Below are 72,089 nucleotides of genomic sequence, written 5' to 3'. Positions count from 1 at the left end.
TGAACATTCTCAGCCCCCACCAAGGAACAGCAAACAGAAATAGACAACCAACAACTAGAAATGTGCAGATTTCACTGAGGAATAAGAGCATTATCTGGCATTTCGTAAACTCTATGTGCTAAACCAATATGCATTTTTAAATGATCACTCAGATACAAAGGTGTAATACAGTTTGTATAATCAACTCCCGTTAGAAAAATACATATTTTACATAAAATTTATTTGACAATAGTTCTGATGGAATTAGATGCTCTGAGCAATATGAAGGAGAAAAAGGAAAAGAAAATTTCATCTGAAAAACCAGTATGGTACTCAACTTCAATTTTTTAAAGAAATGTGCCTCCTTTGCTCTAATTGCTTTAATTTAAATCTTTTTAAGGTAGCTTTTCAGGAAAATATGATATAGAATAAATCTGTTTCCCAATCTGTTTTCTTCCATACAATCAGTATTTTGTGTCATATAAACTGAGGCCAGACAATGAGATTTTACATTTTTATATATATGCTTAAAATTATGTAATTAGGGGCACACACATATATATCTCAATTGATGTTCATATAGATATACAGATATTCAAGGGCAAGGGAGATGTGCTTGGAATCCTTTGGGGAAATACTTTACTCCACCTTCAGCACACTGTAGATTTTAGCAATTAACCAGAAACAGGAAAAAAATCCAACTGTCCCTGAAACAAAATGAAAAAGATCTTTGTTAGCCAGACGTCATAGCAAAGGAAAGTAGCTTTCTCAAAAACACAAAGCATGTCAGTTTTGAGGTGGGCTACTGATTCTCCCAACTCTCAAGATTTGTACATTTATCAAATAAAAACCAACAGGTTCTCTTGCTGAGCAAACAGGATGAGCAACAGGGCCAGAGGCAGTCATCTGCAAACGGGTGTGAGAATCCATCTGATTGAATTCTGCAGGTCTCTAACCAAAGCAAGAAAACAAAATTAGTAGCTTAACTTCTCCATTTCAAAAAGAATAAAAGAGGTCCAAGCCTAGTTTCTGATACAAAAAAACTTCTTATAACTTGCTTCAATTTAGAAAATGTAAATAACCCTTATCACTACCCATAGCCAAAGGGGGTAATAATCTTGTTTATTTGCATATCCAGAGCATATATGAGTTTTATAAATCAAAGTTTTGTATCATTAAACTTTAAAAATTTTATTAAACTTTTTTTTTTGAGACAGTCTTACTCTGTCGCCCAGGCTGGAGTCCAGTGGCGTAATCTCAACTCACTGAAACCTCCACCTCCAGGGTTCAAGCGATTCTCCTGCCTCAGCCTCCCGAGTAGCTGAGATTACAGGAGCCTGCCACCATGCCCGGCTAGTTTTTGTATTTTTTGTAGGGTTTCATCATGTTGGTCAGGCTGGTCTCAAACTCCTGACCTCAAGTGATCTGCCCGCCTCAGCCTCCCCAAGTGCTGGGAATACAGGCATAAGCCACTGTGCCTGGCCTTAAGCTTTATTTAAACTCTAAAACCATCTTGGAGTCAGGTGCACTGGCACGTGCCTGTGGTCCCAGCTGAGGAGGCTGCGACGGGAGATCGCTTGAGCCCACGAATTCAAATGCAGCCTGGGCAACATAGCGAGCCCCATCTCAATAAATAAGTGAATAAAGAAATAAATGAGAAAAACATCTCATTTGGAAGGATTTATCCTAAAGAAATGGCCCCATATTCAAAAAATTACATGCAAAATGGTGATAATACTATGATTTATAAAAATTATATATATATAAAGAAAATTAAAAACAAACCAAATGCCGCCAAAATAGGCAATTAGCTAAATTATGTCCCAAGTGCTCAATGAAATAATACAAAAATGACCAATGTAAAGACTATGTAGCAGCATAAGGCAATCTTTATAATATGGTATCAGGTGATAAAAGGCCTTAAATGATTCCCAGGTATCATACCAGTGTGAACATAATATAAGCATAAATATGTGGACCAGATAGAGCAGAGCATAGATAAAAGAAGGCACCTTTATATTTCAGGATGATATAATTATGAGCAAATTTTTCTTTAATACATGATTTCATTGATGTTCATATTATTAAAAACTTTTCAGATGATATTATGGTTCAATGACTTAATCAAAGAAAATTCCAGATTCTATAGTCTAATGGTGCACCCCAGGACAATTCATCTAGGAAAACATCTTACTCAATAAGGAGATGGCAGAAAGTTTTAGGCAGCAATTGGTACCTTTTTCCTTGCCAGACTCCAAACTTAGGATAACTTTCCATCCAATATATCATACCACTTCCTTCTACTCTTCAGTGCTCATCAGGAATCAGTATGGTATATTGATTAAGACCATGGGCATAGAGTAACACAGATCTACACTATTGGTTTACTAGATGTCTGATCTTGGGCAAGTAACAATCTTGCCAAGCCTCTGTTTTCTCAGCTGGAAAATGGGGATGATAATACCTATTCTTACTCTAAGCTTCCTTCTCTGAATCCAACTTCAAAGGTTCAGGAGATGGCAGGTGTATAGCTAACACATGTCTCAGAATCAAAAACATCTTTGATTTTGATTTGCTGCCTATTTTCCCCATAAACCATTGAAATGTTTATGAATTCTCAACTTTTTGATGCTTTACCTAAAATACACAATTGTCTCCTACCTAAAACACAAAAATCCATCAACCCTCACACTATTTTGGTAGTCAGCTGAGCTAAACAATCTGGACTTTGGAGTCAAGCAGACACTTAGCTATATGATGTAGAACAAGCTACCTACCTCCTCTGTTTCTCAAATGTGAAAAGGAATTACACTTACGCAACTAAGGCTTTTCCTGAGAGAAAAAGGACAAGATATATTAGAGTGCCTGTCAGAGTAGGCACTCAAGAAATGATAGCTATTATTGATGTTCTGATGTGGGGCTTGAAATTTATGATCACATGGGGTTTATCTGATTAGTGTGATAATTCTCAACATTGGCCACACATTGAAATCACCTGGGGAGATTTAAATACTACCACCTGGGTGACACCCCCAGAGATTCTGATTTAATTGATCTGGGATGCAGCCTGAGAGTCAAGATTTCAAAAAGCTCCCCTCTCAGCTAGTCTGCCCCTCCCTCCCTTCCTTCCTTCCTTCCTTCCGTCTTCCACTGAACCAAAGGGCCACTGAACCAAACAAGTTAAAAGCAACTTAAAGGATCTGGAGAGATTAATTTTTTTTCTACAGCTGAATTGCTTGCATCACAATTTAAGAGTAGAAAACAGCAGATATAAAACAAAAACGGGGAGAATTATCACCCTGATATCTTTGCTTACTTTTGCTTCAGGTCAGAGAAAGCACTAAACCAATATTAAAAATGCCCTAGCTTCTTTCTTTCTTTAAGATGGAGTCTCCCTCTTTCGCCAGGCTGGAGTGCAGTGACATGATCTCAGCTCACTGCAACCTCCGCCTCCCGGGTTCAAGTGATTCTCCTACCTCAGCCTCCTGAGTAGCTGGGACTACAGGCACGTGCCACCACACCCGGCTAATTTTTGTATTTTTAGTAGAGACGGGGTTTCACCCTGTTGGCCAGGATGGTCTCGATCCCCTGACCTCGTGATCCACCCGCCTCGACCTCCCAAAGTGCTGGGATTACAGGCATGAGCCACTGCACCCAGCCGCCCTAGCTTCTTTCTAAGCTTCAGAACCTTTCATAATGATACAGAACCAAAAGACAATCCAACCACAGGATCCTGAATGAGGCAGTCCAAGAAAAGCAGAGAAACCCATTTTTCCCCTTTCCCTTCCCTAATTGCAATTCTACAATGAAAATAATTCAGTCTGATCCTGGGATAGGTATCCAATGTACATTTCTTCTAAGGGTTTCCCAATGTGGTCATATAACTACACTAAAAAAAAAAAAAACTAGTTAAATAAAACATTTTGAAAGTCTACTACTTTCTATTCAACATAAACAAATCTTTTGGTGGGGGTGTGGTGGTGCACACCCGTAGTGCTAGCTACTAGGGAGGCTGGGGCCAGCCTGGGCAACATAGTGAGATCTCATCTCAAAAAAAATTTCTAGAGTCTTTCCACAGCCACCATGGAGACTAAATTCCAAGAACTTGCAGCAGTGAATAAGACATGCAGGAAAAAGATTGTCCATAAAGCTGGAATTTCAGCCACTGTGCAAAATAATAAAGGGAAAGCTTATTTGGGGATAAGGGTCTTGGGGGCCTTGACTCCCTTTAGCCACATTTCATTTTGCATTCACTAAGCACTTTCTCTGGGCCTGGCACTTGCCAGGTAGTGTGAGGGATAGAAAAGGGGTTCTTGTAGAAAATAATCTCAGTTGGTGGCTGTGCTACACATCACTATTGATGTAGAGGTCAAAGTCGGAGACCTGGAAATCACCCTTAACTCCTCCCTCTTTTGCACCCACATCTTGTCAGTTACCAAGTCCTGCAAATTGCAACTCCTTAATAGCTTTTGAATCCCTCTCCTCCATATCCGTCTATCTCCACAGCCATGGGATATTAAGCCACTCCCTCTTCATCTCTCACTTAACCGTTTGTTGACTTCTCTCCCTACCTCCAGTCTTCCTCTCAAATCCATTCTCTACTCTGTCAATGTGATTGTGGTATTTCCAAGCCACAAAATTTGATTGTCATGCCCTTAAAAACCTGGCCGGGCATGGTGGCGCAATCCTGTAATCCTAGCACTTGGGGAGGCCAAGGCGGGCGAATCACCTGAGGTCGGGAGTTCGAGACCAGTCTGGCCAATATGGTGAAACCTTGTCTCTACTAAAAATACAAAAAAATTAGCTGGGCATGGTGGCAAGCGCCTATAGTCCCAGCTACTTGGGAGGCTGAGGTAGGAGAATCGCTTGAGCCCGGGAGGTGGAGGTTGCACTGAGCCGAGATCATGCCACTGCACTCCAGCCTGGGTGACAGAGCCAGACTCTGTCTCAAAAAAAAAAAAAAAAAAACACTTCCCCATAGCAAAAGTACTCAAGCCCTGGAGTGTATTAGGAACTGGTTAAGCCATTAGAAATACAGATCAACAGGGATTCTGACCCATAGGCTCTTGGATAGTCCCTGGACATCAGATTTATTGGTTTTAGTTGATGTTAAATAATTGCCGCAAGCGAATCTGATGCACGTCCAAGCTTTATCTGGCAAAAATTCCAACTCCTGGCCAGGTGTGGTGACTCCTGCCTATAATCCCAGTGCTTTGTGAAGCTGAGGTGGGAGGATTACTTGAGGCCAGAAGTTTGAGACCAGCCTGAGCAACATAGTAAGACCCTGTCTCTACAAAAAAAAAAAAAAATTAATTAATTAGCTGGGCATGGTGGTACATGCCTGTAGTCTTAGCTACTCTGGAGGCGGAGGTGGGAGGATCGCTTGAGCCCAGGAGTTCAAGGGTACAGTGAGCTATGATGGCACCCCTGCACTCGAGCCTGGGTGACAGAGTGAGACCCTGTCTCTAAAAAATAAAATAAATAATTACAACTCCTTAGTGTTGACACACAAGGCCCCCCAGGGTCAGGTCATGACCTACTCCTTCAGGCCTTGTTCCTGCCAGTTTACACCTTAAAATTTTAAACTCCAGCAACCCCAAGTTATCTAGAGATATTTATATGCCATGCCTTGCTCAGTTGTCAACTTTACCTTCTACTTTTAAGATTCAGTCTTCCCTCAAAACATAAGACACATCTCTATCACTTTCTAGAGAAAAGTCTTTCCTTCCCTCTTTCACTCTCCCCAAGTGAGCTAAGTGCCCTCCTCTGTGCTTTCACAAAACCCTGGGCTTCAATGTATCAGGTTCTGCACTGCCATGCATGGAGATGACCCATTTAAGGGTCTTCTCTCTTAAGACTATAGCCTTCAGGCTAGGAATTAAGTCTTTAATCTTATGCCCCCAGTGCTTAGCATAGTGTTGGGCACATTGTAGGTGGACAATGCATATTTGTTAAACTGAAGTATTTAAATTAACTGCTTAGCAATGTAAGCTCCATGAGGATCAGGATTTTTATCCCTTTATAGTTTTGCTCACCACTAAAACCCCAGCCCCTACAGCAGAGCCTGGCACACAGTTGACGTTCAATATGTACTTACTGAATGAATGAATGGTGGGACTTTGGAGAAGGCATCATAGAGTAAAGTTCTATAAAGCTGGGCTCAGACACATTTGAGGATTGGAGACTACTATTCCAGAGAGAGGAATAAAGTTCCCATAAAGGCCTAAAAAAACACTCAAAGCCCTGGCAGTTTTAAGGAACAGTAAGAACCATGACAGAGGGATTGCAGCATTAAAAGTGTAAGATAGACAATTAAGGGAGCACTAAAGAGGGCATATATGCCTCTACTCCTAGGCACTTGGGAGGCTGCAGTGGGAGGATTATCTGAGCCCAGGAGCTCGAGGCTGCAGTGAGCTATGATAGCACCACTGCATTCCAGCATGGGTGACAGAGTGAGATCCTTTTTTTTTTTTTTTTTTTTTTTTTTGAGAGAAGTCTCGCTCTTGTCCCCCAGGTTCGAGTGCAATGGCTTGATCTCAGCTCACTGCAACCTCTGCCTCCCAGGTTCAAACAATTCTCCTGCCTCTGCCTCCCATGTAGCTGGGATTAAGGCGCCTGCCACCACACCTGGCTAATTTTTGTATTTTTTAGTAGAGACAGGGTTTCACCATGTTGGCCAGGCTGGTCTCGAACTCCTGACCTCAGGCGATCCGCCTCGGCCTCCCAAAGTGCTGGGATTACAGGCGTGAGTCGCCGTGCCCGGCCTAATTTTTTTTTTTTTTTATAGGAGAAAAGACTGCAAGAGTAGATAAGTGGGCCAGATATTGCATGCCAAGTTAAGAAGTTTGGATTTGACCATGTGGGCAACTGGGAGCCAGTGAAGATACATAAGCCAGAGAATAAGACAATCAAATTTGTATTTCAAGAAGATGATGATAATAATTGGCTTTTACTAAATTATATGCCTGTCTCTGAGTTACAGGCTTCACATGTGTGATGACATTCAGTTGTGCTTTTCTGAGGCAGGTACTATTATTTTCCCCATTCCACAAGGAAATGGAGGCTCAAAGAGGTGAAGTGACTTGCCTTATAATACATACCCAATAAATAGCAGATAGGAGTCAAAGCCGATTCTGCCCTTGATTGTTCTAGGAAAGATATCAATATGGGCTGACGTGACCAGAAACCACTTTGTGCAGAAAGACCTCAAAAAACAAGCAGCAGTTAGACAGGAAAAGGTAGAGAGACCAACCCACGCATGAGATGCCAGAGGACGTGAAATGCACAACACAAGAATGCCAGAGAATGCAGCTTCTGATTACCTCTGGGGGAATAGAACACCTCTTTAAGAGGAGACTTTCTGTTGAAACTTTTTAGTGTGATACTCAAAACTCGAAGAATACTGAACACCACAAGGCCCATAGTTAGTCTATAACTACTTGCACTGAGTAAAAGAACAGGACCCAGAAGTTTTCTGTATCCTTGAGAATAGGGATGACTGTGTCCTGTTCTCCTACAGAACCTACCACTTTCTTCGGTCCATAAATGTAAACTGAGATCAAAATAAACTGGAATTAAGAACGTAATGGAATTATTCCAGAGGTTACACTAGCCTTGACTCCCTGTATCCCAGAATCATGTAGTAAAACAGAAAGGATGTTTTTTTTAAAGAAGGGTTGAAGGGGTATGGGAAAGACCAGAGATATTCTATTGTCATCCTTTATTCCTGAGGGTGATATTGTATTGCTTTACATGCACCAGTCTTAGTTCCCCCAGTTAAGAGCAGTCCACTTGGTCAAATAGAGGACTACAGAGCAGATTTTGGAGGCACCCTTTAGTTGTTGGTTTGGCTCTAGCTCGAGAAAGTGCCTCTTGAGGAGGACATAGAGAGTTGTACTTTGAAAGAATGAGCTTTGAGGTCAGACAAACCTAGGTTTGAATGAATCATGGCTCTACCACTTACTGGCTGAGTGACTGTGAACAAGTCAATCTCTCTGGGCTTCAGTTGGCAATTGTAAAAATTAAGTGAGATAAATGTGTGCAAATAGCTGGCACATAATCAACTCAATAAAAATAGTATTATATCTTAATGTTTCCTTATTCTCAATTAATATCTTACCAAGCCCATAGAAGATGCTTAATAAATACTTACTGGTTGGTTAACAATCAGCATTAATATATTTTTATCTCTTTTTGATCTTTCAGCCTTTAAAACTGAAGATTTTAATAAGGTAGAGCTAGCAACAACTTGGTATAATAAAACACAAAAGGCCCCTTATAGCTAACATTTGTGTGTTAAGATAATTGGACATTTCCTTCAGTATACTATATTTCATCTTGTTCTGTGTGAAAACATGAAATCTTCTTTAATTTAGTGATAAAATATTACACAGTAGACTGTCCCAAAATATACTGAACTTCATTAGCTTCTTTTAATGAATAAAAATATATTCAAAGCACAGACAATGAGAAAGCCAACAGAAAAGCACTCTTCATTTGGCTAATACTTCTTCTGGGTCTTAAAATCTCTTTGTAACACACTGGCTTCAGTCACTGCCCAGTGATTGGTGGTACAGGGTCTCAGACTCTCGACATAATCTCTCAAAATGATCAAAAATGTATTCTGAAAATAGCATTAACTCCCAAGTAAATGTAAGGTTCAAAAATAGTTCACTCTAGACCAGGATTTCTTGACAGCAGCACTATTGACGTTTTAGGCCAGATAATTCTTTGTTGTGGAAGCTGTCCGGCACACTGTGGGATATTTGGTGGTGTCCCTGATGTCTATTCACTACATGTCATTAGTATCCTCCCAGTCATGACAATCAAAAATGTCTCTATACAGTGCTAAATGTTCCCTGGGGTAGTGGGCAAATTGCCGCGGTTGAGAACCACTGCTCTAGAATAAGAGACTGCAGCTAAATGCAAACATTTTTAACTCCTTCCCTAAAATACAGATCATTGTATAAAATATTTAATTTACTACCCAATGGCAATGGCAGCCAATTTTTTTTTTTTTTGAGACAGAGTCTCGCTCTGTCACCCAGGCTGCAGTGCAGTGGCACAATCTCAGCTCACTGCAACCTCCGTCTCCCAGGTTCAAGCGATTCTGTCTCAGCCTCCCAAGTAGCTGGGACTACAGGCGTGTACCACCACACCCAGCTAATTTTTGTATTTTTAGTAGAGACAGGGTTTTGCCATGCTGGCCAGGCTAGTCTTGAACTCCTGGCCTCAAGTCTTGAACACCTTGGCTTCTCAAAGTGCTGGGATTACAGGTGTGAGCCACCACACCCAGCCCAAAGTTTGTAATTAACTACAAATTCCATTATTATAGTACTAGACAGCTTTTAGGCTTTAAGACAAGGAAACCCAAGTGTTAGATCTTAATTGATTATTTTGATCTTAAGTCCATTATATCAAAATAGAAATATATTATTTTAATTCACTTTCTTAAGATTTTAACTCATTTGTTGATATCTAAAACAAAATCCTGAATCAAATAAAAAATCACTATCCTCCAATCCAAGCACTTTGGGAGGCGGAGGAGGGCAGATCACCTGAGGTCAGGAGTTCAAGACCAGCCTAGCCAACATGGTTGAAACCCCGTCTCTACTAAAAATACAAGAAATAGCCAGGCATGGTGGTGGGCGCCTGCAATCCCAGCTACTCTGGAGGCTGAGCCAGGAGAATCACTTGAACCTGGGAGGCAGAGGTTGCAGTGAGCCAAGATCGTGCCACTGCACTCCAGCCTGGGCGATAAAGAAAGAAAGAAAACTAATTAGGATTTGGGGCAAGTCATCCAACCTTAATTGAAATTCATTTGCATTTATCTATAAAAATATAAAATTTCACTCCTGGTACCCTTTCTTGGTATGCTGTGGTTTATCCTCCCTATTCCTGTCCCTTGAGTCATATTTCGACTTTTCATTACACATCTGTAAGTGTGCTACCAAATAAAAATTGGGTAGAGGAACACCAGCCAGAATATGTATCACTTCCTTTTGCTCCAAAACCAAGAGGAAGAAAACAATGGGGTGCCATTTTAGACATGCTGCATGAACAAAAAAGAAAACTGCTTTTTCTTTCTTTTTAAAAATAATACCCAATGCCAGGCAAGGTCACAGCAGAAAGGCATTAAAAAAAAATTCGTGTTTTTTTGACCCTGTCATCCCACTTCACAGACTATCTTAAGGAAATAATCCAAAATGGGGGAAAAAAACAAGTTCAATAGTGAAGAAATGGTTCAGCAAAGTAATCTGCCCAATATGCAGCCATAAACATGATAAATATGAAGGGTATATTGCAACATGGAAAAGTACTTACTATATAAACAAAGTGTCTTCCTACAGTCACAATACTCAATATTGAAAGGTGACAGATATCAATAGCACAGTGCAGTGGCTCACGCCTGTAATCCCAGCACTTTGGGAGGCCGAGATGGGCAGATGACCTGATGTCAGGAGTTCAAGACCAGCCTGGCCAAAATGGTGAAACCCTGTCTCTACTAAACATAGGAAAATTAGCTGAGGCATGTTGGCGGGCGCCTGTAATCCTGGCTACTCGGGAGGCTGAGGCAGGAGACTCACTGGAACCCAGGAGGCAGAGGCTGCAGTGAGCCAAGATCATGCCACTGCACTCCAACCTGGGCGACAGAGCAAGATTCTGTCTCAAAAAAAAAGAAAGAAAAGTGACAGCTATTAAGTCCTGTACTTCTGCTGTGATGCTATGGATGAATTCAAGCACCAAAGGGGAATGTGGTGACCACAAGGAAGAGCTTCAAATGAATGCATAATTATTCTAAATAAGTTTGAATCAATAAGCATGAATAAGTGTGAAGTTCCTCAGCATGTTTTAAATGAGTAAGTATTGCTAATTTTAAAAATGTCCACAGGAAGAAAGGGTAATCACAAATTAATAATTGTACTTTTATGTACATCTATATTCTCAAGCCTATTTAATTAAGGACTTCTTCCTCACAAGTGAAACATGAAAATAGGTAATAAGCCTTGCTTCCTGCTACGAACCTCAACATATAATGATAAAATATAAAGAAATGCCATTTAAGAGTCTATAAGAAGACAGCTTCTTAAAGGACAGTTCTAGAAAACAGATGTCAAAATCACAGTTCTTTATTTTGTGTGTGTGATATGAACAGTACCCAGAATTTACTTTGGAGGTTTCTCATACCCATGATTTAATTTTAAAACTGATAGGCAAAAATGATCCCATGATGTTATCTCCTCTCTTCCATACTCTATGAAGTCAAGAAGAATATGGGCTTAGCACTCTGAAGGACACAAAATAGGCATACAGTGTAGTCCCTGCTCTCAAGGAGATGCCGATCTAGTTGGGGAAACATGCTAAAAAAGTCAGGAGATGCCGGGCGCTGTGGCTCACGCCTGTAATGCCAGCACTTTGGGAGGCCGAGGCGGGTGGATCACGAGGTCAGTAGATTGAGCCTATCCTGGCTAACACAGTGAAACCCCGTCTCTACTAAATTTGCAAAAAATTAGCCAGGCGTAGTGGTGGGCGCCTGTATTCCCAGCTACACAGGAGGCTGAAGCAGGAGAATGGCGTGAACCAGGGAGTCGCAGCTTGCAGTGAGCCGAGATCGTGCCACTGCACTCCAGCCCGGGTGACAGAGCGAGACTCCATCTCCAAAAAAAAAAAAAAAAAAGGGCAGGAGACAAGCTTGAACTTAGTGAGTAGTTCATCTTTCAGAGGCTTAGAAAACACACTGAATAACAAGCAAGACCACATTATGGAAGCTCCCAACACCAAGGTGAGCTTAGACCTTGACGGAGGAAGAAATATGATGCTATTACAATTTTTGAATAGGGAAAATGGCATTATCGCCCTGTTTTATTTTCATTTTATTTTTGAGGCAGGGTCTTGCTCTGTCACCCAGGCTGGAGTGCAGTGGCACCATCTTGGCTCACTACAGCCTTGATCTCCTGGGCTCAAGTGATCCAACCACTTCCTGAGTAGCTGAGAACACAGGCACACACCACCATTCCTGGTTATGTTTTTTAATATATTTTTTGTAGAGACAAGGTTTCATCATGTTGCCCAAGCTGGTTTCAAACCCCTAGGCTTAAGTGATCTGCCTGCCTTGGCCTCCCAAAGTGCCGGGGCTATAGAAATGAGCCACTGTGCCCGGCCTATTACACTGTTTAAACCCTTCAACTTCCCATCACTCCCACAATAAAACAAATTCCTTAATATCATTTACAAGATCCTCATAAGATCTCTTTCTTTCCTTTCCTTCCTGCCTGCTTCCCTCCCACCCTTTCTCTTCTCTTCTTTGAGACAGGGTCTCACTCTGTCATCCAGGCTGGAGTGCAGCGGTTCAATGATCATGGCTCACTGCAGCCTCAACCTCCTCGGCCTCAGGTGATCCTCCAAACTCAGCCTCCCAAGCAGCTGGACTACAAGCATGTGCCACCACACCCAGCTAATTTTTTGTAGAGACAGGGTCTCACCATGTTGCCCAGACTGGTCTCAAACTCCGGGGTGCAAGGGATCCTCTCACCTTGGCCTCCCAAAGTGCTGGGATTATAGGCATAAGCCACTGCACCCGTCCTATTCCATACCTTTCTAACTTCACTATTGCCACCTCCCTCCCTTGCCATGCTGGACTTTTCTGTGTTCTTTGAAGATGTCAAACTACTTCCCACTAAGGACTTCCAAACATGCTGCCACCTCTGCTTGGAACACTTGACCATCCACCTCTTCTTCAACATCACTTATTTCACAAAGCTCACCAAACCCACAATTTTTCTTTAATATGTCTCCCTTCCACTAGAATAGAAGGGTCCATAAAAACAGGGAACCTTATCCGTCTTCTTCACCACTGTGTTCCCAACACCTACACAGTGTCCAGCACAGTGTAAGCACTCTGTAAATATGAGTTGACCTGTTAAAAGTAATCTTGGAGCCAGGCGCAGTGGCTCACACCTGTAATCCCAGCACTTTGGGAGGCTGAGGCGGGTGGATCACGAGGTCAGGAGATCGAGACCATCCTGGCCAACATGGTGAAACCCCGTCTCTACTAAAAATACAAAAATTAGCTGGGTGTGGGGCTGTGCGCCTGTAGTCCCAGCTACTCAGGAAGCTGACGCAGGAGAGTCGCTTGAACCCGGGAGGTGGAGGTTGCAGTGAGCCGAGATCATGCCACTGCATTCCAGCCTGGGTGACAGAGCAAGATTCCGTCTCTCAAAAAAAAAAAAAAAGTAATCTTGGACTGAATTGCACTATTTTTTTTAAATTATACTTTAAGTTCTGGGATACATGTGCAGAACGTGCAGGTTTATTACATAGGTATACATGTGCCATGGTGGTTTGCTGCACCCATCAACCTGTCATCTACATTAGGTATTTCTCCTAATGCTATCCCGCCCCTTTGCCCTTCGCCCCACAACAGGCCCCAGTGTGTGATGTTCCCCTCCTTGTGCCCATATGTTCTCATTGTTCAACTCCCACTTATGAATGAGAACATGCGGTGTTTGGTTTTCTGTTCCTGTGTTAGTTTGCTGAGAATGATGATTTCCAGCTTCATCCATGTCCCTGCAAAGAACATTAATTCATCCTTTTTATGGTTGCATAGTATTCCATGGTATGTATGTGCCACATCTTCTTTATCCAGTCTAACACTGATTGGCATTTGGATTGGTTCCAAGTCTTTGCTATTGTGAATAGTGCTGAAATTAACATACGTGTGCATGTGTCTTTATAGTAGAATGATTTATAATCCTTTGGGTATATACCCAGTAATGGGATTGCTGAGTCAAATGGTATTTCTGGTTCTAGATCCTTGAGGAATTGCCACATTGTCTTCCACAATGGTTGAAATAATTTACACTCCACCAATGGTGTAAAAGCATTCCTATTTCTCCACATCCTCTCCAGCATCTGTTGTTTCCTGACTTTTTAATGATCACCATTCTAACTGGTGTGAGATGGTACCTCATTGTGGTTTTGATTTGCATTTCTCCAATAACTAGTGATGATGAGCTCTTCTTCATAGTTTGTTGGCCGCATGTCTTCTTTTGAAGTGTCTGTTCATATACTTCGCCCACTTTTTGATGGAGTTGTTTGTTTTCTTCTTGTAAATTTAAGTTCCTTGTAGACTCTGGATATTAGACCTTTGTCAGATGGATTGATTGCAAAAAATTTTCTCCCATTCTGTAGGTTGCCTGTTCACTGTGATGATAGTTTCTTTTGCTGTGCAGAAGCTCTTTAGCTTAATTAGATCCCATTTGTCAATTTTGGCTTTTGTTGCAATTGCGTTTGGTGTTTTAGTCATGAAGTCTTTGCCCATGCCTATGTCCTGAATGGTATTGCCTAAGTTTTCTTCTAAGGTTTTTATGGTTTTAGGTCTTACGTTTAAATCTTATACCATTTTGAGTTAATTTTTGTATAAGGTGTAAAGAGGAGTCCAGTTTCAGTTTTCTACATACGGCTAGCCAGTTTTCCCAACACCATTCATTAAATAGGGAATCCTTTCCCCATTGCTTTTGTCAGGTTTGTCAAAGATCAGATGGTTGTAGATGTGTGGTGTTATTTCTGAGGCCTCTGTTCTGTTCTGTTGGTCTATATGTCTAGTTTGGTACCAGTACCATGCTGTTTTGGTTACTGCAGCCTTGTAATATAGTTTGAAGTCAGGCAGTGTGATGCCTCCAGCTTAGTTATTTTTGCTTAGAATTGCCTTGGTTATACGGGCTCATTTTTGGTTCCATATGAAATTTAAAGTAGTTTTTTCTAATTCTGTGAAGAAAATGAATGGTAGCTCTTCATGATAGGAATAGCATTGAATCTATAAATTACTTTGGGCAGTATGGCCATTTTCACGATATTGATCCTTCCTATCTATGAGCATGGAATGTTTTTCTATTTGTGTCTTCTCTTATTTCCTTGAGCAGTGGTTTGTAGTTCTCCTTGAAGAGGTCCTTCACATCCCTTGTAAGTTGGATTCCTAGGTATTCTATTCTCTTTGTGGCAGTTGTGAATGGGAGTTCACTTGTGATTTGGCTGTTTTTGCTGTATAGGAATGCTTGTGATTTTTGCACATTGATTTTGTATCCCGAGACTTTGCTGAAGTTGCTTAACAGCTTAAGGAGTTTTTGGGCTGAGACGATGGGGTTTTCTAAATATACAATCATGTCATCTGCAAAGAGAGACAATTTGACTTCCTCTCTTCCTATTTAAATACGCTTTCTTTCTCTTGCTTGATGGCCCTGGCCAAAACTTCCAATACTATGTTGAATAGGAGAGGTGAGACAGGGCATCCTTGCCTTGTCTCAGTTTTCAAATGGAATGTTTCCAGCATTGGCTGTGGGTTTGTCATAAATAGCTCTTAATATTTTGAGATACATCCCATCAATACCTAGTTTATTGAATGTTTTTAGCATGAAGGGGTGCTGAATTTTGTCGAAGGCCTTTTCTGCATCTATTGAGATAATCATGTGGTTTTTGTCATTGGTTCTGTTTATGTGATGGATTGCGTTTATTGATTTGCCTATGTTGAACCAGCCTTGCATCCCTGGGATGAGGCCAACTTGATCGTGGTGGATAAGCTTTTTAATGTGCTGCTGGATTCGGTTTGCCAGTATTTTACTGAGGATTTTTGCATCGATGTTCATCAGGAATATTGGCCTGAAATTCTTTTTGTTGTGTCTCTGCCAGGTTATGGTATCAGGATGATGCTGGCCTCATAAAATGAGTTAGGGAGGAGTGCCTCTTTCTCTATTGTTTGGAATAGTTTCAGGAGGAATGGTACCAGTTCCTCTTTGTACCTCTGGTAGAATTTGGCTGTGAATCTGTCTGGTCCTGGGCTTTTTTTGGTTGGTAGGCTATTAATTACTGCCTCAATTTCAGAACTTGTTACTGGTTTATTCAGGGATTTGACTTCTCCCTGGTTTAGTCTTGGGAGGGTGTGTGTGTCCAGGAATGTATCCATTTCTTCTAGATTTTCTAGTTTATTTTAGTAGAGGTGTTTATAGTATTCTCTGATGGTAGTTTTTATTTCTGTGGGATCAGTGGTGATCTCCCATTTAACATTTTTTATTGTGTCTATTTCATTCTTCTCCCTTTTATTATTATTCTGGCTAGTGGTCTGTCTATTCTGTTAATCTTTTCAAAAAACCAGATCCTGGATTCATTGACTTTTTTGGAAGGGTTTTTCGTGTCTCTCTCCTTCAGTTCTGCTCTGATCTTAGTTATTTCTTGCCTTCTGCTAGCTTTTGAATTTGTTGCTCTTGCTTCTCTAGTTCTTTTAATTGTGATGTTAGGGTGTCATTGATCTTTCCTGCTTTCTCTTGTGGGCATTTAGTGCTATAAATTTCCCTCTAAACACTGCTTTAGCTGTGTCCCAGAGATTCTGGTACATTGTGTCTTTGTTCTTACTGGTTTCAAATAACTTAAAGAACTCCAGAGACTAGAGTTCAGCAAACCAAGTAAGAGGCTATTGCAATGATCCAAGGACAAAGAAATAAAGGCCTGGATAAAGACTGTAGGAGTATGAAAAAAAGGAATACATGGCAACAAGAGGTTTCTAAGAAGAATAAATAGGGAAGTTATGATTGATTACTATCAATCATGGAAGGTGATATGGTTTGGTTGTGTCCTACCCAAATCTCACCTTGAATTGTAGTTCCCATAATTCCCATGTGTCATGGGAGGGACTCAGTGGGAGGTAACTGAATCATGGTGGTGGTTACCTCCATGCTGTTCTCCTGATAGTGAGTTCTCACGAGATCTGATGGTTTTATAAGGGGCTTTTCTCCCACTTCACTCTGCACTTCTCCTTGCTGCTGCCATGTGAAGAACGTGTTTGCTTCCCTTTCCACCATGATTGTACATTTCATGAGTCCTCCCCAGCCATGCAGAGCTGAGTCAATTAAACCTCTTTCCTTTATAAATTACCCAGTCTCGTGTATGTCTTTATCAGCAGCGTGAGAATGGGCTAATACAGAAGGGCTATGTTAAGAATTTATTCAAAATAGGTCAAGGAGATCAGAGATTAGTGATGATAGTCAAAGAGAGAAAGAAATTAAGTCAGTTTGTAGAGAAGGAAGTGCTAACTTCATTTTGGGAGCATGGTGAGTTTGCAGTACCAGTGGGACATGGAAATGTTCAGAATTCAGCCAGATAGAGACTATGGTTAGAAATACAGGTTGGGGAGCAGTCAGCATTGAGGAGATAAGTGAAGCCATGGGACTGAATGAACTCTAAAAGGGAGAGTATAGAAAGGAAGTAATGAAATACTGATAAAAGCTAGAGTTAAGTGACAGAAAGAGGAGGGAAAACAAGAAAAGACACAGAGTGGTACAAGAATCATCCAAACGATGTTAAAATGACTTCACAAAATAGATGTTGAGTGGTATTAAATAAAGAAATCAAAGAAGGCAAAGACTAGGAAAAGTCATTTAATTTGGTAAGAGATCACCCTTTGAGAGGCAGTGTTCAATGTGGTGTGGTGACAGAATCTAGAATGCAGATGCTGGAGCCAAGGAACAGAAAAAGATTTTTGTAGACAATGTGACCATTCAAGAGTACATCTGTTTTAAAAGAAGCTGTTGTAATATAAGACTCCCAGAAAAAGGCAACCTGAGTCAAAGTGTTAGATAATGAGGAAAACATAAGTCTGAAATTATTGTGCTGCATACATCCAACCTGCATACTACACAAATATAAAAGCTAGTTACTCACTGGGCAAGGTAGGAGGAGGATCCAAAACAAAAGACACTACACATCTACACACGGTGATGTGGAGGACTCTCCCAAGCAATATAAAGGGCAAGAAACCAGCCACGAAAGAAATCAGACAGAAAAGAGTATTATTATGTGGTGTTCGTAAATCTAGTTACATACAACTCAAAGATGGGCCAAATTAATCTATTCTGTTACGGGCTGAGGTGACCAGGAATCACTTTGTGCAGAAAGACCTCAAAAAACAGGCAGCAGCAGTTCACGCCACATTGAACACTGCCTCTCAAAGGGTGATTCTTGCAAAATTGAATGGCCTTTCCCTGGTCTTCACCCTCTTTTGCATCTTTAACACCACTCCATACCTATTCTGTGAAATCATTTCAACATCATTTGGATGATTCCCCTTGTACCACTCTGTGCTTTTTCTTGCTTTCCCTCCTCTTCCTGTCAGTTAACTCTAGTTTTTATCAGCGTATCAATCTTTCCTTCCTACACTCTCCCTTTTAGAGCCAAGTCAAGATAGTGGGTGCCCTGTGGAAAGCAAGTGGAAGTAAGTCCAACAGTGGCTTCAGGGCTGATAATCATGTACTGGTTATTGGTGGGGGTGCTAGTTACAAAGGTGTGTTCACTTTGTGATAACTCATCAAGCTGTACACTTATGATACATGCGCTTTTCCGTCCACATGCTTCAATTAGAAGTTTTTTTTTTGTTTTTTTTATTTTAAGCATAAGGAGCCTACTCCTTGGACTAGAATGGTGAGAAGCTCTTAGGCCTTCAGTTTTAAATAGAACTGCTGGTGGCTGAGAGATTAGAGTGGGACTACATGGTCTCTTCTTTACTGAGCAGTTGAGACCAGTAGTACATAAGAGGTCATATATATTTTAGATATTACATAGAAAAAGGAACCACCACCAAGATGCCGGGTTTCTCAGATAATGTTTACATTTGTCTGAATGTCTTGATTTTTAACAAATGTCCATTGTTTATTTTTATATATTTGTTGAACCTGAGAGTTAAAATCAGAGAAAATCCTTGAACTTTCCAATCTGACCTATGCAAGTGATATGACTTGAGTTAAAGCCAGAACTTGACATGACACAGGCAGAAATGCTACTTTGCTTGAGTTCAGAAGGTCCCAGAGCTCTCCAACTTCATTATTTCTCCAAGTGGAGCATTTTATAAAACATTCCATTTTTTCCCACCTGCTTCAAGCATCAATCTAGACAAAAGTTCCCATCACATATGAATCCAAGTAACAACCCCAAACGAATAATCCTGAGAAGTATACATCTTGTCCTTCATATATAATTGCTTATATGATGACATATTTAATTAATCTAATTTACTAATTTGAAAGTTATTCAAGTAGGTTATTTTTTATGCTTGGAGGCTGTTCAAAGGTGATTACACATAACCCTTTCTGTGCTTTGGAACATATCCCTGTTTTAAAACATTCACAAGGGACAGTCTTGTAGCTAAGTACATAAGGTCCCTCCAGGTCCCTCAGCTTTGCAATCTTTTATCTGCAATGCATAAAAATAAACATGATGACTTTGTTCCCTTTTCCTTCCACTAATTGTTAATTGATGTTTATTACATTATGGCTATCTCCAAGACTCTTAAGAGAGTCTGAAATATACTGAGTAATTCTGTAGTTACCTATGAAAAGGAAGAAAATCAACACAATGATCATCGTGTACCCAAAGTACAAAATAGAGCTCACAATTTCTGTGATTTGAAGTTTGGCAGAGAAGTAATGAACTGCATACGTAAAAAGATAAACAGCTATAAAGCTTCTGGTTAAAAATCGCCACCACCAATGATAATCCTGTAAAAAGAAGTAGAAAAAAAATGACTTTTCAGATGAAATTTTAACCATAAATGGGTTAGCAGTTATAACAAGAACACAAGATAAGCTCCATAAAATAATGGATTAAAAGGAATAAAAGAGAACCTTTTATAAGAAATTTAATAAAATATGTAATGTATGTCCTGCTTGGGGTATCCTAACAATTGTCAACTCTTTGTTTCCAGGTATACCACATGTGCCCTCTGGGATTGGGACTTTTAATGTGTGCAGGCTATCATAACATTGCCTCAGCCCTGGAAGGCATTCAGTTCAGCTTCTACATACTGGCCAGAGTTGTGCTATGCCTATTGATGCCTCAGGCTAGCCATTTTTTTTAAAGGGGGATAATATAGAAATTTAGGCTAGACCTTGTGGTTAATAAGATTTGCTTTAACTGGCTCAATTCAGGACCCATGGATGGCATGACTAAGGTCAATACTGCAGGTTGGTCTCACCCTGTTCCATGGACTCCTACTGATGATAATATTATTGCAAAGACACTGTGGCCAAGGACCATGGGGAAAGACAGTGCAGAAAAGAATTAACATAGCAGATCTGAGGCTACTATCTTTAGAAAGCCTGCTTGCAAGGTTGGCCCTTGGTTTGCATCTGGGAATTTGGCATTTAGTCATTTCCTGACTGATGTAGACTGGTTTGCTATGCCTAGACTGTACAGACAATGTGATTTATGGTCGATACTTGCTTTCCTTTGGGGAGTCTGGAATTTTGTAGTTGCTAGGCAGAGGGTGCCTATGTGACTACTCCCCATAAAAACCTTGGATGCTGAAATCTCTAACGGGCTTCCCTGGGCAGAACATTGCATATTTATTACTGCATTTCTCACTGCTGGAGAAAGAAGCATACTCAGTGTGCTCTCTAATGGGAGGGAACAACATAGGAAGGCCGTGCCTGGATCTCTCCAGGCTCCACCTGTCTTTTTCCCTCACTGATCCTGTGGGCATCCTTTCTGTAGCCTACCCATGTATGCATCTGTATGCCCAGTCCCACGAGTCCTTCTAGTGAGTCACCAAACATGTGGGTAGTCTTCAGGACCCCCTAAAACATTTTCTTAGGAATAAAAACATATCCATTATATGCTTATTGTTGTATGCCTCATTAATGATTGCTGCAGATTCTCTAAGGCAAAATGTACCATACAAATAATGACCAGCTGATATGATTTGGCTGTGTCCCCACTGAAATCTCAACTTGAATTGTATCTCCCAGTTGTGGGAGGGACCCAGGGGGAGGTAATTGAATCATGGCAGCCTGTTTTTCCCATGCTATTCTCGTGATAGTGAATAAGTCTCATGAGATCTGATGGGTTTATCAGGGCATGCTTTTGCTTCCTCCTCATTCTTCTTTTGCTGCTATGTAAGAAGTGCCTTTCGCCTCCCGCCGTGATTCTGAGGCCTCCCCAGCCATGCGGAACTGTAAGTCCACTTAAACCTCTTTTTGTTCCCAGTTTCGGGTATGTCTTTATCAGCAGTGTGAAAATGAACTAATACACCAGCTAAGTATAAATATACTACATAAGTATATTTAAGTATATATATAGTTATATTTTGTGCCTCTATACCAATAGCACAAGAAGAAAATGTCTAAGAAAACATGTATACAAGAATCATTCCCTGAACCCTCTATTGTCTGTTATCTTTGAAGAGTCATATTTAACTACCAAAATAAAATGGATTTAGGGGATTTAAGAGAACAATGTACACTACCAGCTCAGTTATCCAGAATGATATCGGGGGAAAATGGGACTGGGGTAAAAAGAACTATTGTGTCTGTGGTAACCAAAAGGCAATAAAATGAAAGAAGAGAAAGGACCTTTAGCCACTATCTCAAACCAACAAACCAGAATGCTGGCTTAAGCTGCAAAGAAAAAATTTAATTGTTAAAAAGAAAACATCAGCCGGGCGTGGTGGCTCATGCCCGTAATCTCAGCTCTTTGGGAAGCCAAGGAGAGTGGATCACTTGAGCCCAGGAGTTCGAGACCAGGCTGGGCAACATGGCAAAACCTCGTCTCTACTAAAAACACAAAAATTAGCTCTGTGTGGTGGTGGTCACCTGTAATCCCAGCTACTACAGCTACTAGAGAGGCTGAGGCAGGAGAATCGCTTGAACCCAGGAGGCAGAGGTTGCAATAAGCCGAGATTGCACCACTGCACTCCAGCCTGGGCGACAGAGTGAAACCCTGTCTCAAAAAAAGAAAAGGAAATATCATTGAACTTGATAAATATTAAATCAGTCCCTTATATTTTTCTGTTAACTGAATATCATGCAGCAATTACAATAACCAGCCAAAGAGAAATAACTTTCTATTTAAATTTTCCATCAAAGCAGCCTTAACTTGACAGCCACATCAAAGTCAAAATGTGTTAATAGGAAAACACAATATAAAACTGATCCCAAGTTGTAGAAACATGCAGTTATCATTTATTTCAATTCTTTTCTAAACACAGACTTCCAATTCCAATAATGCAAGTATAGCAAATGCATTAGTTTCTTATGGCTTTACCTCAGCACATAAATGAAAATAATACAGCAAAACTGTAACTTCTGAGCAAGTAATCACAAGAATTATAAAGACTAAGAAAAGGAAGCCAAACATGTAGTACAGCTAATGAGACCTGAAAATAAAAATAAGAGGTTTAAATAAACTTTAACTTAACAGTACACACAGAAAGATCAATCCAAATCTATACAATAGACAGTCATACACTTCTCTAAACTTTTTTTTTCTTTTTTTCCCCTAAACATTCAACTCTGTATTCCAAATCTCCACTTATCCTTTAAGTACCAAAAAATAGTCCCTTACCTATGCAGTTTCAGAGTTTGGCCATATCTTCTCTAGTCAGAACCAGTGCTGCTACTTACCCATGTTTCTCTGGTCATATAAGTTAGTTCTCACTTGAGACTCATCAATATCACCATAATTTTCTCCATACATATTTAAAAACATTCTCTTTAGAAATTGAAGGCTGCAAATGCCATAAATACCAACAACGACATCATAAAACAGAAAACCAGATTCAAATACCACTTTTGCCTTAGAAAGCCTGTTGACATTCACCTTTTCCAAATATGTCTTTATAGCACAGCACACATAATTCTATTAAATATACTTTCAAATGTGCCTTTTAAAAAAATCTGTGTGTGGATTACATCTAGGTGAAACTTTGAAAGAATGCAGTTAACTCTCTTGGTTATTATAGACCTGAGCTAAGTTGGGATGATCAATGCCCATTCCAATTAATTAACTAATACTTTAGAGACAGGGTCTCACTCCACCACCCAGGCTAGAGTGCGGTGGTGCAATCACAGCTCATTGCAGTCTCAACCTCCTGAGTTCAAGTGATCCTCCTGCCTCAGCCTCTCAAGTAGCTGGAACTTACAGGCTACCATGCTTGGCTAATTTTTTAGCCAAGCACATGCCACCATGCTTGGCTAATTTTTTTTTTATTTTATTTCATTTGTAGAGACAGGATCTTGCTATGTTGCCCAAGGCTGGCCTTGAACTCCTGGCCTCAAGTGATTCCCCCTGCCTCAGACTCCCAAAATGCTGGGATTAAAGGCATGAGCCACCACACCCAGCCACAACATCCATCTTAAAAAGCCTTTTGGAAATAAAAAGAAATTGATGAACCGATCAATACCCCACCTAAAAATCTCATGTAAAATACATACCTGAGTATGAGAGTGAGGGATGAGTATTGAGAAGCATCTCCCTAGATAATAAATTTATACAAAGTTGTATGCAACAAATACATTGCTTCAAGACCAGCCTGGCCAACATGTTGAAACCCTGTCTCTACCGAAAATACAAAAATTAGCTGGGCATAGTGGTGCACGCCTGTAGTCCCAGCTACTCAAGAGGCTGAGACACGAGAATTGCTTGAACCTGGGAGGCAGGTGGAGGTTGCAGTGAACCGACATCGCACCACTGCACTCCAGCCTGGGTGACAGAGTGAGACCCTGTCTCAAAAAAATAAAAAACAAAAATAAAATAAAAAACAAGCATATTGCTTTTCACTGAAATGAAAATTAATTGTCTGACAAACCTTTCAGTTTTCATTTTAAAACTACTTTCCCATCAAGAACATCTGGAAAATATGGTTACTATCATCTACTTTGCAGCTTGTTTTTTTGTTTTGTTTTGTTTTGTTTTGTTTGTTTTGTTTTTTTTGTTAGTTTGTTTGTTTTTTGAGATGGAGTCTCACTCTGTCGCCCAAGCTGGAGTGCAGTGGCACGATCTCAGCTCACTGCAACCTCCACCTCCCGGGTTCAAGTGATTCTCATGCCTCAGCCTCTCTAGTAGCTGGGATTACAGACAGTCACCACCACGTCTGGCTAATTTTTGTATTTTTAGTAGAGATGGGGTTTCACCATGTTGGCCAGGCTGGTCTCAAACGCCCCACCTCAAGTGATCCACCTGCTTCAGCCTCCCAAAGTGCTGGAATTATAGGTGTGAACCACTGCGCCCAGCCAAAAAAGTAAATCTTTATAAATATTTCCATCAAAACGTGCCTTTTAAAAATTGTGAATTCAACAGGGTGACTACAGTCAATAATAATTTAATTGTACATTTAAAAATAACTAAAAGAGTATAATTGTATTGTTTGAAACACAAAGGATAAATGCTTGAGGGGATGGATACCTCGTTCTCCATAGATGTGATTATTATGCACTGCATGCCTGTATCAAAACATCTCATGTACCCCGTAAATATATACACCTACTGTGTACCCACAAAAATTAAAAATAAATATTTTTAAAGTCATGAATTAAGTCTCGGTTCTCTAGGAAATTCTTCTAGGTCAGATTGTTATTTACTGGATAAAGGGAGGTAAATGAAGTATTATCATATCAGAATTTAACCTCCTTAAACTATAAGAATGTTAATTTACTAAAAACTAACACTTTTAAGATTATGAAGATGTAATACTCACCAAATACTGTTCAGAATGAAAAAGTTGAATAAAAATACAGCCGAAGGGGAAAATGCCACCAATTATGATGCCAAGAAGTGGTTTTGTAAAGAAGTTCTATGGAGGAATCTGACAGGGGATCTGGTTTGTCTGAACTGGACAACTAATCTGCTCGGAAATAAATGAAGTGAGAATCAGAATGAAATGAAACTGAAAAACATCTATACAGATATTATCACAAAACAGAATCTTGAATCTGAAGAGGGCATGGAATATTTACAGGAGCATTTTTCTCAAAGGCAGCTTTGAGAAAACAACAATTGTATAAAGAAAATAACAAAAAGCAGTCATGTGGGCAGGGGCTAGGCCAGTGCTGTGCAATGGAAGTATAATGCAAGCCACATGTGTAGTTCTAAATTTTTTAGTAGCCCCCCTTAAAAAAGTAAAAAGAAACAGATGGAATTAATTTTAACATCATATTTTATTTATTCTAACATGTCCAAATATTATGATTTATACTTGTGTTAATATAAAATTATTGAGCAAATATTTTACGTTATCTTTGTCGTTGTTCTAAGTGTTCAAAATCTGGTATGTATTTTCCACATAGAGCCCCCATCTCAATTCCGACAGCCACATTTCAGGTGCTCAACAGCCACATGCGACCAGTGGCACCATACTAAGTGACACACAGCTAAACAATCAATGAGGATATTTATCCTTTTTTATAATTTCCAAGGGAGAGACTGGAAAGATTTACCAGTGACTATTCTAATGCAAAATAATCTAAAATGTCCAAAAGTTCTCTCTTAGAATTTGTCTAAGAATGTGTCAACAGTTTTCAGAAAATTTTCTTTTTGCTGCTCTCTGTGGAACTCCACCTCCCATTTTGTCTTTTCCAACATTTCCTCTGCAATCTCATGCTATATCCTTGAAGAGTTTTTTGGCTGTGTGGCCTCATTGAGACTTTTTGGTATCCTATACCTTTCTCCGATATGTGGAATAGGCTAACTTCAAATCTGTAAACCGAATAGCCCCATTCCTTGGACTACATCTTGACTTCCTTATCCCACTGTATAACCCTATTAGTTTCCTGAGTTGGCTGATGTCAGCCTTTCTACAATATGTCCTTTTAATTTGGTTCATCAGAGGTAAAAGGCAGTATAAACAATTGATAATGTAGGAAATGCATTAATGTCTTTGAAAGTGTTACTGTCCTTTACTTAATTTTTTTAAGTATCTTTTATTCCAAAATGATTATTCTCTGTAGTTTTCTCCAGTGGGACTTTTTGTATTTCATGTGTAATATATACACTGAGGTATTATTTCAGTCATCGCTCAGTGGCCAAAAGCAGTATTTTAAGAGTTTACCTTTTCTTTATTTCCAAAATATGCACCAAAAATGTTAGTGGTACTAAAATTCTAAACCAAATTGTAAGGATATCTAGCAGAGTAGCAAAGGAGACGGCAGCTGATGACCCTTCCATCCAGAGAATTTTCATCATAATAAAGAGATCAGCAAAGACAATTCTGAAGAGAGAAAAAAGTCATTAGGAAACAAGGGGTGGGGAGAGATTTGTTAAAGGCCACAAAATTACAGCTAGATAAGAAAAGTAAGTTCTAGCATTCTATAATGCTGTAGGATGACAACAATTAATAATAATAAGTCATATAGTCTCAAATAGCTAGCTAGGAGGAGGATATTGAATGTTCCCAACACAAAGAAATAATAAATTTTGAGATGATGGATATGCTAATTACCCTGATTTGATCACTATACATTATATGCATTGAAATATCACTATGTACCCCAAGAATATGTACAAATATTATATGTCCATTAAATTTTTAAATTTTTAATTTAAAAATGTGTACAACAAAAGAAAACAATATACTTTCAGGAAAATGTTATAAACGTAACTTTTTTTGAGATAATAGCTTGCCCTGTCACCCAGGCTGGAGTGCAGCAGCACAATCATCGTTTACATGTAGCTTCAACCTCCTGGACTCAAGCAACCATCCCACTAAAGCCTCCTGAGCAGCTAGGACTACAGGTGTGTGCCACCAGGACTGGCTAACTTTTTTTGTAGAGAGGAAGTCTCACTACCTTGCCCAAGTTGTTCTCAAATTCCTGGGCTCAAGTGATCCTCCCATCTCAGCCTCTCAAAGCACTGGAGTGGTGGGCAAGAGCCATCACACCTATGAATATCCAGATATTCTTTTCATAAGGAGGATATAATAAATGACAATGTTAAATCCTAGAAGAATATTAAATCACAATGTGTATACCCAGTCATTGAGCTATGGCTTAAACTTAATACCATATAAGAAAGAAGATGGAAGTTTCTTATAGGTTGTAATTTCCACAGCCTACTCATCCTTGCACCTTCAAAGTCTAGCAGAAGGTAAATAAGGTGTGAGTAATAGACCATGGAAAAAACTCGATATGCTATATAGTGAACACAATCAAGAAATAGCATATATGGAAAATAGATTTTCAAATCCTAGGCTGAAAGGGGCCATAAGATGCCTTCAAGTTAGACAGGTATTCACTTAAGGAGTTTTAAATTGGTTGCTCAAAATCAACAGGCCAACTTCTAAGTCTACTGGATACATCACCAGGCAAGCCAAGCTGCTGTGCCCCTACTTATTTGGTACACCAGACAAGTTTGACCAAAGCTACAAGTGGGGATGGGTATGGATATGGATATGAGTGTTTCGGAAAGCCTAAAAAACAAGGTTGAAACAGTAGACAGAGGCTAGACTGTGGAAGACTTTGATTTTCTCCTTTTGGCATTAAGAAGCAACAGAAGAGTTTTTTACAATCAAAACTCTGATACACAGTGCAGTTGTTTGGAAAGAAGAATCCACAACATTGTGGAAAACAGACCTAAGGGACGAGATGATAGAGGAAAGGAGCCCAGATAGGAAGTGATAAGCAGCTGTATAATGTGGTGATGGTTAAAATGAAAAGAGATGGATATAAAAGACATGAAGAGTTAAGAATACCCATGAAACAAATGTGCACGTGTACCCCTGAATGTAAAATAAAATAATTTAAAAAAACAAAAAAAGAATTAAGAGACTTTTGGTTAAAGATGGCAGATAATTTAACTCACACGTTTAGCTCTGCTCCTTCCTCAAAACCCTGATAAAATTACAGTAAGGGAATTATAAAACGGCATAAACACACAAGGTAGGAGAATAGGGAGAGAAGATACTAGCAACAAATGTTGGAAACTAGATATAGCAGCTGAACAAATAGTAACTGAATTACCAGAACTGAGAAACTTGCATCCCAAGTCATCAGTAGGGAAAGCTGAAACGCAAATCCACTTATACCACAGAATTCCAAAAGGGCTCAGGAACTTGTAGTACCAGGTACCCCTGCAAGTAGGCATGAAAGAGAGGTAATAACCAGGAGGACTGCTTGAAAGTCAGCCTAGGAAGCTGACTTGCAGATTCCTTGCCCTATTCTGCAGGGCCAAATAACTTCCCTTCCCCAACACCAGCAGAATACTGGAGGTCTGTTCTCTTGGGGAAGATCCCTGAAGCTTAGAAGGAAACTTTTAAAAAGAAAATCTATCATTGACATCCTCGGAAAGATTAGAGGAGATATTGCGACCATAAAACAAGAAAAAGAAATTTTAAAGTCTATTGAGAAAACAAAAGAGCCTCTTGGGAATTAAAAATATGACAAGAGGTATTAAAACCTCAATGAAAGGGTTGGAAGATAGAGATGATAAACTGTCTTAGAAAGCAGCATGTAAAAAAATTGAAAACAGGCAAAAAATTATAGGAAAATTAGATGAACAACCCAGACATCCGAAAAACAGGAGTTATGGAAGGGGACAGAGTTCCTTATTAATGTCTTTTAGGGATATTAAGTACTTTGCTCAAGGTCAAACCACTAAAAGAGGCAGAGCTGGGATTCTAAGTCAGGTGTGTCTGATTTTTTAAGTGCAAGTTTTTTCTTGTTACACTATGCTATAATAAAGCCTCTATGATGAGGCCTCTATGATGATAACTCTAGAATGTTAATATGTGTGCAACAAATCTGTAACTGTCCTCCAACTTCATGTTTTTACATTCTAAATATTTCTTCCTGGGTGCAGTAGCTCATGCCTATAATCCTAGCACTTTGGGAAGCCAACGTGGGCAGATCACATGAGGCCAGGAGTTCAAGACCAGCCTGACCAACATGGCGAAACCCAATCTCTACTAAACTACAAAAATTAGCCAGGAATGGTGGTGCATACCTGTAATCCCAGCTACTCGGGAGGCTGAGACTAGAGAATCACTTGAACCCAGGAGACGGAGGTTGCAGTGAGCAAAGATCACGCCACTGCACTCCAGCTTGGGCAACATAGACTCTGTCTCAAAAACAAATAAATAAATAAGCCTCTATGATGAGAAAATTATCCCTGAACCCACTCCACAAATTACATCTGTCTTCTCCCCTCCTGGACATTTTGTCAGAGACCAGAGAGAGAGACTGTATTAATAGCCACTCTACGATATTACCAGTTTAGGCTTTGAGGTCTACTGTTCAGGGAATCTCTGGTTAGCTCTTTCGTTGTAAGTTCTCCCAAGGTCCATTCCAAGTCTATCGTTTTAATTATGCCATCATATTTGTCATCTCTTCTCAATTTTTTATTTACGATCATTGTTTTGGATGGTTTTTCATCTCTCATTACAAGTGATTTGGCCTTTACTCAATCAACTTCAGTCATTTGTTCTTTCATTTTACTATTTCTACAATGTTTACATTGTAAATTGTGTTTACAATTTCTTCTGTCTACTAACAACTTTTTCAGTAGGTATAGCTATTCTGCTCTCCAAAGGCTCATACTTTGCTCCTGTTGATGTAGCTTCAAGCTCTTTCAAACAAAACAAAACCTCCACCTTATGTCTCATCAGTTTCTGGCACCTTAATAAGGAAGCCTGGTTTTCCATGATTTAACTCCACTTCTCAAAATGTTTTTAATACCTTTCTGCTCTAATGAATTTGTTTAGCCACAATATTCCTCTGCCAAATTTCCTAGCTTTTGAGAGATTCGTTTCAGCTGTTATCATTCCTTGGCCAGAAAAATTACTTCTCACTTGACAAATCATAACCTCCCTTTTTATATATAAACTCAATTAACCCGTCTCAACAATTTCCCTTTTGAAAGTACACTCTAGAATGTTAATATGTGTTTAACAAATCTGTAACTGTCCTCCAAGTTCATGTTTTCACATTCTAAATATTTCTTCCTATGTCAATCTCTAATTATTTCTAGACCTTTTCACAGAATCTTAAACAGCAAAACTAGAAGGAAACTTAATAGGTCACCTGAGTTCATCTCCGACCTGAAACATTTATTCACACATTTATCAAACATTTATTGAGTACCAGTGTGTTAGGCCCTGGTGTCCAAAGATAAATAAAACAAAAATCTTAGCTCTGAAAAAAGCTCAATCTAGTGGGAGACAGATATAAACAAATACATTACAATACAACATGGGAAGTGCTATAGCAGAATGATGAACACAGAGCAGTAAGAACCCAGAAGAAAAGAGTGACCAAAAATGCTTTGTAACTCACAAAACAATTTCACAATCCATTAGTTCATTTACTTCTCTAAACACCTCTGTGACATAGGCATTACATGCAAGGAAATGGGCAATCAGAAATGTTATAGGACATTCCCAAAGTCACTCGTCTAATATTGAGTGCTGAAATTCAAACTTTCTTCTTTCTATTTTAAAGTTTCGATGCATACCCATCAAACTCTGCTGCCTCTTCCCTTCCCTACCTACCGCTTTGGGGGTTACATGGAGGAAAAGTACATTGTTTAATAAACTTTACTGTCTTCACATTCTTTTAGGGAATATATATGTTCATTAGTCTAATCGCTTCTCCATCTATAAGCTGGTGCAAAAGTAATTGCGATTTTGTAGCTGAAAGGAATTGCAAAAACCACAATTACTTTTGCACCAACCTAATAAATCCAAATCCATTTATATGCTGTGAGGCACTGAAATTCTCTTTCAATCTACCACATTTTGAGAAATAAGAATCCCAGTATCTTATGACTCTCTCTCCTATTCACCTGAGAAAGTCCATAAACCACTTAAGGGAAGTACATCCTTTGTATCATTCTTGGTTTATCGCTTTAAAATTGCATTCAGATCTACTAACAGAACTAGAAAACTCAATCTGTTTTGAATTTTTAAATTATTCACATTATTCAGTGATACAGTAAACATTTACTGAGCACTTACTCCATTATAAGGCACTGAGTTACACACTGTGAAAAATACTGAGGTGAAGAAGACATAGTATTCACCCTCGTGAGTTTTAAAATCTAGAATGGGAGACAAGACATATTACAAATAACTACAATCTAAGGAAGACTGTGATAAGTGTTGTAATCGTTATAATAGACACTGTACAAGTTAAGAGCATGGAAGTGGTGGTATTTGAGAATGAAAAAAAACTGTCATAGGGAAATTCGAAAGAAGAAATTACAAATAGGCCAGGCACCATGGCTCACGCCTGTAATCCCAGCACTTTGGGAGGCCAAGGCGGGTGGATGACTTGAGGTCAGGAGTTTGAGACCAGCCTGGCCAACATGGTGAAACGTCTGTACTAAAAATACAAAAATTAGCAGGGCATGGTGGCAAACGCCTGTAATCCCAGCTACTCGGAATACTGAGGCATGAGAATCACTTGAACCCAGGAGCCGGAGGTTGCAGTGAGCTGAGATCACACCACTGCACTCCAGCCTGGACAACAGAGTGAGACTCTGTCAAAAAACAAACAAACAAACACGAAATTACAAATAGATGGAACATCATGAGCAAAGGCACGATGGTAAAAGAAAATAGTAACTAATAACCACAGCTACCATTTATGGAGTACTTATTCTGCGTTAGGCACTGTTCTAAATGCTTTACATACATTATCCCACTTAATCCTTGCAGCAACCATACAAGGTAAATAATATCATTATTTCCATACTGCAGATGAAGAAATCTAAGTTTAGAGAAGTTAAAGAACTTGCCCAAAGTTCCATGATTAGTAAACATTATTTGTTTGAAACTCCTTTGCTGCCTATCTAATTTAAAAGACAATTGCATAATGCAATAATTATGCATCCATATTGATGGGCATATGAAGTATAAAGGTATAGTTTGTATGACAATGACAGCACAAAGGAGGGGGAGGGAAAGGAGCTGTAGAGGAGCAAAGCTTTTGTATAATATTGAAATCAAGTTGGTATTAATATGAGCTACATTGTTATAAATTAAGATATTAGCAATCCATAAAACAACCATTAAGAAAATAACTAAAAAAAAAGTAAAAGAAATGACAAGGGAATAAGAATGGTACACTAGAAAATACCTACTTAACACAAAAGAAGGCAGTAATGAAGGAACAAAGGAACAGAAAAGACATAAAATACATAGAAAAAATAGCAAAATGACAGATGCAAATTCTACTTTATCAATAACTACATTAAATGTAAATTGATGAAATAACTACATTAAATGTAAATTGATGAAAATTAAAAAGAAGAGATTGGAAAAAGTGTTCAAAAAATTATCCAAATATATGATGTCTACAAGAGGTATAATTTTGATTCAAAGGCACAAATTAAGTTGAAAGTAAAAGTATAAAATGTGTATGTGTGTGTGTGTGTAGCAAACAGTAACCAAAAGAGAGCTGGAGTAGCTACACTTCTATCATGTAAAATAGACGTAAAGACAAAAAGTGTTATGAGAGATAAAGGACATTCTGTGACAATATAAAAGTCAATACATCAAGAATAAATAGCAATTTATAAACATATGTGTACCTAACCACAGAGCCCCCAAATTATATGAAGCAAAAACTGACAGAATTGAAGGAAGAAATAGACAACTCTACAATAATAGTTGGCGACTTCAGTACCCCACTTTCAATAATGGATACAACAACTAGACAGAAGATCAACAAGAGAATGAAAGACTTGAACAACACTATAAACCTACTAGATCTAACAGACATCTACAGAACACTCCATCCAACAAGAGCAGAATATACATTCTGCTCAAGTATATATGGAACATTCTCCAGGGTAGACCACGTGTTGGGCCATAAAAAAGTCTCAATAAATTGAAAAGAACTGAAATCATACAAAGTATAACGTCACTGAAATAAATTAAACAAGGCCAAACAAGTGGAAAGATATCCTGTGTGCACGAACTAGAAGACTTAATATTGCTAAGATGGCAATATTCTCCAAATTAATCCACAGATTCCATGCAATACCTATCAAAGTCACAGCTGGCTTTTTTGTTTTATTCTGTTTGGATTTTATTTTTTTGAAATGGGGTCTTGCTGTTTTGCCCAGGCTGGCCTTAAAATTCCTGGGCTCAAGGGATTCTCCTGCCTCAGCCTTCTGTGTAGCTGGGACTACAGGCACATACCACTGCACCCAGCTTACAGTTGACTTTCTGAAGAAATTGAGAAGTTCTTTCTAAAATACATATGAAAATGCAAAAGTCTAGCCAAAACAATCTTGAAAAAGAAGAATGTTGGAGAACTCACACTTCCTAATTTGAAAATTTAATACAAAGCCACAGTAATCAAGATGTTGTGGTACTGGCATAAGGATTAACATGTAAGGATAGACCAATAAGATAGGATTGAGAGTCCAGAAACCAACCCATAGATTTATGACCATTTGATTTTCACCAAGGAACTCCAGACAATTAAATAGGGGAAGAATAGTCTTTTCAGCGGATGGTGTCAAGACAAACTGGATATCCACATGCAAAGAATGAAATTAGACTCATCTTGTGCCATATACAAAAGTTAACCTGAAATGGATCAAAGACTTAAATTTAAGACATAAAAATATAAAACTGTAAAACAGAAATAAATTTTAGTGACATTAGATTAGGCAATGGTTTCTTAAATGTGACACGAAATCCACACGCAACCAATGACAGACTTTGTCAAAATTTAAATTTTGTGCTTCAAAGAATTCAATCAAGAAACTGAGAAGACAGTCCATGGGACAGAAGAAAACATTTGCAAGTCACATACCTGATAAGGATTTAGTATCCAGAATGTATTTTAAAAACTCTCAAAACGCAACAATAAAAAGAAAAATAATCCAGTTTTTAAATGGGGATTTTAATAGACATACTTCCAAAGAAGACATGCAAATGGTCAATAAGCACATGAAAAGATGCTCAATATCATTAGTCATCAGGGAAATGCAAATTAAAACTATAAAATAGGCGGTGCACCCTGGGATAGGGAGCGATCTCCAAGCGAGGCGGCAAGATGGACTCAGGATTCTTCCACCGATCAAGTGCAGAACAGTATAATCGGTTCAGCAACAAACAGAAGAAACTACTGAAGCAGCTGAAATTTGCAGAATGCCTAGAAAAAAAGGTGGACACGAGCAAAGTAAATTTGGAAGTTATAAAGCCTTGAATAACAAAAAGAGTAACAAAAATCCTTGGGTTTGAAGATGATGTTGTGATTGAGTTTATATTCAACCAGCTGTAAGTGAAGAATCCAGACTCCAAAATGATGCAAATCAACCTGAATGGATTTTCGAATGGAAAAAATGCTCGAGAATTTACAGGAGAACTGTGGCCCCTGCTGCTAAGTGCACAAGAAAACATCTCGGGAATCTCTTCTGCTTTCCTAGAACTGAAGAAAGAAGAAATAAAACAAAGACAGATTGAATAAGAAAAATTGGCATCTATGAAAAAGCAAGATGAAGACAAAGATAAAAGGCATAAGTTAGAAAAAGAAAGCAGCAGAGAAAAAAGGGAGAGGTCTCGTAGCCCAAGAAGACACAAATCTTCTTCCCCTAAAAGACAATCTTCCCCTGTTAGAAGAGAGAAAGCACAGTCATTCTCGATCTCCCCAACAAAGAACCAAGGGCCAGAGTCCTTTTCCTGCTCCAGAAAAGAAGGAAAAAACTCCAGAGCTCCCAGAACCTTCAGTGAAAGTAAAAGAACCTTCAGTACAACAGACCACTTCTACTAGTGACATTCTGAAAGTTCCCAAACCTGAACCTGTACCAGAGCCTAAAGAACCTTCTCCGGAAAAAAAAATTCCAAAAAAGAAAAGCAGAAGAAGACCCGACCACGATCTCAGTCACACTCCAAATCAAAATCTCAGATGCGGTCCCCACTGTCCTTCTCACACTCCACCTAGACAGCGCCATAGATCCCAATCAAGATCGTATTCACCTAGAAGGTGGCCAAGCCCAAGGCGGCGGCCATCTCCTCGAAGAAGAACCCCACCAAGAAGAATGCCTCCTCCACCAAGGCATAGAAGGAGTAGATCTCCAGTAAGATGAAGAAGACGTTCATCAGCATCCTTGTCTGGGAATAGCTCATCATCCTCTTCATCTCATTCCCGGTCACCAAAGAAGCCTCCCAAGAGGACATCCAGCCCCCCTCAAAACACTCGTAAGTTATCTCCTTCAGCAAGTCCTCCAAGGCGAAGGTACAGGCCATCTCCTCCTGCAACTCCACCACCCAAAACTCAGCATTCCCCAACACCCCAGCAGTCAAACTGTACAAGAAAAAATCGTGTTTCCGTGTCTCCAGGGAGAACTTCAGGTAGTAACAAAACATAAAGGTACTGAGAAAAGGGAGTGCCCTTCACCAGCACCGAAGCCTAGAAAAGTAGTTGTCTGAATCAGAAGAAGATAAACATGGTAAAATGGCTGCAGCAGATTCTGTGCAGCAGAGACACCAATACAGACAACAAAACCTGCAGTCTTCATCTGACTCTGGCTCATCCTCCTCTTCAGAAGATGAACGACCCATGAGATCCCATGTGAAGAATGGTGAGGTTGGCAGGCGGCGGAGACATTCCCCTTCCCGGAGTGCCTCTCCATCACCACAAAAGCGCCAAAAAGAGACTTACCCTCGTAGACAGAGGAGAACTCCATCCCCACCACCCACCAGAAGGCGATGGTCTCTTTCTCCTGCCCCTCCTCCTTGAGGGCACAGTTCTCCCACACCACCACCACAAAAAAGAACTCCTTCTCCTCCCTCACGTCGGTGCTCACCTTCTCCTAGAAGATACTCTCCTCCAATACAGAGGAGATACTCTCCTTCTCCACCTCCAAAGAGAAGAAGGGCTTCTTCTCCTCCCCTTCCTGAACAAAGAGCATCACCATCTCCACCGCCCAAGCATTGGGTCTCCCATTCTCCACCTCCCAAACAAGGAAGCTCCTCAGTCACCAAGAGACGTTCACCTTCATTATCATCCAAGCATAGGAAAGGGTCTTCCCCAAGCCGCTCTACCCACGAGGCCCGATCACCACAACCAAACAAATGACATTCACCCTCACCACGGCCTCGAGCTCCTCAGACCTCAAGTTCTCCACTTGTTCGAAGAGCAGGGTCGTCATCACCCCAAAGAAGGCAGTCCCTGTCTCCAAATACTAGGCCCTTTAGGAGAGTCTCCAGGACTCTGGAACCTAAAAAAACAAAAAAGGCTGCTTCACCAAGCCCACAGTCTATAATGAGGGTCTCATCATCCTGATCTGTCTCCGGGTCTCCAGAGCCAGCAGCTTAAAAGCCCCCAGCACCTCCATCCCCCATCCAGTCTCAGTCACCATCTACAAACTGGACACCAGCTGTACCAGTCAAAAAGGCCAAAAGCCCAACACCAAGAGCATCACCGCCAAGAAAGCCAGATCAAGAAGGAGGTGGGAAAAAAAAAGAAGAAAAAGAAGGACAAGACGGGGGTGGTTACAAGATGGCCAAATAAGAACAGCTCCAGTCTACAGCTCCCAGCGTGAGCGACACAGAAGACGGGTGATTTCTGCATTTCCAACTGAGGTACCAGGTTCCTCTCACTGCGGATTGTCAGACAGTGGGTGCAGGATAGTGGGTGTAGTGCACCGAGCGTGAGCCGAAGCAGGACAAGGCATCGCCTCACCCGGGAAGCACAAGGGGTCAGGGAATTTCCTTTCCTAGCCAAGGGAAGGGGGGACAAGTGGCACCTGGAAAATCAGGTCACTCCCACCCTAATACTGCACTTTTCTGACAGTCTTAGCAAACGGCACACCAGGAAATTATATCCCGCACCTGGCTCGGAGGGTCCTACGTCCATGGAGCCTCACTCATTGCTAGCACAGCAGTCTGAGATCGAACTGCAATGTGGCAGCAACGCTGAGGGAGGGGTACCCGCCATTACTGAGGCTTGAGTAGGTAAACAAAGTGGCCAGGAAGCTCGAACTCAGTGGAGCCTACCACAGCTCAAGGAGGCCTGCCTGCCCCTGTAGACTCCACCTCTGGGGGCAGGGCATAGCCAAACAAAAGGCAGCAGAAACCTCTGAAGGCTTAAATGTCCCTGTCTGACAGCTTGGAAGAGAGTAGTGGTTCTCCTGGCATGCAGCTGGAGATCTGAGAATGGACAGACTGCCTCCTCAAGTGGGTCCCTGACCCCCGAGTAGCCTAACTGGGAGGCACCCCCCAGTAGGGGCAGATTGACACCTCACACAGTCGGGTACCCCTCTGAGACAAAACTTCCAGAGGAACGATCAGGCAGCAACATTTGCTGTTCAGCAATATTCGCTGTTCTGCAGACTCCGCTGCTGATACCCAGGCAAACAGGGTCTGGAGTAGACCTCCAGCAAACTCCAACAGACCTGCAGCTGAGGACTCTCACTGTTAGAAGGAAAACTAACAAACAGAAAGGACATCCTCACCAAAACCCCATCTGTACGTCACCATCATCAAAGACCAAAGGTAGATAAAACCACAAAGATGGGGAAAAAACAGAGCAGAAAAACTGAAAATTCTAAAAATCAGAGCACCTCTCCTCCTCCAAAGGAATACAGCTCCTCACCAGCAACGGAACAAAGGTGGAAAGAGAATGACTTTGGCAAGTTGAGAGAAGAAGGCTATAGATGATCAAACTTCTTCGAGCTAAAGGAGGAAGCTCGAACCCATGGCAAAGAAGTTAAAAACCTTAAAAAAAGACTAGACGAATGGCTAACTAGAATAACCAATGCAGAGAAGTCCTTAAAGGACCAGATGGAGCTGAAAACCATGGCACAAGAGCTACGTGACAAATGCACATGCCTCAGTAGTCGATTCGATCAACTGGAAGAAAGGGTATCAGTGATGGAAGATCAAATGAATGAAATGAAGAGAGAAGAGAAGTTTAGAGAAAAAAGAATAAAAAGAAACAAACAAAGCCTCCAAGAAATATGGGACTCTGTGAAAAGACCAAATCTACATCTGATTGGTGTACCTGAAAGTGACGGGGAGAATGGAACCAAGTTGGAAAACACTCTGCAGGATATTATACAGGAGAACTTTCCCAACCTAGCAAGGCAGGCAAACATTCAAATTCAGGAAATACAGAGAATGCCACAAAGATACTCCTTGAGAAGAGCAACTCCAAGACACGTGATTGTCAAATTCACCAAAGTTGAAATGAAGGAAAAAATGTTAAGGGCAGCCAGAGAGAAAGGTCGGGTTACCCACAAAGGGAAGCCCATCAGACTAACAGAGCATCTCTCGGCAGAAACTCTACAAGCCAGAAGAGAGTGGGGGCCAATATTCAACATTCTTAAAGAAAAGAATCTTCATCCCAGAATTTCATATCCAGCCAAACTAAGCTTCATAAGAGAAGGAGAAATAAAATACTTTACAGACAAGCAAATGATGAGGGATTTTGTGACCACTAGGCCTGCCATAAAAGAGCTCCTGAAGGAAGCATTAAACATGGAAAGGAACAACCAGTACCAGCCACTGCAAAATCATGCCAAATTGTAAAGACCATCGAGGCTAGGAAGAAACTGCATCAACTAACGAGCAAAATAACCAGCTAACATCATCATGACAGGATCAAATTCACCCATAACAATATTAACCTTAAATGTAAATGGGCTAAATGCTCCAGTTAAAAGACACAGACTGGCAAATTGGATAAAGAGTCAAGACCCATCAGTGTGCTGTATCCAGGAAACCCATCTCACGTGCAGAGACACATATAGGCTCAAAATAAAGGGATGGAGGAAGGTCAAGCAAATGGAAAATTAAAAAAGGCAGGGGTTGCAATCCTAGTCTCTGATAAAACAGACTTTAAACCAACAAAGATCAAAAGAGACAAAGAAGGCCATTACATAATGGTAAAGGGATCAATTCGACAAGAAGAGCTAACTATCTTAAATATATATGCACCCAATACAGGAGCACCCAGATTCATAAAGCAAGTCCTCAGAGACCTAGAAAGAGACTTAAAATCCCACACAATAATAATGGGAGACTTTAACACCCCACTGTCAACATTAGACAGATCAATGAGACAGAAAGTTAACAAGGATACCCAGGAATTGAACTCAGCTCTGCACCAAGCAGACCTAATAGACATATACAGAACTCTCCACCCCAAATCAACACAATATACATTCTTCCCAGCACCACATCACACTTACTCCAAAACTGACCACATAGTTGGAAAGCACTCCTTAGCAAATGTAAAAGAACAGAAATTATAACAAACTGCCTCTCAGACTACAGTGCAATCAAACTAGAACTCAGGATTAAGAAACTCACTCAAAACCACACAACTACATGGAAACTGAACAACCTGCTCCTGAATGACTACTGGGTACATAATGAAATGAAGGCAGAAATAAAGATGTTCTTTGAAACCAACAAGAACAAAGACACAACATACAAGAACCCCTGGGACACATTTAAAGCAGTGTGTAGAGGGACATTTGTAGCACTAAATGCCCACAAGAGAAAGCAGGAAAGATCTAAAATTGACACCCTAACATCACAATTAAAAGAACTAGAGAAGCAAGAGCAAACACATTCAAAAGCCAGCAGAAGGCAAGAAATAACTAAGATCACAGCAGAACTGAAGGAGATAGAGACACAAAAAACCCTTCAAAAAATCAATGAATCCAGGAGCTGGTTTTTTGAAAAGATCAACAAAATTGATAGGCCACTAGCAAGACTAATAAAGAAGAAAAGAGAGAAGAATCAAATAGATGCAATAAAAAATGATAAAGGGGATATTACCACCGATCCCACAGAAATACAAACTACCATCAGAGAATACTATAAACACCTCTATGCAAATAAACTAGAAAATCTAGAAGAAATGGATAAATTCTTCGACACATACACTCTCCCAAGACTAAACCAGGAAGAAGTTGAATCTCTGAATAGACCAATAACAGGCTCTGAAATTGAGGCAATAATTAATAGATTACCAACCAAAAAAAGTCCAGGACCAGATGGATTCACAGCCGAATTCTACCAGAGGTACAGAGGTACAAGGAGGAGCTGGTACCATTCCTTCTGAAACTATTCCAATCAATAGAAAAAGAGGGAATCCTCCCCTAACTCATTTTATGAGGCCAGCATCATCCTGATACCAAAGCCTGGCAGAGACACAACAAAAAAAGAGAATTTTAGACCAATATCCCTGATGAACATTGATGCAAAAATCCTCAATACTGGCAAACCGAATCCAGCAGCACATCAAAAAGCTTATCCACCATGATCAAGTGAGCTTCACCCCTGGAATGCAAGGCTGGTTCAACATATGCAAATCAATAAACATAATCCAGCATATAAACAGAACCAACAACAAAAACCACATGATTATCTCAGTAGATGCAGAAAAGGCCTTTGACAAAATTCAACAGCCCTTCATGCTAAAAACTCTCAATAAATTAGGTATTGATGGGACGTATCTCAAAATAATAAGAGTTATCTATGACAAACCCACAGCCAATATCATACTGAATGGGCAAAAACTGGAAGCATTCCCTTTGAAAACTGGCACAAGACAGGGATGCCCTCTCTCACCATTCCTATTCAACATAGTGTTGGTAGTTCTGGCTGGGGCAATCAGGCAGGAGAAAGAAATAAAGGGTATTCAATTAGGAAAAGAGGAAGTCAAATTGTCCCTCTTTGCAGATGACATGATTGTATATCTAGAAAACCCCATTATCTCAGCCCAAAATTTCCTTAAACTGATAAGCAACTTCAGCAAAGTCTCAGGATACAAAATCAATGTGCAAAAATCACAAGCATTCTTATACACCAATAACAGAGAGAGAGCCAAATCATGAGTGAACTCCCATTCACAATTGCTTCAAAGAGAATAAAATACCTAGGAATACAACTTACAAGGGATGTGAAGGACTTCTTCAAGGAGAACTACAAACCACTGCTCAATGAAATAAAAGAGGATACAAACAAATGGAAGAACATTCCATGCTCATGGATACGAAGAATCAATATCGTGAAAATGGCCATACTGCCCAAGGTAATTTATAGATTCAATGCGATCCCCATCAAGCTACCAATGACTTTCTTCACAGAATTGGAAAAAACTACTTTAAAGTTCATATGGAACCAAAAAAGAGCCCACATTGCCAAGTCAGTCCTAAGCCAAAAGAACATAGTTGGAGGCATCACGCTACCTGACTTCAAACTATACTACAAGGATACAGTAACCAAAACAGCATGGTACTGGTACCAAAACAGAGATATAGACCAATGGAACAGAACAGAGCCCTCAGAAATAAAACCACACATCTACAACTATCTGATCTTTGACAAACCTGAAAAAAACAAGAAATGGGGAAAGGATTCCCTATTTAATAAATGGTGCTGGGAAAACTGGCTAGCCATATGTAGAAAGCTGAAACTGGATCCCTTCCTTACACCCTATACAAAAATTAATTCAAGATGGATTAAACACTTAAATGTTAGACCTAAAACCATAAAAACCCCTAGAAGAAAACCTAGGCAATACCATTCAGGACATAGGCATGGGCAAGGACTTCATGTCTAAAACACCAAAAGCAATGGCAACAAAAGCCAAAATTGACAAATGGGATCTAATTCAACTAAAGAGCTTCTGCACAGCAAAAGAAACTACCATCAGTGTGACAGGCAACCTACAGAATGGGAGAAAATTTTTGCAATCTATTCGTCTGACAGAGGGCTAATAGCCAGAATCTACAAAGAACTCAAACAAATTTCCAAAAAAAAAAAACCCCATCAACAAGTGGGCGAAGGATATGAACAGACACTTCTCAAAAGAAGACATTTATGCAGCCAACAGACACATGAAAAAATGCTCATCACCACTGGCCATCAGAGAAATGCAAATCAAAACCACAAAGAGATACCATCTCACACCAGTTAGAATGGCAATCATTAAAAAGTCAGGAAACAACAGGTGCTGGAGAGGATGTGGAGAAATAGGAACACTTTTACACTGTTGGTGGGACTATAAACTAGTTCAACCATTGTGGAAGACAGTGTGGCGATTCCTCAGGGATCTAGAAATGCCATTTGACCCAGCCATCCCATTACTGGGTATATACCCAAAGGATTATATATCATGCTGCTATAAAAACACATGCACACGTATGTTTATTGCAGCACTATTCACAATAGCAAAAACCTGGAACCAACCCAAATGTCCAACAGTGATAGGCTAGATTAAGAAAATGTGGCACATATACACCATGGAATACTATGCAGCCATAAAAAATGATGAGTTCATGTCCTTTGCAGGGACATGGATGAAGCTGGAAACCATAATTCTCAGCAAACTATCGCAAGGACAAAAAACCAAACATCACATGTTCTCACTCATAGGTGGAAACTGAACAATGAGAACACTTGGACACAGGAAGGGGGACATCACACACCAGGCCCTGTTGTGGGGTGGGGGGAGGGGGGAGGGATAGCATTAGGAGATATACCTAATGTAAATGACGAGTTAATGGGTGCAGCACACCAACATGGCACATGCATACATATGTAACAAACCTGCACATTGTGCACATGTACCCTAGAACTTAAATTAAAAAAAAAAAAAAACCTCCGACATCAAGCAGTTTAGCTCTTCCCAACACAGCTCAGCTGTTGAAATTTCATGGAAGAAATTGTTTTTATTGGTCTAAATTTTGTGTCATTTATATAGAAAAAACGGTAATAAAATTGCATCATATATTTAAAAAAAAAAAAAGGACAAGAAACACCAAAAGGATAAGCACAAGCAGCACAAAAAACACAAGGAAAAGGCTGTGGCTGCAGCCGCTGCGACCCCTGCAGCCACTGCAGCTGCCACAACCACATTATCACAGGAAGAACCAGTGGCAGCGCCAGAGCCGAAGGAGGAGACTGAAAGTGAAGCTGAAGATAACCTTGATGACTTAGAAAAGCACCTGCGTTGGCCAGGCACGGTGGCTCATGCCTGTAATCCCAGTACTTTGGGAGGCCGAGGTGGGTGGATCACGATGTCAGGAGATCAACACCATCCTGGCTAACACGGTGAAGCCCCATCTCTACTAAAAATACAAAAAAATTAGCCAGGCGTGGTGGCGGGCACCTGTAGTCCCAGCTACTCGGGAGGCTGAGGCAGGAGAATGGTGTGAATCCAGGAGGCGGAGGTTGCAGTAAGCTGAGATCGCGCCACTGCCCTCCAGCCTGGGCAAGAGTGAGACTCCGTCTCCGAAAAATAAAAATAAAAAAGAAAAGCACCTGCGTGAAAAGGTCCTGAGATCAATGAGGAAGGCCCAAGTGTCCCCACAGTCTTAGGCGGAAATGTTTGTTGTGATGTAAATTTTATTTGGTTTGTAGGCAGTTCAATTTCAAAATTGCTAAAATGTGTTTGAGCTTTAGACTCTAACATTTGTTGTAATAATTGCTAGGTTGAAGTTCACCATGTAAAAACAAGGGGCATGGATTTACATTGCAAAAGTTGTCCACACTGTATTAGCAACATTCTTTCGTTGACAGTTGACATAATTCATTCAGAGTGAAATATTTTAAGCCAAAAAAAATCCCCTTTTTAAAAAGGGAGGTTTAAATACTATTAGCATTTTTATGGTTCCTTTAAATGCCCTGGCTATTCCCAGAGGGTTTTTTTTTTGTTTGTTTGGTTTGGTTTTGGTTTTCTTTCTGTTTTTCTTTTTCTTTACATTTTTTTCATTTGAGTCTTAGCACCCGTTTAAGTTATGCTTCTGACCTTGTATGGTCTGTAAGCTTGCCCAGAAATAAGACCACCATTTTGAACTACCATAAAAGTATAAATGAGTATTTCAATGCCATAATCTTTCCTGTTGCCTGTGGAGTCTCTGCTGAGATGAATCAGGATTCGAGCTCTAGGATGAGACAGAAAATGAAAGCATGCTGTTTGCCAGGACACTGTGGATTTATATTGATGTGTATCAAGTTGATTTGGAACACTGGACTCTCATTTTATTCTTCTGGTTTTCTGTTTTTGTTTTATCTTTTGTAAAGGCAATGAGCTAGTCCCAGGAAGGATCCTTCAGTTACATACAATTTTGTTTAATGAAATGTCATGGCTCTGTTCATATTTTTCTCTTGTTCTTCCAATCAGTATATACAACTTTCAGAGCTCTTGTATTTGGAAGGCTGGAAGGGTCCAGACTTTGGAATAGTGTCTTGGTTTCACTGTTTTTGTTTTCATGTTTTTTCGTTTTTTTTTTTTTTTTTTTTTAACTAAAGCTATATAAAGCTTGTGGATTAAACAGAATAAATTTCTAAATTTTTTAAAAAACTAAAATAACACTTCACACCCACTAGGTGGCTATAATAAAAAAAAGAAAGAAAGAAAAGAAAGGATAGTAACAAGTGTTGGTGAGGGTACGGAGAAACTGGAACCCTAATACATTACTGATAGGGATGTAAATGGTGCAGCCAGGTTTGAAAACAGGCTGACAGTTTCTCAAAATAATAAACATAAAGTTACCATATGACCCAGTGATTTCACTCATAGGTATACATACAGTAGAACTGAAAGCATATATTCACTCAAAACTTTGTACAAAAACGTTCATAGGCTGGGCATGGTGGCTCACTCCTGTAACACCAGCACTTTGAGAGGACAAGGTGGGCAGATCACAAGGTCAGGAGTTTGAGACCAGCCTGGCCAACACAGTGAACCCTGTCTCTACTAAAAATACAAAAATTAGCCAGACATGATGGCATGTGCCTATAGTCCCAGCTATTCAGGAGGCTGAGGCAGGAGAATCACTTGAACCCAGGAGGCAGAGGTTGCACCACAGCACTCCAGCCTAGGCAACAGAGCGAGACTCCGTCTCAAAAAAAAAATGTTTATAGCAGTATAATTCAAAATATCCAAAAGGTAAAAATAGCCCAGATGTCCATCAAACAAAAGGTGGTACATCCATACAAAGGAATATTATTCAATCATAAAAAGGAATGAAGTACTGATACATGCTACAATATGAATGAACTTTGAAAACATTACCTAAGTGAAAGAAGTCAGACACAAAATATCACATGCTTCATGATTCATTTATATTAAGTGCCCAGAATAGGCAAGTCCATAGAGATAGAAAATAGATTAGTAAATTCACAGCCAAGGGGATGGGAGAACGGGGAGTGTCTGCTAATAAGAACAGGGTTTCTTTTTTTATTTTTATTTAAAGTTCCAGGGTATATGTGCAGGTATGTTACATAAGTAAACATGTGCCATGGTGGTTTGATGCACCTATCAGCCCATCACCTAGGTATTAAACCCAGCATGCATTAGCTATTTTTCCTAATGCTCTCCCTCCCCCCACCCCATCCCCCAACAGGCCCCAGTGTGTGTTGTTCCTTTTCCTGTGTCCATGTGTTCTCATGAACAGGGTTTCTTTTGAGGGTCATGAAATGTTCTGGAATTAGGATACTGGTGACAGTTTCATAACTTTGTGACTATACTAAAAACCAGTGAATTGTAGGTTTTTCAAGGGTGAATCTTATGGTATGTGAATGATATATAAATGTTTTAGAAGAATAAAGAGTAAGGGTAAAACTAAGAATGAATACGGTTTTTAGCCTATGTGACCAAAACAGTGGTGATAATATAAACAAAAACAAGAACTTCATGTGAGAGAACTTGTTTGACAAATAGAAATAAATAAATTCAGTTATAAAGACATAGTACTTGAAACTGATCATGAAAATGGATGCCATCACTCAAGGAGAGAGAATGCAGAAATCAAGAAAAAGAGGAAGAGGAGAGAGGAAGAAGGTGGAGGAAGAGAAGGAGAAAGAGAGGGAGAGGAAGGAAAGAAGAACCCACAGGTGAGGATATAACTAGGAAGAAGGTTCACATTTGATAGGAGGATGACAGAAGGGAGTTAAGAGAAGGAAAAAAGAGGTGAAAGAACTAGAAGCCTACAATGACAAGAATAGTGAAAGAGAAGAACTTTTCATAAAGATGAGTGTAGCTGGCCAGGCACGGTGGCTCACGCCTATAATCCCAGCACTTTGGGAAGCCGAGGCAGGCAGATCACCTGAGGTCAGGAGTTCGAGACCAGCCTGATCAACATGGTGAAACCTCATCTCTACTAAAAATACAAAATTAGCCGGGCGTGGTGGCGCATGCCTGTAATCCCAGCTACTCGGGAGACTGAGGCAGGAGAATCTCTTGAACCCGAGAGGCGGAGATTGCAGTGAACCAAAATCCCACCATTGCACTCCAGCCTGGGCAACAAGAGCAAAACTCCATCTCAAAAGAAAAAAAAATGAGTGTAACTAATAGTCTGTCAAGTGTTACAGACTGATCAAGGAGACTAGGAATGAATGCAATGAATTTGACAAGAAGAAAGGTCATCTGTCAACTTTCAGGAATGCTTTTCAAAAGAGAGATCCAAACTGCCAGTATTAAGAAGAATGGGTCATAAAAATAAAGAGAGATGATTAGAAAGGAAGAGATATGGGACAGGAACATGAAAGGATGTAGAAGGACAATAGCAAATAAACTGAAGTGCACAAAACCTGACACAAAGACACTTGTCCAAGCATAATCTATAATTAACGTAAAATACAAACAACCTAAATTTTCTAACAATGCGTAAAAAATAAATGATTGCACAAATATAGAAGCATTGTCTGGTATCATGATTAAGAGAACAGACACTCAAGCCAGACTGCTTAAATTTGAATTCTCATTTATTTATTTGAGACAAGGTCTCACTCTTTCGCCCAGGCTGGAGTGCAGTGGCGCAGTCTCAGCTCACAGCAACCTCCCCATCCTGTGCTCAAGCGACTGTCTTGCCTCAGCCTCTCAAGTAGCTGAGACTATAGGCGCATGCCACCACACTCGGCTAATTTTTTTGTATTTTTTGTAAAAACAGGGTTTTGCCATGTTGCCCAGGCTGGTTTGAAACTTCTGGGCTCAATCCCTGATCCACCCACCTCGGCCTACCAAACTGCTGGGATTACAGGTGTGAGCTACCACGCCCAGCCGAATCTGAATTCTGACTCTACCACTTACTAGCTGAATGACCATGGGCAAGTTACTATACTACTCTGTGCCTTATTTCCTCATCTGCAAAATGGGATAACAACAATAATATCTACCTCATAGTGTTGATGGGAAGATTAAATATGTTAGTATTTGCATAGCATTTGGAACAATATCTGACATATAGTTAAGTACTATGTAAGGGTGAATTATTATCATCAATACAAGAGAATACCTGTGGTTGTTAAAAATGGCATCAGAGAATTTCCAATGATTACCTAAAATATTGAGACTTAACATTTAACGACACATTAAGTGAATAAAGCTGGAAAAAAATGTATACATTATGTGACATCATAATTTACACGCACAGAAAAAAAGACTGGAAACATAACAGAAGGTCAACACCAGTTCACTCAAAAAGATGGGACTGTAGGGGATTATTATTTTAATCTTTATGCTCTTTCTGCATCTCTAAATGTTCTATCACAACAATTTATTATTATAGGTGGAAAAAATAAACATGAAAATAGAGAATTCTAGGCTAACATGGCTGACTGAATACACATATCTTTAATCTTTCTTCTGAAACCACAGGAAAATTATAAAAAGTGTTTTTTTAAACAATCTTCAGACAGGGAGAACAGGAGAGCAGATAGCAGAAAACAATAAAAGCCAGAAACTATTGCAGGCAGTGGAGAAAGCTGAGAGGCAACCCAATTTATACTACAGAATCCACAAAAAGCTCAGAAACTGGCAGCAACAGGTAATCTGTGAGTTAAGTGTGGTGGGGTGACTAATGGAAGAGAATTTTGTGAAAGCTTTTTGAGAAGTAGATACATCCATCATCTCCCTCACTCTAACTATAGCATATATCTGGAGGTTTATTCTCCAGGTTGGAGAACATCAGACATGATTAAGGGCTTGGGTATATATGCAGCTACATGGCACATGTCAAGACACTTGGCTCCTTTCCCCTAGACACCTCCCAGAATGCTGACAGCCAGACATTAACCCTTCAGCCAGGAGATCAGAATTTCCAGGTTTTCTCTGGGAAAAGTTACTATCTCAAGGCTTAAACCCTAAAGATATTGACAGAAGAGGGTCCACTAAAAACAGTACACCTAGATCAGCAAACAGTGAAGCGCCAATTCTATAAGCTTCCCTACACACTCATAACACTCATTTAGTATTTTCATTTAGTATTTTATTCTCACACTTTTCATCATATGCGTACATATAACCAGCCATTGCCAGACCTTTGAGGAAATCCTGTAGCATGAAAGATAGAAATGAAAACAAAAAGGGAAAGTCAGTCTGAAGAAAATGATACTATTCATTGAGAAAAAATACTTATCATTAGTAACCCAAGAGAGGTATAATATGATACTACACTCATGGAACACTGACAAGATGCTTTTTTAAAGGAACATTAAGAAAACAAGGCCAGGCGCAGTGGCTCATGCCTGTAATCCCAGCACTTTGGGAGGCCGGGGTGGGCAGATCACTGGAGGCCAAGAGTTCGAGATCAGCCTGGGCAACATAGTGAGACCCTGTCTCTATTAAAAATACAAAAAACTTAGCCAGGCATGGTGGCACAAGCCTGTAATCCCAGCTACTCCGGAGACTGAGGTACAAGAATAGCTTCAACCTGGAAGGTGGAGGTTTCAGTGAGCACAAATCACAACGCTGCACTCCAGCCTGGTTGATGGGGCCAGACTCTCAAAAAAAAAAGAAAAAGAAGAAAGAAAGAAAGAGAGAGAGAGAGCAAGGAAGGAAGGAAGGAAGAAGGAAGGAAGGAAGGAAGGAAGGAGGGAAGGAGGGAAGGAGGGAGGGAGGGAAGGAAGGAGATTAAAAAAGAGCTCTAGGGAGCTAAAATCTAATGGCAATAATGACAAAAATCAATATAAAAATTCAAAATCTATAAAGTAGAGCAGAAATATAGAGATAAAAATTACAAGAGGAAAAAAATGAGAAATTTAGAGGACAGGTCAGGTGTCCTCAACAAGTACAGATGTTCCTTAATTTACAACTGTGTTACATCCCAGTAAACCCACTGTAAGTTGAAAATATCGTAAGTTGAAAATGCACCTAATACACCTAACCTACCAAACATCATAGCTTTGACTAGCATGGGCATTTTGTAGACATGATGGGATGCAAAAACACAAAACACAACATCCAAAAATGCTAACAACACAGTTCACTGTAGAGTGTCTGTTGCTTGCCCTCATGTTGTGTGGCAGACTGGAAGCCGCAGCTCGCTGCTATTGCCCAGCATTACAAGAGAATATCATACAGCTTATTGCTAGCCCAGGAAAAGATCAAAATTCAAAACTCAAAGTACAATTTCTACTGTAAGCATATTGCTTTCACAATTTCTACTGTAAGCATATTACTTTCACAGCATCATAATATCGAAAAATCATAAGTCAAACCATCATAAGTCAGGGACTATGTGCATTAGCAAACCGAATCTAGCCATATATAAAAAGAATAAAAACCATGACAAGGCTACTCAGAGCATTTTACTTGTATTTGTATTATATTACATACCTTCAAGTACCACTTCTTGTAATATTAACTTTAGAGGTTTCTTGAAAATTTAATGATAACAAGCATTGAAATTAATCCTGGGAAGGCACAACTGGTCAAAAATAGAAATCAAATCAATGTAATTCACCATATTAATAAACTAAAAAAAAGAAAACCATATGATCATCCCAATAAATGCAGAAAAAGCATCTGACAAAATCCAAAATCTATTACTGATAAAAAGTTCTCAGCAAAGGAAGAATAGAAAGAAACATCCTCAACCTGACAGAGTTCATATGTGAAAAACCCTCAGCTAACATACTTAGTCGTAAAAGACTAGATGCTTTCCCTCTGAGATCAGGAACAAGGCAAAGATATCCATTCTTACCACTTTTCAATATAATACTGGAGGTCTACCCAGTGCTATATGGCAACATCAACAAAGGCATCCAGCTTGGAAAGGATGAAATACAACTGTCTCCATTCACAGCTGACATAATTACATACACAGAAAATCACAAAGACTCTACAATAAAGCTCCTAGAACAAATCAGTGAGTTTAGCAAGGTGAGAAGATACAAGGGCAATATGTTGAAATCAATTATATTTCTATATGCCTGCAATGAATAACTGGAATTCATTTTGTAAAATACCACTTATAGCACCAAAAAAACAAAAGAATGAAAAGGAAGAAAAAAATATGTGGGTATTAATCTAACAAAATATGTGCTGGAGCTACAAAACACTGATGAAAGACACTAAAGAGGACCTAATTAAATGGAGAGAAATACTGTACTCATTGATTGGAAGACTTCATATTATGAAGCTATCAATAGTCCACAAATTGATCTATAGATTCAATGCAATCATAATCAAAATCCCAGCAGAACTTTTTGTACATATTAATAAGCTGATGCTAAAATTTATATGGAAAGAAAAATAAACAAGAATAGCCAAAACAATCTTAAAGAAAAATCAACAAAGTTAGAGGACTCACACCACCTAATTTCAAATTTTGTTACAAAAATTTAGTAATCAGTCTGGGCGCAGTGGCTCACACCTGTAATCCCAGCACTTTGGGAGGCCGAGGCGGGCGGACCACTTGAGGTCAGGAGTTTGAGACCAGTTTGGACAACATGGTGAAATCTTGCCTCTACTAAAAATACAAAAATTAGCCAGGTGTAGTAGTGGGCACCTGTAATCCCAGCTACTCGGGAGGCTGAGGCAGGAGAATCGCTTAAATCCGGGAGGTGGAGGTTGCAGTGAGCTGAGATCATGGCACTGCACTCCAGCCTGGGTGACAGAGTGAGACTCTGTCTCAAAAAAAAAAAAAAAAATTCAGCAATCAAGACAGTCTGATATTTGTGAGCTGATAGACACGTAGATCAACGTAACAGAACAGAGTGCAGAAACTGGCCAAACATATATGGGCAATTGATTTTGACAATGTTGCCAAGGTAATTCAATGGAAAAAGAACAGTCTTTTCTACAATTAGTACTGAAACCACAGGGCACCCATAAACAAAATTAAAAAAAAACTTTGAGCCACAACTCACATATATCCAATAATTAAGTCAAAATGGATCAGAGGCCTAGACATAAAACATAAAACTATGCATCTTTTACAAGAAAACAGAAGAAAATTTTGTGATCTTGGATTAGGCAGCGTTCTTAAATACAATACAAAAAGCATACCCATAAATGAAAAAAATTGATAAATAGGACTCATCCAAATCAAATCCTTTCATTCTGCAAAAGACCCTGTTAAGATATTAAGAAGATAAGTACTGAGAAAATATTTTAAATCACATATCTCACAAAGGACTTTTGTCTAGAATATATAAAGAACTCTCAAAACTCAATAAGAAAACAAACTACCCAATTAAAAAACAAGCAAAAGATTTGAACAGACACTTCACCAAAGAAGAGACATGGATAGCAAATAAAAACATGCAAAGATGTTAAGCATCATTAGTCATTACAGAAATGCAAATTCAAACCACAATGAAATACCAGTACACACTTATTTGAATGAGTAAAAGAAAAAGAAAACTGACAATACGAAGTGCTGACAATGATGTGAACAAAACTAGCATTCTCATACATTGCTGGTAGAAATGTAAAATGGTAACAACCACTTTGAAAAACAATTGGACAGTTTGTTTCTTTCTTTTTCTTTTTTTTTTTTTTAGATGGAGTTTTGCTTTTATCACAGTGGCACAATCTCAGTTCACTGCAACCTCTGCCTCTTGGATTCAAGCGATTCTCCTGCCACAGCCTCCCGAGTAGCTGGGATTACAGGCGCGAGTCATCAGGCCCAGCTAGTTTTTGTATTTTTAGTAGAGACAGGGTTTCACCATGTTGGCCAGGCTGGTCTCGAACTCCTGACCTCAGGTGATCCACCCGCCTCGGCCTCCCAAAGTGCTGGGATTACAGGCATGAGCCACCACGCTCGGCCTAGGCAATTTCTTATAAAGTCAAACATACTTTTCATATGACCTAGCAATTCCACTAAGTATTTGCCCAAGAGAAATGAAAACTTACGTTCACATAACAACCTGTTTTATGAATGTTTGACAGCAGTTATGGCATAGCCATCAAAAACCATCAGAAACTGGAAATAACCATCAAAAACTGGTTATTTATTCATAACCATCAAAAACTGGAAATAACCTAAATGTTCTTCATCTGGTGAATACATAAACTGTGGCACATCCCATACAATGGAATACTACTCAGTAATTAAAAATTAAGAAGTGAAATAAACCAGATCCAAAGGGCTCTATTTGACTCACTCTATGGCTTATTTATATGACATACTAAAAAAGGCAAAACTCCAGGGGTCGAGAACAGACTCATAGCAGCCAGGGTTTCAGGTTGGGGAAGGGGTTGACTACAAAGGGATAGCACGAGGGAAGTTTTAGACTGATGGAATCTTTCAGCATCTGGATTGTGGTAGTGCTTCCATGACTCTATGCATTTGTCAAAACTCAAAGCATCGTACACCAAAAAGAATGAATTTTTGAAATAAATATATATTTAAATAGCATGTCTGCGTGTGGTTCTTTGCATTATGTGATAACTGCAACATTATCTCAGGAATAAAATATATAATCATTTTTAAATTTACAAAAAAATGTCTAAAAAGCGTAAGTGGTGGGCCCAAGGGGTAGAAAGGGAAGAGCCGAATATATTTATAAGCAGAAAAAAGGGGCCTCAGTGGAGAGATAAAGTAGATATGCAAGAAAGGAGCAGTAATGAATTGAACAAGACTGTGAAAGAAATGGAAGGGAACAGAATCAAGCACAGAAGCAGCCAAGTTCTAAGTATCTTTCAAATCATAAATTAAGCATCATTACCTCCACAAAGCCTTCCCAGGAACCCCAAAGTGGAAATTACCTTTTCCTCCCCTGAAACTCTACATCATTTTAAACATACTGTCTGATAACTCTTCCTAATTACTATGAAATAGAATTATTACTATTTTACATGTCTTATCTCCTGTTCCTGCCCCAACAACCCACTAGATTATGAATTATTTGAAAGCAAAGTTTCAGGAGCAATTTATACTTCTTTCCTCCACAGTGCTTTGCATTGTGCTTTAAATATAGTAAAAATAAAAACAAAACAAAACCGTAAAACCCACAATAAGGATGTTGAATAAATAATGCAGAGAGTAGTTGATGGTTTACTGATTGATTCTTGCATGTGATATTCTTTGTATTACAATCCAGTATAATGACTTTTGCACAACGGCACTTTTGTTGTCAAACGTATTCAGTTATGGATTCATCTGAGTCTTGAATTTGAAGCAATAAACGTTTGAAAAAATGTCAAGGACATTAGTTACTTACATAAATATATTAAAAAGTTCACCTCGGCTGGGCGCAGTGGTTCACGCCTGTAATCCCAGCACTTTGGGAGGCCAAGGCGGGTGGATCACCTGAGGTCAGGAGTTCAAGACCAGCCTGGCCAACATGGCAAAACCCTGCCTCTACTAAAAACACAAAAATTAGCCAGGCGTGGTGGCACATGCCTGTAATCCCAGCTACTCGGGAGGCTGAGGCAGAAGAATCACTTGAACCTGGGAGGCGGATGTTGCAGTTAGCCGAGATTGCTACATTGCACTCCAGCCTGGGCGACAGAACAAGACTCCGTCTCAAAAAAAAAAAAAAAAAAAAAAAAAAAAATCACCTCAGGAAAGACGACCCATTCTAATTCCCTTCAAAAGTTATAGAAAAAGCAGATGGCTCTACAAGATTGGGGGTGGTGGGTGCATTAGGCTCATTTTAAGTAAGTCAGAAGTATAATTTTAAAAAAAAGGCTGGGCGCGGTGGCTCACACCTGTAATCCCAGCACTTTGAGAGGCTGAGGCAGGTGGATCACGAGGTCAGGAGATCGAGACCACCCTGGCTAACACGGTGAAACCTCGTCTCTACTGAAAATACAAAAAAAAAAAAATAGCTGGGCGTGGTGGTGGGTGCCTGTAGTCCCAGCTACTCGGGAGGCTGAGGCAGGAGAATGGCATCAACCCAGGAGGTGGAGCTTGCAGTGAGCCGAGGTAGCGCCACTGCACTCCACCCTGGGGGACAGAGCGAGACTACATCTAAAAAAAAAAAAAAAAAAATTCTGGCCAGGCATGGTGGTGTCATGTCTGTAATCCCAATATTTTGGAAGGCCAAGGCAGGAGGAGCACTTGAGGCCAGGAGTTCAAGACCAGCCTGGACAACACTGCAAGACACTTTCTCCACAAAAACTTAAAAAATTAGCCAGGCAAGGTGGTACACACCTGTAGTCTCAGCTATTTGGAAGGCTGAGATGGGAAGACCGCTTGAGCCCAGGAGGTCGAGGCTGCAATGAGCCATGGTTGGGCCACTGCTCTTCAGCCTGGGTGACTCAAAAATAAAAATTTTGAGGTACATGTATTTAATGTGCAAGTTTGTAATGTTCAATTCTATCAATGGCCTGTTTTTTTCTTTCTGTACATATGCTTACTCATCTTTCAGTGATCTTATTTCCATGGAGTTTAGGGATAAATAAGCCACATGTAGATAAAATATTATCAGTCTACTGAATATATCACTGAATTGCATCATTGATGGCATTATACTCAGTTACAAAGGATTATGAATTCATCTACTCTCATTTTGTCACTAATCAGTACATCATGTCCATGTAACTGAATTTACTCTGTAAAATTTTTAGTGTAGGGCCTCTTTTCCTATTATGATACACTTCCATCATTAAGGACGTGGAAATTTTGTTACAAATAGTAAGTTAAGTACCACCTAACAATTAAAATATAATTCATTACTACTTCCTTAAAAACAAAACAAAAAGACTGTCCTTCAGAACATATCAAGGAGACAATTTTTTTCTTTCTATGAGTGAATGAAACATGCTATGGAATGAATTGTGCACATCCCACCCCCCCACCAATTCATATGTTGAAGCCCTAACCTCCAATGTGATTATACTTGGAGATGGGGCTTTTCAGACCTCAGTAGGTCCCTATGATGGGATAGTGCCCTTATAAGTAGAGACAGCTCTATCTCTATCTCTCTTCTCTCTCTCTCTCTCTCTCTCTCCCCCTACCCTGCCATGTGAGGACACAGGGATAAAGGCAGCCATCTGCAAGCCAGGAAGAGAGCTCTGACCAGAAACCAACTATGCCAGCATCCTGTTTTTAAGCCACTCCGTCTGTGGTGTTTTGTTATGGCAATCCAAGTTGACTAAGACAAAAACATATCAAGGAATTTGGAGACAAAACCCTAAGCAATTCAGCACTTTATCAGTCAAGTATTGCAGGAAGAGGAATGGATAGGATGCAGGAGAGGGGACACTGAGTTATATACAGCCTGGCCCTTTTACTGACTTCAAGTGAGACCCAGAACAAGTTGCTCTTTAGTTCGTAGTTTGGCTACAGATTCTGCATCTATATAATGACACTAGATAAGCTACTCTCACAGCCACTGCACAGCATCACTCCTACCCTCACTTTGACTATGACTGTACCTTGAAACTGCAGTCACTAACGACGCTGCAGTAACTAGGTGAGACAGGAAGAAATAATCACTGAAGGCAGCAACAAGGAGAGTAACAAAATGTCGTGCATAAATTGCAAGTCTAGCATGACAGAACGCAAAATGTATAACTGAGATAAACATTTATGAAATCTGCTTCAAAAACAAAGATCAAAATTGAATACTGGCCGGGAGTGGTGGCTCATGTCTGTAAATCCCAGCATTTTGGGAGGCTGAGGCAAGTGAATCACCTGAGGTCAGGAGTTCGAGATCAGCCTGGCCAACATGGCGAAACCGCATCTATACTGAAAATACAAAAGTTAGTTGGGCATGGTAGTGTGCACCTGTAGTCCCAGCTACTAGGGAGGCTGAGGTGGGAGGACCACTTGAGACTGGGAGGCAGAGGTTGCAGTGAACCGAGATTGTGCCACTGCACTCCAGCCTGGGTGACAGAGTGAGACCCTGTCTCAAAAAAAAAAAAAAAAAATTGAATACTGCACCACCATCACCATCTCTTTGTACTAAAGCTTAAGATGTACAAAAAAATAAAAAGAATGCAGATACAACAGAAAGGGAATGCTGCGACTACACAAAGCACAATGGTCATTCATGTCCTTCCCACTTTTTGTTATAGTATATAATGATTTTTTTTTTCCAAGATGAAGTGTAAGGAAGCATATAATTGCATAGGGAAAAGAGAACGTGAGATACTAACCCCGGACATAATAGTGCTGTCAGCAAGGCATTTGTCTTCCACTTAACATCTCTAAATGCTAAGGAAGTAAAAAACTGAATAGTTACTTTAGCAACTTGATTTAGTCCACTTTACAAATACTTTAGAGTAATCAAGGCACAATTAAATTTTCATAAGTCGGCTAAAATTCCCCCATGCAATTTTTTTTATTTTTTACTTCACAGCCTTTTAATTTCTACATTTCACACAACAACTTCCTGGAATAATAACAGTTGTAATGCTTACTCTTATACATTATAGCAGACACATATCTGGCAGGGGTTCCCAGAAGGACCCATAACACAATGGCACAGGTCATTAAAGCTCCTCCATTGGCAGGAGAAGGAAAACCAAGGCAGGCCAGACCTAAAGGCACAAAAATGAAATAGAAAACCAGCAACAATAATAGTCTCAAAAGTACATAGGACTTTATAAGAAATTAAGCACAACCTTATTAAGACATTATATGAAACAGCACACAAGTAAATTATCTAATGGGAGTACTACAAGCAAGGGATGCTATAAGCAAATGTTATTTGCTTGGCTAAGTACTTGACACTTTTTCTTAATGAAAAAGTCTGATTTTCCATTCAAGGTAAGTGGAAGTAAGTTTTCATAAGTTGAATTAGCCTTAATTTCACTGTCTAAATCAAAATTACACAAAATATCTCCCCCTTTCCCACTTCGGTAGTCACTCCAAAAACAGCACTTCTTTTTTTCCCAAAGAAATTTCCTTCTGTTTCCTTTTATTCAAGCTCAGGAACGAAAAAAAATCAAAGTGAGAATTGGTCTCAGGAAAATATAACCCTAAAAGCTGATTTTTGAAATTATCATTGACATCTGAAACATCTAATGAGCCATTTTTTACAGCAGCTTTGTTTACGAAAATCACTACTCTGGCTATCAAAAACTGACAAGCTCCATTTTTAGTTTATAAATGAAGGCACTAGGGTTCATCAGCCATTGTGAGCCCACTACCGATGCCATTCCATTTATACACTTAAAGACCAGCACTTAGGCTTGCTGTAGCATTTCAAAATGTTAGCTTTCAAATCATGAACTCCCTTAGCCCACTTAAAATATGATTCTACTCACGTACTGATTTTAAGAATGCGTTTATTTTGCAAAGCAAGGAATATACATATTGGAGTTTACAATAAACTATTCAGAACTAAAGAAGCTATGGAAGGTGCTTGATATAGGAAGATACTTAGACTAATATCCTTAATTTGAGAAGACAGAAATGTAAACATTATAAAACACAGATTTCCATTAACTTTAGGGTATAATTTTCCAAGTCCCTTTGTACAAAGGAATCAAAGTTTAACATATGCCGGCAGCTTACTATGAATGTTTAAGACATATCTGAGTGTACTCATTTAAAGTAATAAAGGTAACAAACAAAATTTGTGTTCCTTGACCCAGGAAGGCTGACAGCAACATTGCGTTCTTTGGGGGCCTGAAAACAACTGCATGAATCATCTTCCAGCCAAGCTCCTGCTGGGCATCCTCCCACACATAAGAAAGTCTCTAACAAACATACAAGCTACTATGACAGAAAGTTACAAGAGCTCTGAAAGTTAGTTGAAACAGAATTTTCCTTTAAAGGCAGACTAACTGGAAACCAATGGCTCATTATGAATTTAGCAGGTCTCTGAAAGGTACATGATCCTGCCACACAAATGAATCACTCCCTTACTCGAAGTTTTGCATCCGAGGTAGTGTGTTAATTACATAAAACACACAACTGATTTACTTCTCATGAAGAAAGCAAAATGATTTAACCTACATAAGGAACTTGACCAATGTTATAGCAATTAAAAATTGACCAATACACAAGTGGTCACAAGAGTCAAAACAGTATAAACAGTATAACCTAAATTACAGTATTTTGCAATGTTTGATATTGTTATCTCATACTTCTAATCAATGAAAATCTTTAATAATGATATTTTGAGAGTTCAGAAACACATAAAAAAGGATATAACCAAAAAGTTGATGACAAACAACTCTCTAATAAACCTCCCTGTTCTTTTAAAAAAATTTACTCAACTCTGTACTTTCTGATTTGGTATAACATACAAAATCACTAGGCATAAAAAATGTGTTGTATTCAAGGTGCAATACTCTAAGTAGAAATACAACATTGATGAAAACTGGGCAGAATAGGCACTAAGTATTTGTTGAATCTAACATATGCATTTTTACTTATGGGAGAATTCATCTTATTATATCTGATAATATCTTTATGGAGAATCCTTAATATGATAGCCACCGTTCCAGATAAGAAAAGAATAACAACAAAGGAATTCACAATACTAGAAAATTTAAGAAAGAAAAAAAGAGAAGTTAAATCTCAAAACTTCCTAATTGAGCACTGAAAAAAAACGCACGTACATATAAAAGAAAGACATTCAAATTATCATTATGTAAATCAGTTTTCTAACGTTAAATTTAGATCAATGACAATGCATCAATATATTAAGTGAACTTAAAGTTATGTTACAAAAGAGTATTACAAATAAAGTAATAGAAGCAACACTATTCTTAAGGTTATTTTTAGAAAACTTTAAGAGTACCTTCTCAAAGAGAAATAAGTAAATAAGATCTGTAACACAAACTTAGTTTGGGAGCATGGAACTGACAACCTAAGTTCAGGAGACACAGGTTGAACTAATGGCTGACTGGCTTCTTAGCCAATGGATCAAGGCCATAGTCTTTAACTCTATTACTCTATGAGCTTCAGGGCAAAGATCCCAAGGACCACTTATCTACCAGCTCTTACTTACTGTTTCTAAAACTAAAACTTAAAAACTATCCCCAAATCAAAGCCAATGCCTTCTGCCATCCCATCTCCCCAGCCAAACCCATACACACACAAAAAGTTTCACCAGAATCTATGAAAAGTCCAGCACTGTTTTAGTGAGACGCCAATAAGGCTACTGATGTCTAAATGTCTGTTAAACGTTGTAAGTAAATTAAGTCATGACAGAAACTAAAATACAGTACATTTGTTGTTACATTAATACTACCAGAAATTAGCCCTCATAATCTATCTAGAGGTCCTTCACTTTCACAACCCCTTTGGAGAAACCATTTAAATAAATTGTATCTGAGGAGACTTCTGGGGTGTGACAAAATGGGATTGGAACTGTTGCCCAAACAGAAGCCTCTCTGGAAAAGCTACCATAGGAAGAAGCAAGAGGACAAGGAGCAGGAGGAGGAGGAGGAATAATAGGAACAAGGAAAGGAGAGAAAGGGTATTTTCATTTTAAAGTCAATGGGAGCATAAGGAGAATCATCACTCCAGAAGACCATACTCCTAGTATCACACCATTCCTTACTTTCACTTTTTTGATTTTTAATTTTTATTTTATTTTTAGAGACAGGGTCTCTCCATGTTGCCCAGGCTGGTCTTGAACTACTGCCCTTAAGTGATCCTCCCACTTCGGCCTCCCAAAGCCCTGGGATTACAGGTGCGAGCCACCACACTGGGCCCTTACTTTCATTTTTACTTTTGTAATCTCCTTTGACCCATGATTGCTTTATTACAGGATATAAAGACAACAAGGAATAAAATACAATATGGACTAATTCACTTCTTTTTGACCAGCTTCTCTGTTCAGTCTCCTAAGTTACTTCACATCCTACTCCCACTCTCAGCACTTTATCACAGCCCCAATCATTAGTTATGTTCTCAGTTGGTCCATCTCTCACTGAGTCCATCCCATGTGAAACCACTCTTTCCATAGTCACAGGCTTCTAACTCTGTGGTTTCATCCTGTTGAAGATTCCCGAGGAATCAAGTCCTTTCAGTCTGGGTCCACTAGCATGTCCTCTGCCTTATTCACTGTTGAGCCCAAAGCCTATCATAGCATCACGATAGGGACTAAAAAGAGTAAATGGTCCTTCACTGGCAGACATTATCTCCATACGATCCTCTCCTCTATATGACCTGCCTTGATTACACAGCCACTTCAAGTTGTGGGTTTGTCACACGCAATCCTTTCACCCTTTTCTCACCCCTTCCCAGATTTTTATGACATCCTTACCTTCCTCTACCCCAGCTGGTTACTATTTTTCCTAACTCTCTACTGTGCCTGAACTTTTTGAACCCACAAACAAAAGCTTCCATTCCATTTTATTTTTCATCTCTTGCACAGTGTCAACTTCCACAGTCATATCTCACTGACTCTCCACCCCAATATTCATTCCATGCAGACGTAGTATCTCCATGACATTTCGGATTGCTCTTTCCCTTCAGCATAAACACTAACATATTTAAAACACATTTATCTTTTTTTCATTGTGTATGTGGGGAGTGGAAGGGAGAAGAGGAGAGAGGAAACTACAGTCACAGAGAAGGAAAAAGATGTAACCCAAGATCATCTGTGATAACAAAATATGTTAATTTAAATATATATATATTTACATTTCTACCTCAAAACTACTTACTTTTTACTTCATGAAGTGCTTACCTAAACCACTGAATATTAGTATGAGGCACAGACTCCAAAATCTAATCCCACCTAGAAGCCCACTTGACAGTTTTGTTTTCCTAAAACAGGAATATAAAATCATATGACCAAATGTTAGTTGAGTTTTTGCTGGTTATAATCCTGAAACCAATGGAAAAACGATTCTGCATGTACTTTCTCCATTTCTTTACTTTTAACTTCATGGAATTATATGATCTACTTTGACATTTTTTAATTTTCTTTTTTCTTTTTTGTTTTCATGTTTGTTTTTGTTTTGAGATGGAGTCTCACTCTGTCACCCAGGCAGGAGTGCAGTGACACGATCTCAGCTCACTGCAGCCTCCACCTCCCAGGTTCAAGCGATTCTCCTGCTTCAGCCTTCTGAGTAGCTGGGATTAGACATGAGCCACACCCAGCTAATTTTTGTATTTTTAGTAGAAATGGGGTCTCGCCATGTTGGCCAGGTTGGTCTCGAACTCCTGACCTCAGGTGATCCACCCGCCTCGGCCTCCCTAAGTGCTGGGATTACAGGTATGAGCCACCGCGCCCAGCCTTCTTATTTTAATTTCCTAATATTCTACCTCATTTAAAAGAGACTAGGAGGAAATAATTTTAGCTTGCTGCTATTCACCAATAATAGCATCTCTTTGCTACTACTTTTCTGTAACCCTAAATCTACCCCATACTTCATTTCGTTTTGTCCCTTTTGTCCTGATCATATTTCCATCTGCAAAGGTCCACAAAAGTATATATAATGAGAGTCACTGTAGCTTTGTCTGTAAATTTAAAAACCTAGAAACAACCACATATGCCCATCACAATGAGAATAAACTATGGTAATCCATGCAAATAATATGCAACCATTAAAAAGAATGATGTGCATCTATAAGTGACAATATCTCTATGAAACAGCATTAAGTGAAAAAGAAAGGTGAAAAGTATGTGTGGCAAGATTCCACTTTTTCCCAAGAACGTGATATACATATCTTGTAGGTACAAATATTTTTCTGGAAGGATAAATAAGAAAAAATAATGCTTATAGTGTTAGATGGGGAGAGTAGGAATTGGAGGGTAAAGGAAGGGAGAGATTTACTTATACCTTTTCTATTTGGTTTGAAGTCTTCACCATATACAAATATACAAATTTTATTGATATTACTTAAATTCAACTAAAAGACAACTTGCTTCACTGCAACCCACCAACTCCACCCTCTGCAAATAGGTTTGTTATTAGAGTATTTTGTTTGATTATAAAACCTTGTTCAACTACTTAACCCATCATTTGTTTTTTGTTGTTGTTTTTTGGTTTTGGGGTTTTTTTGTTTTTGTTTTTGTTTTTGAGACAGAGTCTTGCTCTGTCGCCCAGGCTGGAATGCAGTGGCATGATCACGGCTCACTGCAACCTCGACTTCCCTGGCTCAAGTGATCCTCCCACCTCAGCCTCTCAAGTAGCTGGGACCGCAGGTGTGCGCCACAATGCCCAGCTAATTTTTTAGTTTTTCGTAGAGATGAGATCTCACTATGTTGCCATGGCTGGTCTTAAATTCCTGGGTGCAAGCAATTTGTCTACCTCAGCCTCCCAAAGTGCTGGGATTACAGGCACAAGTTATCACGCCCTGCCCATTTCTTATATTTTACATTTTTTGTATGTTAAGTATTTTGGTGGTGACTGCCTGTTGTCCTAGACACCCAGGAAGCTGAGGTGGGAGGATCACCTGAACCAGGGAGTTTGTGGCTGCAATGAGCTGTGACTGTGCCACTGAACTCCAGCCTGGGCAACAGAGTGAGACCCTGTTTCAAGAAAAAAAAAAAAAGATTTTCTTTTTTGTTGTAGTTTTCAGTACTGAATAAAACATAAGAAAACACAATTATGAATGAAGTTGTTTCTGCTGATGTGTGATCAAATTCAACTTGTCAAGAGCTTTAAGATATTGCCAATATATTATGATCTTAAATGATAATCCCCGGCCTGACACGGTGGCTCATGCCTGTAATCCCAGCACTTTGGGAGGCAGAGGCGGGCAGATCACCTGAGGTCAGGAGTTCAAGACCAGCCTGACCAACATGGAGAAACCCCGTCTCTACTAAAAATACAAAATTAGCCAGGCGTGGTGGCACATGCCTGTAATCCCAGCTACCCGGGAGGCTCAGGCAGGAGAATAGCTTGAACCCAGGGGGCAGAGGTTGCAGTGAGCCGAGATTGCGCCATTGCACTCTAGCTTGGGCAACAAGAGTGAAACTCCATCTCCGAAAAAAAAATTATAACCCCCAATAAATACTTAAGCCATTATTGCAGTGTTATTACCCCTCAAGTCTATGGCATGATCTTAGCAAAAGAAAAATACAGGCACAGATTGGCCAAGCTATGCTTGAAATATCTTTGAATTTTTTTTTATGAAGTTTGGGGCATATGAAGAAAGTCACTATATGTTGTTTTTTTAAAAAATAAAAACCCAAATGAAAGATTTTAATTAAAATGAGTTTTATATGAAGGAAAAATAGGCCAGGAAAAAAAGATTAAAGAAACAAAAATTTGGGAAAAAATTATTACGAATGTTTTTATCTTTTTATTTTTCTTTTTTGTGATAGCGTCTTGGCTCTGCCACCCAGGCTGGAGTGCAGCAGCTTGACTTCCCCTGGCTCAAGCGGTCCTCCCACCTCAGCCTCCCAAGTAGCTGGGACTACAGCCATGTACCACCACTACTCTTAGATAATTTTTATGTTGCCAGCGCTGGTCTTGAACTCTTGGCTCAAGCCATCCTCCCACCTCAGCCTCCCAAAGTGCTGGGATTACAGGTGGGAGCCATTGCACCCAGCCTAAAAAAATAAAAATGAAAACATAAAAAAAAGCTTTTTTAAAATGGGCTTTAATCCTACAATAGATTTGAGGTAAATCCTGATGACCACATGACCATCATTAACATTACCAGTGACGGGACAGGTTAGCATCATGTGCCTCCTCATGTATTCCTACCAAGAATGCAGGCATCTGATCATGAGGAAACATCCTTAAGACTCAAGATGATAGTCATTATACAGAATGTAATGTCTCTACCCTTTAAAAATTTCAAGGGTATGAAAGACTAACGAACTTAGTATAGATCGCAGGAGACCAAAACCATAATCCTGGATAGGACTGTGAACCAGAAAGGGAAAGAGTGACACTGTTGACCACCTGGTAAAATCTGCATGGGTGGATATGGATTGGACAGTATTGATTCCTGATTCAGAGGGTTGTATGCTGGTAGGAGAGTGACCTCGTTTTGAGGAAGTACCCTCTGGAGTGTTTAGGGGTGATTAGACAACCTCTAGCTCTCAAAAGATTCAAAGACTAATGATAATGACACCCACCCAGAAGAATGAACAATGAAGCAAATGAGGTACAGTGTTAACAGTAGGGATATCTGGCTAAAGGGACTACTGGAATTCTTTGTACTATTCTGGCAATTCTTCTGTAAGTCTGAAACTGTTTCAAAATAAATTATTTTTAAAAAAACCTATAAGAAAATCATAATTTATAGAACTGATAAATCAAAAGGTAAATACTTCATGAACGAACTTAGCCTTCTATTAAAATATTGTTGCATTTTTCTAGGAACTCCTTTAAAAAAATTTTTTGCAACAGTAAAATGTAAGCTATGTTGTGAAAATTTGAATTACATGCACCTCTTTACCAGCCTATCCATTGGTTTAACTGAGTTAATTCGTATCAAGTCATTTAAAAAAAAAAAAAAAAAGAGCAGTACTTTCAAACACGCACTATCAAGTTTGGATTTTAAGTACAAAGAGAGCCAGGGCAATCTGCAATTGCTATACGGTCATTTTTTGCACCAAACATTGCCATCTACTGGAAATAACAGACCACAACACATATTACTTTTCCCTAGGAAAGTAAAAAATTATTTAAAAATCCTAAGGCATATTTGAGAACAAAATGACAAATGCAAAAAGATAACTAAGTGGTAGAAACTATTTTTAACCCATTTAAAATGAATGAATTATGCTGCATTCTTTACATTCTAGAGTTTCAAAATCTTTTATAAGACAGCAATTCTCATAATATCATATGAGGTAAACAGGTCTCTAACGTTGGTAATAATGGAGGCGCAAGAAGCAAATGTAGAAACATACAAGACTTCTTGATCCATGACACAGTACCCTATGATAGGTCTCATTCAATAAAAATTCATGAAGGGGCCGGACGCGGTGGTTCACGCCTGTAGTCCCAGCACTTTTGGAGGCCGAGGCGGGTGGACCGCTCAAGTTCAGGAGTTTGAGACCAGCCTGGGAAACATGGCGAAACCCCGTTTCTACAAAAAATACAAAAATTAGCGGGGCATGGTGGCGCGCGCCTGTGCTCCCAGCTACTTGAGGGGCCGAGGTGGGAGGATGGCGTGAACCTGGGAGGTCGAAGCTACAGTGAGCCCAGATCGCACCACTGCATTCCAGCCTGGGCGACAGAGTGAGACCCCGTCTAAAAAAAATAAATAAATAAAAATGTAAATTTAAAAAAATCATGCAGGGACTCAAAAAAGAATCAAGCCGGCCGGCAATTCGATCTTCTAGTCCACTTGTTCTCAACAAGAGGAGCAGCACCCTCTAGGGGGCACAATCAGAATGTGCAGCGACGCTGCTGGTATTAACAGAGATGTCCTGCAAGGCACAGGGAGACCCACACAATGGAGAACTGAGAACTGTACAGTGTCTTACAACTCTTTCAAATGCCCCACTCAACTTTCATGTGGGTGCAAAACTGCTTATGATTACCTGAGCCTAGATTCTAACTCAGCCACACCTTTATTTTATTTTGAGACAAGGCCTCTGTCTGTTGCCCAGGCCGGAGTGCAGTGGTGCAATCACTGCTCACTGCAGCCTCGACCTTCCAAGCTCAAACGATCCTCAAACCTAAACCTCCTCAGTAGCTGGGACCACAGGTGTGCCACCACGCCTGGCCTTTTTTTTTTTTTTTTATGGACAGGGTGTCACTCTGTTACCCAGGCTGGTCTTGAACTCCTGGGCTCAAGTAATCCTCCCACCTCAGCCTCCCAAAGTGCTGGGATTATAGGCGTGAGCCACTGCACCCAGCCCTAACTCCCAACTCCCTTTTACAGATAAAGTATTTTTACACGGTTTCAATATTCGCTGATATTTTTTCCCAAGAACACAACTACTATGTCAGTTGAAGGAAAATGGTACGTTTGGCTTGGAATTTTGCCAAAATTAATCATTTCAGAAAATCATGGCATCATTTAGAGTTATGTGGTATTAGAGCCACCAGTGCATACTATTTTTATATGCATGTGTTGCCACATTTACAATAATTATACCCATGGGTGCAAGCATCTGACAACGACTGAAATATATACCTAAATACATATTTTATTAAAAGTTACCTCCCTTTTGTTTCTCCTTTATATTGTAGTTAGGAAGTTATATTGATGTTTATTGAAACTATGTATATAGACAAGTTTCATTATCTCTTACCTATTAGCATCATTTTAAAATAGTAAAAGGAGAGTTATAAACTACTTGTTAAACGAGGACATTGGCCGAGCGCAGTGGCTTACGCCTGTAATCCCACCACTTTGGAGGCCGAGGAGGGTGGATCACGAGGTCAGGAGTTTGAGACCAGCCTGGCCAACATAGTAAACCCCATCTCTACTAAAAATACAAAAAAATTTGCCGGGCGTGGTGGCAGGCGCCTGTAATCCCAGCTACTTGGGAGGCTGAGGCAAGAAGAATCACTTGAACCTGGGAGGCGGAGGTTGCAGTGAGCAGAGATCGCACCACTGCACTCCAATCCAGGTGACAGGTGACAGTGCGAGACTCTATCTCCAAAAAAAAAAAAAAAAAAAAAGAGGACATCACTGTGAAAGAAGACATCACTGTGATTTGGGTTGAGAATTACCAATCGAGTTCAACTCCCTCAATTTATTATGGTGAAACTGAGATCCAGAGGGGAAATTTTGGAATTCTCAATTCAGTTAATGGTCCATGCTTCCTGAAAATCAAAGCAATGCCATATATATACATATATATACACACACATATATACACATATATACACATATATATACATATATACACATATATATGTACATATATACACACATATATATGTACATATATACATATATGTGTACATATATACACATATATATGTACATATATGTACACATATACACACGTATATATGTACATATATATGTACACCTATATACGTGTGTATATATATATATACAAACACACACACACACACTTTTTTTTTTTTTTTTGAAACAGAGTCTCACTCTGTCACCCGGGCTGGAGTGCAGTAGCGCAATCTTGGCTCACTGCAACCTCCACCTCCTGGGTTCAAAAGATTCTCCACCCTCAGCCTCCTGAGTAGCTGGGATTACAGGACCCCACCACCATGCTGGGCTAATTTTTGTATTTTTAGTAGAGATGGGGTTTTGCCATGTTGTACAGGCTGGTCTTGAACTCCTGACCTCAGGTGACCATATCTGGACACAATGCTTTAAATTTAGCTAGGGTCCCAGGCTAACCAACAAATGGAGCTTATGTAACTCAAATATATAGCTAACATTAATGTGATTACAACAAAACCAAAAAGCCTTTGTTTGGTGATATAAAAACAGTACATTTTTGGCCAGGCGCAGTGGCTCATGCCTGTAATCCCAGCACTTTGGGAGGCCCAGGCAGGTGGATCACCTGAGGTCAGGAGTTCAAAAACAGCCTGGCCAACATGGTGAAACCCCACCTGTACTAAAAATACAAAATTAGCCAGGCATGGTGGCGCATGCCTGTAATCCCAGCTATTCGGGAGGCTGAGGCAGGAGAATCGCTTGAACCCATGAGGCAGAGGATGCAGTGAGCCAAGATCGTGCCATTGCACTCCAGCCTCGGCAACAAGAGCAAAACTCTGTCTCCAAAAAAAAAAAAAAAAAGACAGTACATTTTTAAAGCAAAGTATTATGAATAGAAACACTTTATCATGGCATTCAATAATTCATAATAGGCATTCAATGTTCATAATTCATAATAGGCATTCATAAATTCATAATAGGCACTCGGTTCATAATAGGCACTCAAGAAACATATAAATTGATAAACAAAAGGTCTTCACTCAAATGTTAATCTTTATGACTCATCCCTCCTGAACAAATGTATTATAAATGCCAAATTTTACACTGGTTTGGGAACCTGTATTATTTTCTGAAAACATTAAAGTGCATTTTCATGACAGTTAATTAAAAAAATAGGGCCGGGCGTGGTCGCTCACACCTGTAATCCCAACACTTTGGGAGGCCAAGGTGGGTGGATCACTTGAGGTCAGGAGTTCGAGACCAGCCTAGGATAGTGAAACCCCGTCTCTACTAAAAATACAAAAATTAGCTGGGTGTGGCAGACAGCACCTATAATCCCAGCTACTCGGGAGGCTGAGGCAGGAGAATTGCTTGAACCCGGGAGGCGGAGGTTGCAGTGAGCCAAGATCAAACCACTGCACTCCAGCCTGGGCAACACAGGGAGACTCCATCTCAAAGAAAAAAAAAAAAACAGGCCAGGTGCAGTGGTTCACACCTATAATCTCAGCACTTTGGGAGGCCAAGGCAGGTGGATCACTTGAGGTCAGGAGTTCGAGACCATCATGGCCAACATGGTGAAACTCCGTCTCTACTAAAAATACAAAAATTAGCCAGGCATGGTGGCCCGTGCCTGTAGTCCCAAGTACTCAGGTGGCTAGGGCACAAGAATCACTTGAACCCGGGAGGCGGAGGTTGCAGCGAGCTGAGATCGTGCCACTGCACTCCAGTCTGGGTGACAGAGCAAGACACCGTCTCAGAAAAGAAAAGAAAAAAAAAAAAAAAAAAAAACCTTTTCAAACTAAAAATTATTATATTGCCTTTGAACTTCTCTGTGTCTAGACTTGATCAGGGGCTCAGACCCACAAGCTCAGCTGATGATTATAGGCTCTGGGTTCAAACAGCAGTTTGCAGGTGGCTGCAGCAAGGTGGTAAGACAAGTACAGGAGAATGGAGATCGTGATCCAGGTGACTGAGGAGCCACAACTGTTGCATGGCTCTGACATCTGTAAGTGCTTCATCATGTGCACAGAGTTTAGCTTCCTGTCCATGTTCCCCAACCCCAACCCTGTGTCAGGATTGCATCTCCCCTCTCCACTGGCCACATGAATGTCTGTGTGCCATAGCCGGGCATGGTGGTACATGCCTATAATCCCAGCTACTTGGGAGGCTGAGGCACCAGAATCACTTGAACCCGCGATGCGGAGGCTGCAGTGAGCCAAGATCACACCACTGCACTCCAGTCTAGGCGACAGAGTGAGACTCTGTCTCAAAAAAAAAAAAATAAAAACATGTCTTTGTGCACCAGAAGCACATCTAAGTGTATTTCTCCCAGTCAAGGGCCTAGAATAAAACACAGTCTGGTGAAATTTTCTGTATTGGAAATGAGAAGCAGCGAAAGGGGGGAAAAAAACATGCAGAAGCACAGAGGAAAGGGAACAGATGCTACACATGAGGTGGTTTAGATCCGTGCCAATATGGCAGCCACTGGTCCTATGTGGCTCTTCAGCACTTGAAACGTGTCTGGTCCTAAGGGGATGAGCTGTAAGTGTAAAATACACACCAGATAAGATATTTCTGTGCCCCAAAAGTGCTGTATAAACACTGTACTCCAGTGAATGAATATGTTTCTCACAAGGATATGTGTTAGCAGTTCTGTAACTGCATATATGCTAGGGTTGAATAAGTAAGTCAGTGCATCATAGATGATGAGAGCCAGGTTTCTCACTTTCAGGTAAAGAAATTACAGCTAAACCAGGGGGAAAAGCCTAGAAGAAATGCTGTGGTGCTGGATGAGGGTCTGAGATATCATATGAACTCATGATTATTTACTTATTCGCTTTTATATTTTTCCATTAGCAGTTAGCAAGTAGTCTGTAGGGTGATACTACAGGCTGTAGGGTGTACAGTCTATAGAGTGATACCTTGCCACTGTAAGAATAACCAGTTTCCCCAACACTCATTCACCTACAATTTTAACATTCATTGATCATATCGACCTGAATCAATATTTAATTGGAGGTTGAAAAACTAGTGATTTTCAAATTCTATCATTCCCACTGAAACAATTCAATAAGTGATGACTAGCTACTCAGTTGACAAAATCCTTCATAGCCCGTAATGCAGGTTAAGTTCTTTTATACTTACAGTTACCAAGATACGAAGCTTTGCTTCTCATTTGTACACTGAAAGTTTGAGGTATGTTGCAGGTTCTGTAGGATTTTGTGAGCTACTCTAAGACACAACCACCATGGGTACCTGGGGTAGCCAAAATGGCATCCACAGTGGGATCTAAATGCTACCCTAACCTAAGAGAGTACTCCAGGCAGGGCACAGTGGCTCACACCTGTAATCCCAACAGTCTGGGAAACTGGGGTAGGTGGATCACTTTAAACCAGGAGTTTGAGACCAGCCTAGCCAAAATGGCAAAACCCCATCTCTACTAAAAATACGGGGGGGAGGAGGGGGAAGCCAGGTGATCCCAACTACTTGGGAGGCTGAGGTGGGTGGATCACCAGAGGTCAGGAGCTTGAGACCAGCCTGGTCAACACAATGAAACCCCATCTCTACTAAAAATACAAAAATTAGCCAGGCATGTTGGATCACGCCTGTAATCCTAGCCAGCTACTCGGGAGGCTGAGGCAGGAGAATCGCTGGAACCCAGGAGGCAGAGGTTGCAACCAGGCGAGATCCCACCACTGTGCTCCAGCCGTGGGCAAGAGTGATACTCTGTCAAAAAAAAAAAAAAAAAAGGAAGAGAAGGAAAGGAAGGAAAGGAAGGAAAGGAAGGAAAGGAACTCCAGAGTCGAACACGTTTGTAAAATGCTAACTTAAGCTCAGTCAAGACATTTCTTTACTATGAATGAGATTAGGAGACTTTTAAACACTTTACTAATGTGTTTTGTAAAGCTGAGAAAGGAGGCAGTAGAAAGTAGCATTTTTCAAACTTATTTGACTAGACTAGTGTTCCACACAATGCACTTTGGGAAATGTTGATATGCACCATTATAATTGTTTTTTTTAATTAAAAAAAAAAAAGCATTTTTCCGGCCTGCATAGTTCACCCACCTCCCTTTCTGCCTCTGCTGCCGCCACAGTGCCCATATAGAAGCTTATGGCAAAGGAGGGTTTAAAAAAAAAAAAAAAAGGTTCTGAAGTTCACTCTTGATTGCACCCACTCTGTAGAAGATGGAATCATGATACTGCCAATTTTGTGCAATTTTTGCAGGAAAGGATCAAAGTGAGCAGAAAAGCTGAGAGTCTCGGTGGAGGGGGTATGACCATCAAAATAAGCAAGAGCAAGATTACTGTGACTTCTGAGGTGCTTTTTACCAAAAAATATTTTAAATATCTCACCAAAAAATATCTGAAGAAGAAATCACCTACTTGATTAGTTGCACATAGTTGCTAACAGCAGAGAGTCAGGAATTACATTACTCCCAAATTAACCAGGATGCAGAAGAGGAGGAAGATGAGGATTAAAATTCACTTATCTGGAATATTTTATGACATCTTGAATAAAACTTGGGAATCAAAAACAAAAATAAAGCATTTTTCAACCCAAGACAAGAAAATAAAGAAAGAGCACTATTAGAGATATATGTCATTACTCTTCCTTGCACCCTCCCTCTAACTAGAACAGCCACGTTTTGGCACTCAGATAGAGAATATCGTAGCTTAGTATGTTCTCACTGCATAATCGTCTGTCTGCATGCATGAGCTAATGTTGTATGAGACATTTATAAATCAACTGCTCCCTAGGTCTGGGAGAACCTATATTGGAGAGAAGGAGGAATAGGAAACATTAAATGTGTACTACTTGCTAGGCACTGTGCTAAATATTTCATGTTAGCTCACTTCACCCTGACAGCAATCAAATGGGGTTAATATTTTATCTCCATTTTACAAATTCGGAAATAACAGGCGCAAAGTAACCTAACCAAGTTCATACAGCAGTAAATGGCAGAGCCAAGATTCTAATTCAACTGTGTCTGGTTCTTTCCAGTGTAACACCTCTGGAAGCCAAGGGCCTTCTAGGTACACTAAATAAGTTTCAATGGGAAAAGAAAATTCCCTCTTCTGGAATTGCTTCCAGAATTAGACTTGACTGTTGAGGAACAAGGGGTTGAGACCTAACCTGAAATAAGGGGATTTTCCAAAATTTTCCCATTTGGTATGGCTTTATTTTTATTTTTTGAGACGGAGTCTCGCTCTGTTGCCCAGGCTGGAGTGCAGTGGTACGATCTTGGCTCACTGCAACCTCCACCTCCCGGATTCAAGCGATTCTCCTGCCTCAGCCTCCCAAGTAGCTGGGATTACAGGCATGCACCACCATGCCCGACTAATTTTTGTATTTTTAGTAGAGACGGGGTTTCGCCATGTTGGCCAGGCTGGTCTCGAACTCCTGACCTCGGGTGATCTGCCTGCCTCAGCCTCCCAAAGTGCTAGGATTACAAGCGTCAGCCACCACGCCCGGC

The 72,089-nt window shown here is 39.9% G+C and overlaps 1 pseudogene; it reads left to right on the top strand.

Annotated features, from left to right (window-relative positions):
* Nucleotides 1–33,791: 33,791 nt before the first annotated feature.
* On the top strand, nt 33,792–43,250 carry LOC104004013 (serine/arginine repetitive matrix protein 1-like; annotated as a pseudogene).
* The last annotated feature ends 28,839 nt before the right edge of the window (nt 43,251–72,089 follow it).

Source organism: Pan troglodytes, chromosome X (genome assembly GCF_028858775.2).
Source record: "Pan troglodytes isolate AG18354 chromosome X, NHGRI_mPanTro3-v2.0_pri, whole genome shotgun sequence".
In the NCBI taxonomy this organism is placed as follows: domain Eukaryota; kingdom Metazoa; phylum Chordata; class Mammalia; order Primates; family Hominidae; genus Pan; species Pan troglodytes.
The sequence above is the reverse complement of the archived record's forward strand: the minus strand, read 5'-3'. Positions and strand labels throughout refer to the sequence as shown.